The following is a 72,089-nucleotide window of genomic DNA, read 5'->3' on the forward strand; positions in this document are numbered from 1 at the left end:
CACTGGTGTTTGAGCATCTGAGGGGCCAGGAGCATCACTACCAACTACAGGAGTTGGCCTGTTGAGATAGTCAGACAAATCGACATAGTTTTCAGTATGCATCGAAGGTGTACCGCCATAGTTGAGTTCATGACCCATGCCAGAGTAGTTAGGTTGTGTTTGACTCATTGGTGGGCGATCGTGACGGTTGAAGGGAGACATGAGTGTGAATGATGCGTCGAGGAAAGGTTAGAAAGATTGTTGGGGTTTTTGGTAGAGATAGGGTTGTTGGAGGTTTTGGTTTTATGAGGTTTGGGCTTCTTGGCTATGGTAGGAGGAGAGACGGTTGGTGTTGAATGATCGTTGAGTGTTCTGGCTAAGGCGACTTTGGTAGGGTGATGTGTTGGGTGCAAAGCGATGTTGGGTCTCTGGTTGATGATCAATTTGTTGGTGGTGGTATGGGGTATGCTCTTGGTATTGGGGTTGTGTGTATGACATGTTTGGGTTGTATGTTTGTGTGTTTGTGGAACGAGAAGTTTGACGGATAGGGGGTTGTGTGTATCCGGTCTGACAATGTTGTTAGGGGTTAGATGTTGAGGTGTTTGGTGTATAAGTTTGTTGGCGTGGGTCTTACAGGTACATATCCTCGACGATGAACTGAAAGCCAATCGATATGTACCAAGCCATATAAGTACGACTTGGTTTTTCTTCATTTGGCATCACTGCGTCAGTTAAGACATGGTCATGGCGGTGCTTCCATTTGCGACACTCAGATCTTGCTAAGCTTTGCCATGGATTAAAGTTCCATTGGTCGTTAACTTTGCACAGATGCCATTCTCCTAGGCTTGCTGGGGGATCTGGGATATTTTGAAGCATACCAAACTGCAACTTCACACGATCACTGTTGTGCATCTCCACAGTTGAGAATCTTATTATCGGTGTGCATGCAGTCCATACGGCCGCGTCTTCAGCGTTGACTTCATGGTCATGATCCAAATTTAGGTATGGACACCAAATGAACTGAAATGTGAAAGTAAATTGAATTATAAACTTGGTATAAAAAGTTAAGAAATTATAACAAAATAATGAGGTTATTATCCTTGCGTCTATCGGTCGAAGGTGATCCAATAAATTGTGATACTGGGTAATACAGTGTCTAGGACATCTGTTATAACTCATACCACGTGCCCACCATCTGCACTAAAATGGTAAAATTATTAGTTAGAGATAATAATCATTAAAGAAGTAAGTAAATATATAGCAATTTAAACAACTTACTTTTATGCGTACGAGAATGTGAAAGGGTTGTTGTTGACGGGTGCTAGGGACGGTAGTCTTGACCAACCCCATGCTTGAAGCAAAACAACACATCCAGAAAAGGTAGATGTGTCTTTGTGTGAGTTTTTACACAAATAGCTATAAAGATAAGCCAGACAAGCGGATCCTCAACTGTAACTTCCTATTCTATCTACATGTCTTAGTAAAGGTAAATACATAATATGCATACTAGAACCACGACCTTCGGGAAATAAAAAAGAACCAATTAAAAGCATAATGTAAGACCTAGTTTTTATTATTCGACCATCTTCGATAGAATGCTCATCTAAGTGTAAACTGTTATAATATGACTTAAGGCGTGAAAGGAGTATACCTTGACCTCTTGAGTTATCATCTAACAAATCAGTCTCCAAGAGGTCCATGCAAATTGAATTCGCATATTTGGTTTTACCATTTACAGCCTTACCTTCAATGGGCAGTCCCAAAAGCATGTAGACATCTTCTAACGTCACAATACACTCACCAACTGGGAACCAGAATATGTGTGTCTCGGGACGCCATCTTTCACATAAAGCAAGAATGAATTTATTATCCACCGACCAAGACATAATTTTGCTTATATGTCCAAAACCGGCAAGTTCAACATAAGGTTGAATCATCGGGTCCATGTGGACATATTCGTGGACCCGAGTACGGAACCTTGAAACATCCTATAAAAGAAAGAACAAAAAACTTTACTAAGTTGATATGTTATTAAAAGGTACTCTATTAAAACAAATAACAAAATAATAAAATGCTTACATAAGTTGTTATGTTTGCAACTGTTCCTCTGTGTGATTTGCCCATTGTGAGGATAGACATCTTGTCGGAGATGAAAGCGGTTGGTGCAGATGAAAGAGGTTATTGAAGATGAAGGATTTGATGTTGTAGAAGAAATAGTGAATGATGGTGTGGAATAAGTGTTGATGGTGTGGATGAATTTATAAACAAAATTTTGGAGCATAGAAAAATGTGTTTGCATGTGGTAGCCAAATGAATTGGCGCCCATGTGCATTTTATACATGGTGTCGCCATTCAAATTGGTGCCTCCATAGGTACATGCATGACACACCTAGGTCTAAATGCTTGGTTACGAGGTCTGCATGCATGCATGCAAGACATGGTGTCGCCAAATGGATTGGCGCCCATGTGCAAGGATTGTAAAGAGGCACCAATTCATTTAGAGTGTGTGCTTGCATGTGTGACACGTGGATTTCCTCTCTCTTGCATGTTGGACATATCACTTCAGACTAGCTTGCATGTTTGACACATTATTTCGGACTAGCTTGCATGCATGACACATCACTTCGAACTAGCTTGCATGTGAGACAAATCACTTACCTATTTAAGTGTCTTACTATCAACATCCAACAGTCAACACACATTCATCTGCAACAAGAAAATAATTTTCATCTGCACCAGAAATATTACAATGTCATCTTCACCGAAATATAGTGTCAATGTTCACTACAATGGTGAAACGTACGAGTCTGAGTTATACGGATTTTGTTTTCGAAACACCGATACCATTAGACTTATGATCAAGAGAAATGCAACCTCCTTGCATTTGAAAAAAAAGAATACAATCATGTATAGGATCGAGTATTGTGTCAAAGATCACGTATCAAAATCCAATATTTTTTTAGAATAATCAATGTAAGTTTTTCCCACTTAAGGTACGGGATGATGAAGATGTTGAATACATGTTTATTAATCATGAACATTCAGGCTACAATTGTATTTAGTTGTATATTACTCTTCAACCATGTATACCATCTCAGCAGTCTCAAATAACCAGTCAGGATGAATCTGGTGAATTTGATCCACAATGCTCAGATGACGTCAACCCAGAAGCAGAAGCAGAAGTGAACATTGTTGATGAAGAAGAAGAGGAGACCGAGATACAGGTCGATCATATGTTGAACAACGACATTGAAGAGGATGATCAACCACCGCCAATACCTCATAGTCATGTCTACAATCCGACTCAACATATGACAAACATGCATCTGCATGATGATGAAACATCCAACAATGTTTTCTATAACCCATATCCATGATCAGAAGGCGAGTTAAAGGTGGGAGACATGTTCCGTACCAAAGAAGAATGTGTGCAAGCTATCAAAAAATTCCACATGAACAACTCTGCTGATTTTATAGTGAAACCACTAATTCGAGAAGGTGTGTCATTGAATGTCGTAACATCCTTTGTAAGTTTCGGTTGGTTGCGTCTTACAAAAAGAAAAACGACTTTTGGGAGATAGCTTCAATAGACCCACCTCATAGTTGCATTGCAACTAACATTGAACAAGATCACCGTAAATTTAGCGTTGTATTGATATGTCAAGACATTCTACCGTTGGTTAATAAAGACCCATCAGTGAAGGTGAGTATAATTATATCCCATATCAGAACAAGATATAATTATACTCCATCTTACAAGAAAGCCTGGATTGCGAGGATAAAGGCTGTTGAACAAGTATTCGGCAACTGGGAGGATTCATACAAAGAATTGTCACGGTTTTTATTGGCACTAAAAACATATGTCCCAGGAACTGTGGCAATTATAGAGACATTGCCAACAATGATGCCAGACGGAACATGTCTTACAGGTAATAGAATATTTTGCCGTCTCTTTTGGGCGTTTGACCCATGCATCAAAGGTTTCACATTCTGCAAACCTACTATTCAAATTGATGGCACTTGGTTATACGGAAAATACAAGGGTACTTTGCTTATGGCGGTTGCACAAGACGGCAACAACAATGTCTTTCTCGTTGCCTTTGCTCTGGTTGAAGGTGAAACAGCTGGTGGATGGGGTTTCTTTATTCGACATCTCAGAACGCATGTGGCTCCACAAGCCAATCTCTGTTTGATTTCTGAAAGACATGCTGCCATTGAGAGTGCCTATAACAACCATGACAACGGATGGCATGATCCTCCTTCCACCCATGTCTATTACATTAGACATATTGTATAAAACTTCATGTGTGCAATAAAAGATAAGAATCTTTGCAAGAAGGTGGTGAATGCTGGATGTGCTCTAACTCAATCGTCATTTCAATATTATCGTGATGAAGTTAGACTGTCTAATGAAGACGCAAGAAGATGGCTGAATAACATACCAGTAGAGCAATGGACAAGGGCATTTGACGGAGGTTGTCGATGGGGCCGCATGACAATAAACCTTGTGGAATGCATGAATGGGGTATTCAAAGGAATTACAACGAGGTTCACAACAAACATCAGTACAAAATAAGCTAACTAAAAACAAAAATATTTTGAACTGATTACAACAATCAAAGTGATGTCATCTCAACCGAACATCATTTCCCTATCATCCTTATAAGTTTTCATTCACACTCAACCAAAGATATTGTCGAGTCTCTCAATACTTCTATTTTTTTCCCCTTTTGGTATTTTCCCATCTAACCAACGAACCAGCTCCCTCTTCAGTTGATCGAACAAAGTGATGTTCCAAAAGAGCATCAACATCTGAGGTTTGTCTCTCGCATAAATCACCTTTCCATATCGGCGACAAACACCAAACATGATTGTGAAATGATGAAATGAGATGTGGAAAAATGATTCACACAACACCTCTATTTATAACAAAAAAAATTGCATTTTACACTGAGGTGCCAATCCAATTGGCGTCTCCTTTCAACTGATACACATGGGCGCCAATTGGATTGGCTGCACCATGTGCCTTAGCCAATCCAATTGGCGCCTCCACTCTATTTTTAAGAGGAGTCGCCAATTGGATTGGCGCCTCCTCCTAAAAGTGGGGTACTTTGGGATTTTTTTTGAAACTAGGGTTATTTTGGGATTTTTCTTGAAAAATTGGGTTATTTTGGTTAAAAGTTCAATTCCTTTGTGATAAAGTCTTTGAATCCTAATCAATCAACTCAATTATTGTTTACCTCGTCAGTCCTCTTGTGCTCTGGTAAACCCCTCAATCATTGTTCGTCTTATAAGACCTCTCGTGCTTAGACGTATCTCTTGCCTTATAAATCCTCTAGTGTATAGGTCAATCATTTCTCAATCATTGTTCGTCTTATAAGACCTCTCGTGCTTAGACATATCTCTTGCCTTATAAATCCTCTAATGTATAGGCCGATCATATTTCATATCTCACCCGTCCTTGTGGTGGATCACCATCTTTGGTTCATACCACATTCCCGCTTGTTAAGCAATCTACCTTGCCTCTGGGCAATCCAATCCATCTCGTTCTTTTGTTTTTAGCCGTAATAGGCTGAACTATGATTGCTCTAATTTTCTCATTGCACAATGAGAATACGCAGGCACGAAGGTTCGAATCCTTCGCGAGCATACTTGTTTATTACTCCTACCTTGGGGCATTCTTCCATTCATCTCCATGATGCACTCATATTCTACCTTTGTTTACTTCATGTAATATACCTTATTCTTTGAGCCAAATACATTATACCTCTGTGTTCCATCTTGCACCTCTTTGTGAATCAAGAGTTGTTTATGCTATGAAACCAAACACTTAATTCCTTCCTTTTCGGTTGTTCCAATATAGTGACACTGTGCTGTAGGCCCTCGCTTGTTGGTTCATACCAGTTTACTCTTGGGTTCCTATTTTCACCCCTTTTGGAGTTCAAATCATTATTCTTTGGTTTAGACCATACTTTGATCACAATTCTTTTCATCTCCCACCACTAGTTCTTTGAACTACGAAGCTATGAATTCCTCATTGCACTATAAGGATACGTAGGCATGAGGGCCCCAATCCTCACCGAGCACTTTATCTATTTCCTTTCCTTTGCGAGTAATCTTTATATATCACACCTATTCGAGCGAGAATAACCAAAACGGTTCCCATGGAGTATCATAGATGTTTGGGATGCTAATACCTTCCCCTTGCATAACCGACTTCCTTACCTAACATATCTCTTTCCTCAGGGTTTTATCGATGTTTTCCTTTCCTTTGGGAATAAATAAAGTTTGATGGTGACTCTGTTGTATGTTCGAGCGTGCAATATGTTCGGGTATATTTCTGCTAGCTTCAGTTGGACCATGAGATCAAATTGTCTCCTAGAAATTGACAACTTCTAGAAGTACTTTTCCTTTCTATTCTTTCTCCAGCATAGTCGACATCACAATTTTGAAATTTAGTGCTTTTTTAAAAATGTTTTCAACGGATGCGGAAGCGCCCTCGATTTTAATCGTCTAAACAATCTATTAATGGAAAGACCGGATATGCGAGAAACTGAATGAAATTACTAAGATAGAGATTATCAACCACTATCTAAACCAATCGATCAACCACTATAATCCTTAATATCGTTACCTCTAATAATGCTTAAACACAATAAGAGATCAAGTAAATTATTACTAAGTTTGTGTGAAATTAATTTTATCGAACACTTGGTGTGCACTCCACACCAAGTTTCAATTTCACTCAAATTGAATATGCAGAATTTTACTCAGTTGCAATCAAAGTGATATCAACAATTTATCGAACAGTTACTATGCACAACAATCAATCAATATTGATTTTACTATTAATTTCACATAAAACATAATTAATGTATAATTTAAAGAGTTAAGAGATAGAGAGAACAAAACCAGATTTGTTGAGGCAGTTCCCCTATCGTCCTCGCTTAGGGTACGTCTGTCCTCAATTCTAAATCTAGAATTGAGATGTTTTTATTAATACGTTGTAAAGTCAATACAGGAGAATAAATGATCACCACCAATCAACCCCTAGATTTGTTGCAGATCCTATTCTATTCTCTCCCCTTGATTCGAGTTGAACCCAGTCCTTTTAGGGATGCATTTCTCCCGAGGGAAATATCAACCCCAACCTCATATTGATCAAGAACTGTTAAACTTTCCTGATGAAAATCTGACAGTTAAGCAAATTCAGCAATTTCTGGGTATAATTAATTATATCAGAGATTTCCTGCCAAGATTGGCGAAATACACGAGCCCTCTATCACAAATGCTAAAGAAAACCCCCCACCATGGGGAACAATGCAAACTGAAGAAGTAAAAGCCTTGAAGAAGATTGCACAAACTCCACCTGCCCTAAAAATCCTTAGAAATGGGAAAAGAATTCTGCAGACCGATGCCAGTGATCACTATTGGGGAGCAGTTCTGATAGAAGAACTTGAGGGGAATATATACTATTGTGGCCATGCTAGCGGCCAATTTAAAGAAGATGAAAAACACCATCACATCACCTACAAGGAAGCTCTCGCTGTAAAAATGGGAATTCAAAAGTTTGACTTCCACATAAGAGACTACCAGTTTGAAGTCCAAATGGATAATTCATCTTTTCCCAAGATCCTTGAATTCAAAAATAAGATGCCACCCGATCCTCAAACCCTTTGCCTCAAAGATTGCTTTTCTAGATATGATTTCTCTGTAAAACATATCAAAGGAACCCAAAATGTGATTTCAGATATACTATCCTGACCTATGAAACATGTCTAAATCATCACTGCCAAGTACACTTTCCCTTTGGTTCTTATGGTCAAACCACTACCAGCTCATGCATCCACAACCATGAATCTTCCTTTAGGAATAACAGTCTCCTCTTCACCATCCCAGCTCAAACAGTATGCCAGTAACAATCTCTTTTATTACATGACAAAAATTATAAGGAATAAACTTCCGGATCATACTCCTTATTTCCTTGACACACATTTCCTCATACCAATCACTTATGTACTAGCGATTATTTTTAAAAATGTTGAAATTAATTATTTAGTAGTACGAATAAATTTTATAAAAATGATCTAAACTTATTTTATTATTTTTAAATTGTAAGTATTTTTAATTTTGAATTAAAATTAATTTAAAATTTTTTATTTAATCTTTTTGGAAAAATAATTTTATAATTTGAATGTACATTATATCACAAACAAAAGATGCAATTTTTAATATAACATAATATTTCATTAAACTACAAATATATTCTAAAATCATTTTAATGAAATAAAAGACTAAAACGACTAATGGTTAATTAAAATCGTTTTATACAATAATAAATGTATGTCGATTAAACTCATCTTTTATTCTCAACAACTTAAAAAAATTAAAAAGATGTCATATATGCATGTCGATTAAACTCATTTTATCCACAACAAGCTAGATATTTGTGTGTCCGCACCAATGTTTTAAAAACTGGACCGAATCGGTCGGTTTAACCGGTTGGATCAGAAACCGAAAATGAATCCGGTTGGGTCAATTTTTCAAAACCTCTAGTGGATCAAAACCGAAGTAAAATCGAAAAAACCGGATTGAACCGTCCAAAACTGTTCAAACCAAAGAACAAGAGTCGGTTTTGTAAAACCGTTCGGTTCAAAAAAATTCATCAAATTGACAATTTTTATTTATTTTTTTTATAAATTTTAATATGTCAATACAAAAACTTAACCTATATTCTCAATCACAAAAAAAAAATCTTATTTTTTTACAATCAAACAAACGTCTAAGTTTTGTCACCCCACTATAGTTTTTCTTTGAACCACACTCCATCATCATCACGCCGTCTCTTTCAAACATCGCCATGATATCTAACTAAATATTGATTGTCGTTCAAGTCAATATTGTTTGTTGTTGCCAATTAAGATTTATTTGTCGTAGTCAATTCAAATTCGTTTTTTTTTGTTTGATGAAGTATATTATATTATTTATTTTTGGTATTTTATCTTATTTAATTTATGTATTCTTAATTATTTGAGCTTTATTTTAGTTATTATATTCTATTATTTTAATTTTGGTTTGAATTAGTTTAACTTAATTTATTATAATTATTTAATTTGATCAAATTATTCTTAAATAAATGTTGAAATAAAGTGTAAAACTATGTTATGTTATTATATGTATTATTGATATCACAATATTAAATTTGTAATAAATTTTTGAAATATTTATTTTATTAAGTTGTGAGCATATGATTATGTGTGACATATTTATGAAGTTTAATTTATTTAATAAACAGTTCGACCGTAGTTTTAACCGGTTGAACCAATTGAACCTTAAACCGTAAGTTTTACCGGTTCGATTTTCGGTCCGGTTTTTAAAATATTGATCTGCACGAATAAATATATTTGACACGATATAAATGTATATAGATACACATGTTAATTTAAAATAAGTTACTTAATTGTAAAATGAAAAATGATCTTATAAATTTAATTAATGTTAATTAAAAATAAAATAAGTATTGTGCTGATAATGACTTGTGAGATGAAATTGTCTGCACGACTATGAAGTATTATCCAATTAGATACGATATAAAATGTATTTAGTTATACATGTAAATTTGAAATGAGTTACATAATTGTAAAATGAAAATGATCATATAAACTCAATTGTATTAAATATTTGTACAAAAATAAAAATAGAAACCTATGAGATGAAGAAAATAAAAGAAAAATTTGACTTTTGAAAATAAATATTTTATTTTCCAAAATAAAGGTAAGTGTTGATTAAAATAAAATAGATATTATTCTAATAATGATCCGTGAGATCAAAAATTAGTTGTTTATACCGCTATTAAGTATTATCCAATTTAATAATGTATAAAATATATTTAAATACACATTAAATTTGAAATGAGTTATTTAATTGTAAAATGAACAATTATTATATAAGCTCAATTTTATTAAATAACCATATAAAAAAAGAATCCATGAGATAGAGAAAAAAAAGAAAATTTTTACATTTCAAAATAAGAATTTCGTTTCTCAAATAAAACAATAACTAAAATACGTATTATATTGATAATGACTTGTTAGTAGTTTGAACAGTTATATAAAATAATTTATTAATTTTATAACTATGAATTATTTTTAATAATTATGAGTTATTAATTTTGATATTTCTTTTATTTTTCAATACCAGAAACTCAAAATATGAGTGCGTGTGATGTCTGAATGAACCCACGGTTACGGTAACTCATCAACAAAAATACTAAAGCGGACCCCATGCCACCACACTCATAAATCCGAAAAAATCAATGTCTTTTTTTATCCAACTGTAGAGAGAGAACAAGATGTGTTATTTGAATAACAAACACTTTGCTCAAATTGACTAAAACCACATATAATTTAAGAGGAAACAAAAGAGGAACTCAACGAGAAAAATGATAAAACATTGTCTTCTAATTTTATTTTTAAATAGTCATTTTTTTATTTTACTAGCTAATATAATTAATTAAATTGATTTTAAAAAATAAATAATTAATCAAATAACTCCATATATTTTAATAAGAGATTAATTAAATTTTTTTAATAATATAACATCAATAAAAAAAAAGTCACATCATAGATTCCAATGCCATCTATAAGACTATTTTGTTACCATAAAGAAATATGAAATCTAATACTAAAAGATCATAAAATTGATTTTTTTTAATAAAAATTAAAAATTATCAAAGGACTAAAACTGTACATTTAAGTAAAAATAAAATCATTTCGTCGTTGCCGTTGTTGCATATACAATATAATCCATTACATTACAAAACCATTCTGCAAGAGCACCACATAGAGGTTACTTCGTGCCTTTCCCCCCTTCCAGCTTGTTAGGGTTTTGCGGTGTTGCCGGTAATTTTCATTTCCTCTCGCTCACCACCACCGGCTACAACCACAACCAATGCCATATCGGAAAAACCTAACAATCTTGAAAAAACGTCCGAACTCTCATTTCATCGATTCTCAGTATCGAAACTTTCGCACCGTTTGAATTTCACTTTTCAAATATTTCGAAATCTTGATACATCGAAATATGGTGGAAGAGACAAAAGAGAAAGATCCTGAATTCAAATGGGGAAAAAAGAAAGGGTTTGGTGGTAAAAAGAGGGAAGTGATTTTTTACGAGTCGTTTATCTACGACGGTGTTGCTTACACTCTTTACGATTCTGTGTATCTTTACAAGGAGGATGAACCTGAACCTTTTATCGGTAAAATAATCAAAATATGGGAAAGTGGTGATAAGAAAAAGAGAGTTAAGGTTCTGTGGTTCTTTCGTCCCTGTGAGATTCTGAACTTCTTGGAAGGATATGAGGCACGAGAAAACGAGTTGTTTTTGGCAGCTGGTGAAGGATTAGGGCTTGCAAATGTCAATCCTCTGGTATGTGGCTTTTGAAAACCATGTTATTCTGATACTGGATGATTGAATAATTGTTCTGTGAATTACTGCAGTGAAAATTCACACTTCTTTAGAATCTTAACCACTATTTGTTTGATTGGTGTTTGGGGTGACGTGAAAATGAACAGTTGACACTGGTTTCTATTGTTTTTGCTTGAATCATGTTGTTCTTGTTTGCTGTTTTAAAGATGCTGTTGAGGTTTTAAATTGTGGACGCGATGATAATGAACAAAATCCATACTAGTTTCTACTGATTTGGCTTGAGTGATGCTGTTACCTTTCTTTGTTTTAAACACGCTGTGGAAGTTTTTAATTGTGATCGCGTTGATGACATTCGACACTAGTTTCTATTGTTTTGGCTTGAACGGTGTCATTCTTGTTTGTTGTTTTAAACACGCTCTCGAGATTTTTTAATTGTGGTCACATTGCGATCACTGACTCTGTAGAAGATTGGCTTCAATTGTCAGTTGCAGAAGCTGCATAAACCTTGACGCCAAAGCCTTGCGGCTGCAATTCTGGTATAGGACGTTTATTTGAAACCTTGCATGCTGTTAATTCTGTGGTTGTTTGTTTTTCTATGGTGCAGTTTGTGTGTTTTGGAACCTTCATTGTTATAATTTTAGGGGAGCTATTGTTAGATGAGTAGCTACACAAGACAAGGTAGAGTCAGCAATGATATCAGTAGAGAAAAAGTAGGTGTTTGGAGAATAGCTTGTGTTGTTGAAAAAGATAATAGAATTTCATCTAAGGTTGTTTGGGCAATATGTTGAGAAGATCAATGGAAATATTGTTGAAGAGGGTGGATATGATAGAAAATAGTAGTTCATTAGACAGGAAAATGTAACAAACTAGAAGTCAAACCATAAAGAAAGTTTTTGAGTTTAATTGATTATGGACTATTTGGTATTGCTAAATGGTTTTGTCCATGATGGCACCATTGTGAAATGCCGTGGCTGAACTTTGACAAACACCATACAAAGGCAATGCCGTTGACACTTCCTTATGGTGGGCCATGACGCTTGCTGCACCCATGTTGGAAAAAGCTGAAAAACATGAAAATGGGTCAGGTAGCATGATTCAACACAGAAAGTTCAGTCCTCATGGGTGAAAAACCTCAACAAAGTTTCAACCCCTTAATCCTGCCTTCACAGTTCTGTTTCAACCCCTTAATCCTTCTTTCACAGTTCTGTTCAACACACACTGCCCTCTCCATCTCTCTTTGATTATCAATTCTCCCCTGCAACCTTCCTCTAGCAAACTATCTACCTTTTCCTGTTTTTTTTATACCATCTTTTTTCTCCTTTTTTCCTTTCTCGTCCTTCATTTTTTTCTGTTCACTTTCCTTTTATGAGATGCTATTTTCTTTATCCTGCTTTTTTTAAATTTATTTTAAAGACTAACTCAAGTGTGACAAGGAGGATTGTTGAAAAGAAATAGATGAATGAACCACTTGTTCAAACCAAGTAATAACACAAATTATAAGACATGGAGATAATGACATAATGAAGAGCAAGCTTGAATTGGCGGAGAATTAGAGAGCGAGAGGGAGAGAGAGAGAGGGGGGGGGGTATGGAATGGGATAAGGAAAAAAATAGGGAGACTTACAGCAGTAGACAGAAAGCATAATGAAAGCAAAAGAGGAAACAAATAGAACTAATAAAACAGAATGAAAAAGAGATTCTGCTAGCCAAGCTTCTTTGTAGGATCACAATGTCATATGTCATATTTATATGGTGTATTTTTTGCCGGCATACTCCGCCAGTTGTCATTGATATTCTCCATGACCGTATCCATGTTTCAAATTCCACACAGTGGGAAAATACTTCAATTAGTGTTGTTATTTAGTGTTCCCCTTTAATGGTTAAAAGTATGACCGTTTGTCTATGTTTTTGTTCATATTGTATACCACATCAGGAAGCTATTGCTGGGAAATGCGATGTTGCTTGCATTTTAAAGGACGACAGGAATCCACATCCATTAGACGCAGGTCTTCAAAATGCCGACTTTGTATGCTATCGTTTCTTTGATGTTGGGAAGCATGCAATATTGGATAAGATTGAAGATAAGATTGCTGGAATTGAAGGTACGCCATCATATTTAGTTAAAAAATATCATTTGGAATTCATATGAACTTTAAAGACAGAAATACAATTACACATGTGTTGTTTATAGCTGTTTGTGGGCATCCATATGAAATTGTGACTTCAATCATATTTTTTAAAAAAGAAAACTGAAGAGCAAACTTGTTTCAAAGTCTTTTTTTTTCTCGCCTAATGGGATTATTTTGTTACACTTGCTTACTGTTTTATAAATGAATCTTCCAACTATCTTAATTTTATTGGCTGTTAAATATTAATGTTTAAACTTTATTGGAGATGGAATAAGTGTAATTCTACATGATTTTGAATGGTTGAATATCTTTTAAAGTTGTTTCTTCAATTGTTGCAGTTAAAAATATTTTTAACAATTTATATAGTCGAAAGCTCGGGGGTCTTTCAAAACTTGGTTTAGATGAGAAAGAAGTTAGTGTGAAAGTCACAACGAGTAATGAAGCGGCAACTCTTTCAAGTGACAAAAACAATCAGCTTTTGGTTGAAAAACTAGATGGCAAGTGTTTTGACAATGTTGATTCCCGCGACAAGACCTTGCCTCAAGCCAAAGAGAAAGAGAATGGAGTTTATATGACTTCTTTGGCTAAACAAAAATCACTTGCTAAACTATCACATTGCTCTAGAGATAGTTTGGAAATGAAAGAAATTTCTAAAATTGGAGGAAACGTCTCTATTGACAAGACCCTTTTGAAGTCTAAGAATAATTTAGAAATGGGTGGACATAATATTGTTGGTATACCCGATCGACAAATCAACAAGCGATTGGGGGAAGGTGAGGTTTATGAGAAGGAAAAATATGGCATTTCTAGTGCAAAGATAACAAGTAATGTTAAAAATCGAAGGAATTATGATGAGTATGATGATGTGAAAGAAGTCCCTTCGAAAAAACCAAAGATTGACACAATGTCAGTTAAACACTCTGAAAAAAAGTTGCCTGACAGACAAATCAACAAGCGATTGGGGGAGAACAAGGCTTTTGAAAAGGAAAAGTATGGTGCTTCGAGTGCAAGGAAAACAAATAATGTGCAAAATCGAAGGACCTATTACGACAATGATGATGATGATGATGATGATGAGAAGGAGGTCCCTTCGAAAAAGCCAAAGATTGACACGATGCATGCTAAGCTCGCTCGTGACAAGTTGCAGAAAGAATCGTCTACAACTTCTCTAAACGTGGAGCACAAGCTAGATTACCGTGTAATGGAAGTTACTCAAAGACCAGACGTTGTAAGTTGCAGAACAAGCACTCTTATTTTGTCATGCTAGTTTTTCATCTCTTCACACTTTACACTTTACTAGTTTACAATATCCCGAAGAACGAGGTTATAAAAACAGGGTTAACTTATAAAGTTTGCCTCTAGCCCTACTCTGTTGATAAAGCTTGGCTTCAAAATTCAGGCATGATCAAGGGATTGATAGTGTTGTCAAAAACGGCTATACTCTAACAAAATTTAAACAAATTGCTATTGTTCCACAATACATTATTGAGTAAATAGGGTTGTTTAATAGTAGCTTTAGCATCACTATAGTGTAACAATGTTTGGACAAACCACTATTTTAAGGGATCCGCAATTGCCAACACTTGACAACACTGGGATTAGGTCGTATGTTCCTTGAAATCTTAGGGTTTGTTTTGTTTGGTATTCATTATGTTTTTTATTTTTAATGCGAAATTGTCTCTTTTCACTATGTTTTTGTTTCCAAAGATTTGTATAGGCAATAATAAAATCAGCTCAATTCATAGAGCCTCCATCCTTTTATCCTTTTAGGTCTCCACAAAGGTTTCCTCGAAGAGGCCAATTACATATCCAAGAGAAGATTACATTTTTTTTAATGACATATATTAGTAATTAGTCTTTTGAAATGTTAGTAAGGGAATTGAACCCACAAACTCTTATCTCTCCAACCATAACGTTCCTCCCTCGAATCATCAAACCACCTATGATTAGAGTAGTCCTAGCTTAGCTTAACTCAACTGGATATCTGATGTCACTAGACTCTTGTAAAAGGGATACTGAGGTACTTAAAAGGTCTTTTCAACACGGTCCACTTCTTTAACCTACCTCTACTCAGTTTCCTATCTCCATCGAATGCTTTTCTGATGCATATTGGAGTGCAGACCCTAATGATAGGAAGTCCATATCAGGGTCTTGCATTTTTCTAGGCCCTAATCTCATCTCATGGTGGTCCAAGAAACAAATAAAATCTTGGTCTAGCACTGAAGTTGAGTATAAAAGCCTGACAAACTCATCATCAGAAGTCTTATGGATTTAGTCACTTTTGATAAAGCTTAGGGTGCCTTTCACCACACCGGTGTGTGCTCTTTTGTGATAATCTCAACATAATTGCTTTCTCTCATAATCTAGTTTTGCATGCCAAGTTCAAGCACATGAAGCTTATATCTTCTTCCTAAGAAAAAGTTCTCATCAAGAGTCTTATGTTCTGCATTTGATCAGTATCACCAAACCTCCCTCTGGCTCCTCTCAGATTTCTCCAGCTAAAGGACAAGTTACAAGTTCAAGATAAGTCATATCTTGCTCAAAGATGATCCTTGCTCAAAGATTTCTCCATGTAGTCAACCCCACTTAGTGAGATGAGACTTGGTTGTTGTTGTATTATATGACATGCGATAATGTACGAGATTAAGTGTCTGGAGATGAAAATGTTCCTTGGATGGATGGTTGTTATTCAAGTACGTTCGATGATACAAATGTACCACTAGAGCTCGAAGGAATATTTTACTAAAGTATTATATCACATGTGATAATGTATGTTGTTTGGAGAAGAGAATGTTCCTAGGATGAGTGGTTATTCAAGGGAAGACAAGATTAGGCATATCATATGTGAAAAAGACTCGTAGAAGTAGAAGTGTTGGCAAGTTTAGATTATATGGAAGATAGTTCAACAATTAGAGGTAGTGGGCATATGGAAGATAGTCCAACAATTAGAGGTAGTGGCGGACAAAGGAATGTTGTATGCCAATTCGTTAAAAGAATTTTGGATTTATATCTATTATTAGACACAATTCATAAGAGTCTGTTATGACATCATTTGACCTGTGTAGCTGATTGTTCCTAGGATGAGTGGCGATTCAAAGGAAGACAAGATTAAGCATACAATATGTGGAAAATACTCATAGAAGTGCCGGTAAGTTTAGACAATATTGAAGATAGTTCAACAAGTAAAAGTTGTGGCATATGGAAGATAGTCCATCGATTAGAGATAGTGGTATATGGAATTTTGGATTTATATAGTCTATTATTAGACACAAATCATACAAGGGTGTTATGACATCATTTGACTCATATGTAGTCGAATGTTGATGAGTGGTCATTCAAAGGAAGACAAGATTAGACATACCATTTGTGGGCAATACTCATAAAAGTGCCGGTAAGTTTAGACTATATTGAAGATAGTTCAACAAGTTAAAGTAGTGGCATATGGAAGATAGTCTATCAATTAGAGATAGTGGCATATGGAAGATAGTCCAACAATTAGAGGTAGATGGCATATGGAAGATACAAATCATAAGAGGGTGTTATGACATCATTTGACTTAGATGTAGCCGAATGTTCCTAGGATGAGTGGTAATTCAAGGGAAGACAAGATTAGGCATATCAGATGTGGAGAATACTCATAGAAGTGTCAGGGTAAGTTTAGGCAATATGGAAGATAGCTCAACAAGTAAAGGTAGTGGCATATGGATGATAGTCCAACAATTATAGGTAAATGGAAGATGGTCCAACAATTAGAGGTAAAATGATAAAGATAGTCTAACAATTAGAGGAAGGGGTAGAGATAGGAATGTTGTAGGCCAATTCCTTAAAAGAATTTTGGATTTATATTGTCTATTATTAGACACAATTCACGAGAAGGCCTTATGACATCATTTGACCTATGTTGCCAACTCTCCTTATTGAGTAGTAACTAGTTGTTTTCGCATGGCAAAGTTGGTTAAATTGTTAGTAACTAATACCTTTGTCCCTAAATATAGGACATCTAAACATGAAAAATTAGAGGTAGTGGACATATCATAAGTAGAAAATACTCATAGAAGTGGCAATACGTTTATAGACAATATGGAAGATAGTTCAACAAATAATGGTAGTGGGACATGGAAGATAGTTCACCAATTAGAGGTAGTGACATATGGAAGATAGTCCAACAATTAGAGGTAGTGGCATATGGAAGATAGTCCAACAATTAGAGGTAGTGGGCATATGGAAGATAATCCAACAATTAGAGGTAAAGTGGCAAATGGAAGATAGTCAACAATTAGAGGTAGTGGTAGACAAGAATGTTGTAGGCCAATTCATTAATTTTTTTTTGGACTTATATTGTCTATTATTAGACACAATTCACAAGAGGGCGTTATGGCATCATTTAGCCTATGTTGCCAACTCTCCTTATTGAGTAATGACACTAGTTGTTGTTGCATGGCAAAGTTGGTTAAAAAATTGTTAGTTACTAATACATATAGGACACCTAAACACGAAAGCTAAGAAAGTTGGTTGTAGTATTAAATTTGTTGATAATTGCTATTTTTTACAAGTTTCTCCTTCAGGAGAGAAACATTATTAATGTTTTTATTGAATATTTATTTTAGATTGCAGAAAAAGATGCAACATAATTAGGGGTATGTTGCTAAAAAAATAATTAATGTAGAAAATTTGAAAAAGGTGTTATAAAATGGGACAAAGTAATACAAGGGGGGTTTTATGTTTAGGGATGAGTGTAGTAGTATAACACAACACCCACATAACTTGATGGAAATGGGGAATGAACAAAAAAATGAGTGAAGGAGTTTGTTGACATCTTATTGTATAGGTTCAAAGAATCACAATCCGACAAGATATTTTTATATTTGTATTAGGAGGAGATAATGTGGTCTTGGGATTCAATTTACTTTGGAAAGGCTAGGGGGATTAAGATCAACTTTGAAAATTTGTTTTGATAATATTGGTAGCTCTATTGATTTGCGTAAGTTTAATCTATATGATTTTTAAGATATGCTGCGCTTCTAGGCTCTCCCGTTTCATTCAATACCACTTGAATCCAGGGGTTGCCATCTTCCTCTATTTCTCTGTTGTTTTGTACAATGGACCCAAATTATCTAGACTGTATGACTTGTGGTATGTTATTCTCTCCGTTGTGTTTTATTTTTACTCAAATGAAATCAATATGTAATGTTTCTAAAGCTTGTCTCCAAGTATCTTACCTCCCCCATTTATTTCTTCTCTCATCTCTCCAAGAAGTATTGAATCATCGGTAAGAAAGCATGCTTTGCGGTGTTGGCTCTTGAATGTGCTTATTAAATACATCTCACACTATGGTGAATAGATAGGACCTTGATGTTGACCATCAGTGGAATCTTATTGCTATGTTGTGGAATCCCGCCTATCTTGTGCCCTGTGCTATACAAAACCAGTCCCAAGCCCAGATAAAAGGAGAAGTTTTCTTAGGCCTCAACGGACAACCTAAAAATTTAGCGAATATTTGTGACATTGATAAACGATATTATTAAAATAATGTAAAATATTAATTTACACACATGCATATAGAGAGATGTTTTGTGTTTGCTGGGGAACAAATTTGAGTTTTTATCTTACCCCTTTTTTATTATGTCCTCTTAGAGTTGTGGTTGGGCTTAACTCAACCGTATAGAACCGACATGTAAGGTGAGGATTGCCTCTACTTATAAACATATGTTCATGTCATATATTGTCTGACGTGAGACTCACACGTTCCTTACTTTTTTGCCAATCAACGACTATGACATTACCTATCAGATTCATACCATGCTTTCACATCCGACGCCTCAAATTGAGTTGTGGATTTGTTTTACCCATTATTTTTTGGTCATCTTTTCGATGGCTACTGTTCTTTTGCTCTACATTATATATCTCCTCTTAATACTAGCTTTCATTATCTAGCTGTTGATACCAAGTCTATTAGGCTCTTATTTTTTTTCCCATTCAATTTCCATTTTCCTGTTTCTGTGTTTCTGGATATATACTAAGTAGTTTTATGCATAAATACCGAACATATTTTTGTGAGAACCATAAGTCTCATGCTCAGTCAACAAGTTTCTCTAAAAAAAATAAAATTTCAAAATACTAAGCATACTCTTAGAAATGAAGAAAATGAAAACAATAAAAGTAATATAATTCTCATTGTTATCTACTGTCTGAAACTGATCAGTGGCCACCACATAACACAAATAGCACAATAATAACTATCACATGGTCTACATCATTGCCAAGGAACCTCATTTTCCACCCAAATGAAACGGTTGTCAAGTTTATTTACAAAAATTACAGCTACAGTAAGAAACCTTGAGAATAAAGCATTGAATTTGAAACATTCAAAGTAAACCCTTGTCATTTAATTCATTCAGTGGATAATAGTTAGAATAAGAGAAAGTGGAAAGTTCTCAAAAGAGAATAAGAAGTTATTGGAGACTAGAGAGGATTGTATTGTGGCTGTGCTCTAATGATCCAATTGTACTGAGAGATTACTTTGACACTAGAAAACAATTGAGTGTTACATTAGGGGACAGTGAAGTCTTCAATGCCACTCACCACTCATTCTTGTGTATTATTGCTAATGTTCTCTAAAATTGAATGACAACTGTGAGACTGACTACCTCTTTTTATGCACTGGTCTTCTTCGACAAAACTTCTCTTATAACAGATCATGAAAGTAGGGTGAGTTAATCTCTATTGCTTTGTTACGAACCGGGAGAAGGCGCAGAAGGGGCATACAAACCAAAAATAGAGAATCTAAAAGAAAAAATGGTGACAGTTGGACTTCGTGGGTGTTGAGAAGAGAATCATATATGTAGTGGCATTGTTATAATAGAGGTTCTTACTTTAAGTATAATAACAATTGCACAATTTTGGTCCCTAATATATTCTCCGTTTTGCAATAAAATGGCCCGTCTAATTTCTCCTCACTTTTGACAACATTGGTTTAAGCCTCTTTTTTGTCTCGTTTTTCAACTTAGAAGCATTATTGATTCGTCTTGTGGGTACTATTTTGTGCTATTTTGTGCATGTGTTGTTTTGAGAATGTCTCCATATGAATATTTTTTTTCCATTTTGCTCCAATTGGTCCCACTTCTTTAGAGGATAGATTTCATGCATTGGTTTAGATTGAGAGTAATTGTATAATTTTACTGTTTCATATTGCTTCTAACTGTGACTTATATTAAATAGGGATTCTGGTAGGATCCCACAAATCCTAACCTTCAAAGATTAGGGAGTTGAGTTTACTTGCCCGTGAGTTTATTGATTTGAAAGAAATTTGGTACACAAAGAAGCTATTTCCCCATAGACTAACAGCAATACCAAACTTAACTAATAGACAGTCTACTGTCTACACTTGGACTATTCTAACTAACAAGAAGCATGACTAACAAACATTCTTATAAGTTTTGTAGAGAAACAAATGGATTCAATTGTTTAGTTGTTTTGATGCATAATGCTTTTAAACATCCATTTTTCGTTATCTTATGCATGCTTATTCACTTGGTGACAGGATAGAAGCAAATGGTTTAAGCCAATGGTTAGTTTTCTTTTTCATTCTATTCTCTTAAAATCTTTATTTAATTGGCTCTTGTAGGATGTAATGAACTACCTGTAGCCTTGAAGTTGCCTTTTTTTTTGTTTTTGTCAGAAGATGCAATTGATAAAATTAAGTGAAACACTGCTGACTTGCGCATGTTTTTTTCTTCATTTTCAGGCTTGGGAGGAAAAAATGAAAAATGCTTGTGAGCAAGGGAAACTTGTGCGGCTTGAAAATTTGGATCCTTCTTTAACTTCATCAGAAGTACAGGTAATAATCATTCAAAAATAAGCATTTTCAGATTCTTGTATATTATGGGGAATGTTATAATACAAATCCAATATTCTGTATTCCAATTGCATTACCAGAATGTTGAATCCTACTGTAGAGTGGTTAATTTGTGGGCTAAACAGCCTCGTTAATCGTTACTCCTTGTATATCTTTATGTAGGATGACCGGTCTATCACTTAATGTTTCATCTGGTTTGTTGTTATCTTAATATCCTGCCTAACTCTAATATATTTGACTTACTGTGTTGTTCTCAATCACAGAATATTATTTGGCATGGCTTTGAAGAAAGCTGTACTGCAAAGATGATCCAGAAAACCGCATATTCTAGTCCTCATTCTGGTTAGAAACTGCAGTCTATGTTCATCTTTTTCTACAAGCTAACTAAGTTTGCATGCACTTTCCTCTCTCAACTGGGATCATAATATTGGATATTTAATTTGTTTCCAAAGCGCCTAATACACAACTTGTTGTGTTTCAATATTTTATTTATTATGATATAGGTCAAGCTTTTGTTATATTTAAGAGAAAGGAAGCTGCAGAGTCTGTTGTTAGAAAATTAGAGGAGGGCTGTTTCTTGATGTCAAATGGGCGGTATGTACTCAGCTGTATATGCTTGATAACTGCACTGACAAATAACTTAAATTCCTCTATGATATTAATCATCCCTCTATTATATTAATCATGCACACACACACATTCACAAAGCATGATGTGCGCGCACTGAATACTTTTGTATTGATAATTTCTTATACCACATGATTGTATGATGATTTTCTTGCTTCCATCCTGGAGTTGGGATGTTGAATGCAAGATAGTCAAAACTGAGATTATTAAGGATCAGGGAGTCAATATCATAAATCATGGGAGAACATAGAAGAGAAGTAGAGGCGACTCCCAATTCAAAGCAGAAGAGAGAAACTTGCATAAGAGATGTGTGAAAATCAATACTTGATACAAAAGACTAAACACTAGTTTCTATTTATAAGAATAAATAAATAAATAAATGAAGAAAAAAACATGATAATAACTAAGTAATAAGGAAACTACTATTAGGAAACCATCCAAGATAAGAAACTAATTTTACGAGATAAACTGCGTTGCTCTAACATAGCATCAAAATATTTTAACATAATCTTATTTTGTAATTTGTAACACTCTCCTTCAAAACTGAAACTTACTAATTTTAAGCTTGTTACAAATTTTAAGATAATTTATTTTTATTGAGAAAATATAACACCTGGCACAATCATACATGTTTGTAAATTTGCTTGCTATTATTTGTTCTTATGTATTTCTTAGTTGGAATATTAATTTTATTGTTTGCTAGTCCACTTGTGGGAAGCTTTGAACTCCCCTGCTTGTCGGGAAAGAAGCCAATATTTTATGGTCATCATGCTATTGATCAACCTCGACAGCGTGAGACGGTATGGTCAGATTAATTTCTGTTTTAACGCATATGGCCAAGTATTTGTTGACAAGTTGGTTGATTTTCTTTTATTTGTTAATTAATTTTGTTTGAACAGAAAGACGCACTATCTACTTCACATTGTTCTCAGCCCAACAACATTGAATATGATATGGCCTTAGAGTGGTGTTTACTACAAGAAAGAGAAGACAAATCTTGGAGAAGATTGTATCAGGTATATAATTTTTGAATTGTTAGAATTCATTCTGTTCTGTTTTATTTTAAGCGACATTTGATATTTGGTTATAACATTTTTTAGCGACAAGGTGAGGAGTTGAGCAAACTCAAAGCTAAGTTGAAGTCTAAAATCTAAACAATCTCCACTGACTCTTCTATTTTTGTTGGTAAGTTATCCTTTCTATAAGACGCCGTTGTGAAGTATATAAATGGCTTCATTCTCCTATATAGCTTCTCTGTCTCTGTTCACACTACCTTGTTGCAAAGGGTGAAAGTAGATCAATTATTTTATTAATTTTTGGTTGCTTGTTAACAGTAGAAAGTATTCTATAGTTTCAGAGTATAATTATTTGAATGAAAATGCACTCCTTTTATAGGAGATAGTACATAAAGACACTCCGCAAATTAAGCAGTGATTTAAGGAATTAAATAGAATACAATAAATATATAAAATCAAATAGTACTGATTCTATTAGTGTAAGTATTTCAGCATCACCCGTCAAGTTGGTGCGTACATCAATTATGCCCAACTTTGTTCAATCATGTTAAACTAGATTACGGGCTGACAACGAAGGCAATATTAGGCTGCGTATGTGCACAGAGTAAATCAACTTCCCAACTAACTTCTGCTATCTTTCTGTGTACTGTAGACGTGTGTGTCCCATTTTTATCAGTTTTTCATCTGGTCCATGGGATATCGATATTCCGTTCTTTGATCTAGTTGCGTCTTTTTGCCAAGGAAGTAGTATTTCAAAGATCTAAAGTCTTTGATTTCAAACTTTGTTGGCAGATTTCTCTTTAGTTTCTCTATTTTTGTCACATCACCTTCTGTAAGTACTATATAATTGACATAAACAATTGGGATACAAATTATCCCACTAAGATTACATTTTATGAATGAAGTGTGATCTGAATGTCCTTGTATCCTTGTTTCTTTACTGATCTTTTGAAAAATTTCAAACCAAACTCTTGAAGACTGTTTTAGACCATGGAAGAGATTTTTTTTCAACTTGCATGCCTTTGACCCAATTTTTTTCCAACTTGCACACCTTTGACACAATTGAAATTAATAGCAAGAGATAGGAGAATCTCGATAGTGTTTATTGGAGTAAATAGAATAGGAGCTTAGGGAAGTTACACCAGGCTTGTAACCAACTCTATAATAGAATGTGCCCAGTCACACATTCTAAACTGAACTACATAAGTTCAATTCCATCTCAATTGACCAACTCTAATAGAATGTGCTCGGTCATCACATTCTAAACTGAACTACATAAGTTCAGTTCCATCTCAATTGTAATCAAATTTGCAATAACAAATTCAGCTAACATTGAGAAACATAAACCCGTAGTAACATCACCTAAGATTGAGCGCATGAAGCCTGAGTCTCTAACCTCCAATATAAAATATATTTTCAAAACATTCATTCATTCAACATGTACGTTGAAGCTTGATGAGAACAATTTCCTCTCCTAGATACAACAATTTGAAGGCATATTCACACTCACAAACTCCATAGCCTACCTGTGAATACTTCAGTTCCTCAAAGATTTCTCACTGAAGTTGATCGGACCAGCGATGCAAAATCCTACGTTTGTGACTCGGAAGCAACAAGATTCCTTGCTATTCATGTGGCTTATCACGACGTTCTCTGATGTTGTTCTTCCTCGCGTCGTCAGATGAGTTCACTCACACTAGGTATGAGATGAAGTTCACAAATATATTTTCGCCCATACAAATGCGAAATTGAGACAATTGCATTCATAATAGAAATCTAGCACCAAAGGTGACAAATCTGTTGCTGATTATCTCTTGCACGAGTTTAGAAAATAGTTTACATTTTTAAATCGATTGATGATCCGATTTAATCGATTGATGATCCGATTTTGCATCGTGTGATCAGTTGGAAGTAGGAGTGTTCGCATACAAGTTTGGTTTGGTTTTGAGAGAGTTCGATGTCCAAACTGATAAAAAATATATTGATTGGTTTGGATTAGATTTGCACATTTTTGAGATAAAGCTCAAGTTGAACCAAACCAAGAAATAATATGTTTGTTTGGATTGGATTGATCAGATACATTAGAAATAAATGTGTAAAAATATTTAAAAAATATATAATTTACAACGATTAATTTTCATAAAAATATATATATTTTTTTATGTTTTTATATATAGATTGTGAATGTCAAAGATAACATTTTCTTTTTTTCTTTTTGAAGTTAAATAATTTATACTAATTTTTATGATAATGATGATACAATTATATGAATTAATTATGGTTGGTTTGGGTAGACGGACTTGTAGATAGAATTTGGAAAGAAAATTTTTTAATGCACTCTATGTGTTACTTACACCATGCCAAAATACTAGAATGCTCACAGATTCTGGAGATGCATCTCCAGATCGTTAAAATATTTCGGAGATGCATCTCCGTTTATTTTACGGAGTTATCTCTCTAACGTTTCAAATTAGAATGTTTTATGTTATATTTTGATTACGTGTATTCAGTTGAAGATTTATAAGTGTTATGTACCATGTTATGTGACGAGATTTAAATCATACAATCGATATACAAATAATGACGTAGATAAATTTCGATAGTCCAAAAATGTCATATATTAAAGACCAATAAATGACAAAAAAGTTGAAAACAACAGTAAAATAACATGATGCCAAAATAAAATATAATCTATAGTATTACTATTATATACTAATGCACTATTGTGTATGTCGGGCTACATCGCCTATGCCTTCTCTGACTTCTTTGCCTCCTCGGGTTCCTTGACCATCAACCCCTCTCGTCCTCCAACGATGTCTTCGTTACATCAATGTCCTTCGTGCCTCCTTCATGATGGCATCTAGGACCTGACTCACATCAGATCCACCAGGAAAGATACCTCTATCAATGCATGCTTGCGTAATCTCCACAATGCAATTACATCTAAGCAAGACATTCTCAACATGCTCTAATTATGTTTGCTCCTCTAGTATCTCCTGATGAATTGACTTAGGTCGGTCTCCTGGAGCAACCTGCACCATATACAGATGTGACACCCTAAAGAATCATTTGATGTACTAGTCCACGTAGCTCTAGTCGCTCGAGGCTATGGTACTTTGTGCCTCCTTTGATATCAAATGACTCATAATCATCAAATATGTCATCCAGTTGTTTACATGTCAAAGTAGGAGCATATATAATAGGGTGTTTGAGAATGATCTGAGTGTAGCTGAACTGTCGCATGACACTCTCTGCCAGATGAGGAGTATTATAGTATAATAGTATAATGTAAGGGTATATGTAAATCCAACTGTGCTAACTCAACACAATTGAGTCTCAATTATATAAGCTGTGCCTTAATTGTTTGTATGTAACTTTCACTTTCTGTTATGAAATGAGATAAGTTAGTAATAACTCAATCTTCTCTCTCTCACTCTCTTCTTCTATCTTTAATCTATGTTCAGTTTCTAACATGATAAAACAACAAGAGTATCAATAATGAGTGTACCGTTCAACTCGAAAAATGCGTTCAAAACATTTGCGCAACAAGTAACATTGAAACTTGACGAAAACAATTTTCATTCTTGGAAGTAACAAATCGAAGGCATCATCAGAACGCACAAGTTAGCATCGTCTCCTGGCGAATCCGGTAATTCCTCAACACTATCCCATTGAAGCAGATCACATAAATGATGTGGAGAATCCTGCGTATATGGAGTGGGACCAACAAGATTAGTTGCTCTTCATGTGGCTTTTCATAACGTTATCTGAATCAGTTCTTCCCTAAGTCGTTTGATGCGTGCACTCACATTAGATTTGGGATGAAATTCACAAGTATGTGTTCACACACAAACGCAAAATCGCGACAACTGAAATCTAAGCTAAAGTCGATTACGAAGGGTGAGAAGACAATTACATAGTATCTCGCACGGATTCAACGAATTGTGGATGTTCTTGAGTCAATTGATGATTCGATTTCGCATTGTGATCAAATTGAAGATGTTCTTGATGGATTACCAGAGGAATACAATGCCATAGCCTCCATTATTCAGTATCGTCCTAATTTGTGTCCAGTCATTGAAGCTGAATCCATGCTTCTATCTTATGAAGCTAAATTGGAAAAAGCGAAGAAAAATGTTCTTGCTGAACCTATCTCAATTAATGTTGCTCAAGCTGCTTCCACAACGCCTTCTTCCTCAACTCAAGTAAGTCAGGATCCTTCCACCTTGGCTCAATTTCGTGTTGTTCCTAATTTTGGAGAGTCACGTGGAGGTTTTCGTGGTAGTCGTGGCTTTCAAAGAGGCAGAGGTGATATGTTTGGAGGCAAATTCAAAATTCAGTGTCAAATATGCATAAAAAATGGTCATGATGCTAGTGTGTGCTACCATAGACACACCTCAATGATGCCTACTATGTGGCAATCTACTCCACCTAATCAGTGGCCAGCTCCATTATTAAGAGGACCACCACCAGGTTTTTCTCAGAAGCCTACTCAACAACCACAAGCTTACCTTACTGGTGCTGCTACAAAGGTCCTTAGTGCTGACATACACCTCTCTTAGGCCTGGTTCCCAGATTCAGGAGCTACACATCATGTTACCAATAATGCTAATTTTCTTTTAGAAAGTATGACTCTCCCTGACACTGATCAAGTGTTACTAGGCAATGGCCAAGGTGTACCAATCACTTCAGTTGGCTCAACATATTTTTCTTCACCATATCTCACATACACCACACTTACATTTCACAATCTCTTATAAATGTCTGCAATTACTAAAAACCTTATGTCTGTGAGCAAGTTTGCTAGAGACAACAAGGTGTATTTTGGGTTTCATGCTGACAAGTGCTTTGTCAAAACGCAGGATAATTCTGAGGTGGTGCTTAAGGTAGTGCTGAATAAAGATGACCTATATTCCTTGCACTCTCTCTTGCCTAGTGTGCCTATTGCATCAATAAACAACATCATTAGGGAGCTTCCTGCTCAGTGTAGCCAAGATCCAGTGTAAGATCTTACGATCTTATGTGCTGAAGTTAACCTTCAGTGCTCCAATTTAAGAAAAAACTTGTTTCGGGCACTTTGTAGTCAAGATCGAGTGCTGAAGTTGTCTTTTATAGGACTATTATGATATGAGAATACACAATATCTTAGATGATTAAACTTGTTTGTTGGATTTATGTTTTTTGAACTACTTATTTTGAACAAAGTCTTCTGAACATGTTAAATGATGGTTATGAGTTATTAACTAAATTGGTTGAGTTTTGTAATTTATATGTTGTTCATGTATTATAATTTTTATGTTTTATTGTGTGTATATTTATGTTAAATTACCATTTTGTCATTTGGTAAGATCTTAAGTGTCGTGCTATGATCCTAGTTTTACAATCTTTCACATGCTGTCAGATCCTATTTAAGATCCCGTGCTTGACTACCTTGCTACTACTGTTGTTAACACTATAAGTGTCTCTCCCTATAGCTTGTGGCATAATAGGTTAGGGCACCCTCACCATGAGGCCCTTGGGACTATGTTGCACTCATGCAACATTCCTATGCCACACAAGTCTCCTTTAGATTTTTATACCTCATGTTGTCTTGGTAAAATTCATAGGTTATGTAGTACACTTTCACACACCACATGCCAAACCATTTGATACCATACTTGGATGTATGGGCCCCATCTCCTATGAATTCAACTTGTGGTTATAAATACTTGTTGACATGTGTTGAAGTCTACTCAAAATATTCATGGGTTTTTGCTCTGATATTATGCTCACTTTCACACGCTTTGTCACTAAAATTAAATAAGTTCAAACTGATGGTGGAGGTGAGTTCAAGCCTCTGAACTCATTGTTTCTTACAAAAGGCATTGCTCACAGGTTGGCATGTCCTCACACACATCACCAGAATGGTTATGTAGAAAGGCAGCATAAGCATGTGGTTGAAACATGTCTTACCTTGCTGGCACGAGCAAACCTTCCTTTGAAATTTTGGGACCATGTCTGCCTCACTATCACCTACTTAATCAACAGAATGCCAACCCCCATACTAGACATGAAGTCTCCATACTTTATGCTCTATGGTATTGTCCCCGACTACAAGCATCTCAAGACCTTTGGTTGTGCCTGTTATCCTTACCTAAGGCCTTACTCATCAAACAAGTTCAATCTTCATTCTCAAGAATGCATATTCCTAAGTTATTCATCAAGTGACGAAGGATTTAAATGTCTTGATCCTAGTGGAAGAATTTACATCTCCAAAGATGTTGTGTTCAATGAAATCAAATTTCCTTATCCTACTCAAAATCAGTGGAGTTTCTCAAATCTCAATGATCTAATCCTAATCCAAACCAATGGCAAAGACCTTTATCTGATAATTGGAGTTAGTGGACAAATGCACCAGCTCATCAATTTACTTATCCCAACCGATGGCTCTGACCCACCGCACGTGAACTTCCATCCGACTTCACCCCTAGGCCACCTGCTTAACCCCAAGCTTATTTTATAGGTACACGCAGTGAGGCATGCAATATCTTCACTAGCACAAGCTCAATTTGGTATCCTGACTCGAGTGCTACTCATTATTGACAAATAATAGTGATCACCTATCAGAAAGTCTATCTCTACTTGGCACATATCATGTTAAGAGTCTTATATCGGACAATATGTAGTATAAAAACATGTTTAAAATTGAGGGAAATCTACATTTTACAAGTTGATTTTGTAGGAACGAGTTAGACCAAACTCAAATATTAGTGATGTTTTGCAAGTTCTCAAGTTTCACATTGGACTAGAGAAAAATCATAATCAACAAAAAATATTAGGAATAAGTTTTAAATCCCACAACATAAAATCACCCTTAATACTTTGAAATAGAAATATTTAGAGAAGAAACTTGTTTGTTTGGGTTGGTGTTTGTTTTCAGGTTCATATTTAAGGTAGTAGAGCATTCTATTTTGCTTAGCTCAAATTCTGAAACAAACATTGAGTATCAAAAGAGCTTGTCACATTTTATCTCGAGTTAGTTTAAATATCGACAAAATGTTACATAACAAATTAGGAACATTTAAAACATCTTAAAAGGGGTTAATAATGGAGAAAAATAATGTTACTTTTTTCAGCCATGATTCAAAAAAGCTATGGATAACCTTGATTTTTAAATTACTTGCACAAGACTCTATGAAGATAGAACGCCAGATTCTTCTGTCATTTGTTCGGTAGCATTGGAATTGCCAATTTAATTATGATTTGAGTTGACTAAAAAAATATATTTATGGGCTCTGGAGCAAGAAGAGGTTTGAGACTTAAGAAGCTTGTATCATTGCTCTATCTTTTCTTGAGTGAGCGAACGCGAGTTTAAGGGAGATTCTTGCCTCTAATTAGAAGTAATAGTTTGAAGTGCACACGACCTTCACTTCTCTTCTTCACATCACAGGGTTTCCCATGGAATTTCCAACATGTCTAAAGAGTGTGTCATTAGTGTTTACCAGACTAGACTTTTGAGACTTCTTACTATCTTTTTGGCCTTCTTAATCGTAATTACTTGTGACAAGTTTAGAATCATAATTGCGGGCAATCTTTCTTTATTTTCATCTACCTTCTCCCAAATTATTCATTTTATTACTCTAGCTGATGGTTCTAGAGTTGCAACAAAGGGTATAATCAATCATCGGCCACCCTACCCACAACTTCTCTATTCTTAAACCCTATCTTGTTTATACCTAATTGGTCTTTGAATTTGATTTCTCTTAGTCAGCTTACTCGTTCTCATAATTGTTCAACAACCTTTAATGTTAATTCATTTGTTATACAGGAATGTGGTTGGGTCAGACGATTATGCATTATATGAATCTCATGGTCTTTACCATCTCAAGTTTGATTCTTCATGGATTTGCACTGTCACTCTATCACCAAAATTCATTCATGAACGACTGAGACATCCTCACATGTCCAAATTGAAAACAATGGTTTCAAATCTTGAAATTGAAAACCTAATGATTTTCTCATGTGAGTCATGTCAATTAGGGAAAACATGTTTGATCATCTATTGTTAGAAAAGTTGAAAGTCTTGTTGATTCACTGTTTTCAGATATTCATTTATATGTATGAGGCCCTTGTGATGTGTCTTTTATGACTTGGAGATATTTTGTCATCTTATTGATAAATTTTCTTGATGTACTTGGATCTTAATGACAGATGAATATCAGATACTATCTATTTTCTCTTCTTTAGTTCATTCAATTAAGACCTAATTTGGTAAAGACAATTCTTATTCTTAGAAGTGATATTGCAATAGAATATTTCTCTTTTAGTATTACTTCCTTTTTTGACATCACATGGCATTCTCCATTAATCGTCATGTCAACAAAATGACATAACTGAAAGGAAAATAGACATCTCGTTGAGATAGACTGTTTTTTTCATTCAAACGTCAAGAAAAATAACATCAGATGACATTCTCCATTAATCTTCCTGTCTATCACTGAGCGAGACAATTTTAACTACCTGGTTTTTGATGAATCAAATGCATTTTCCTCTCTTAAAAACAAAATTCCTTACTCCATGTTGTTTATTAGAGAACCTTTGACTTATATCGTTCCACATGTTTTTGGAAGTAGTTGATTTATTCACGATCTTTCTCCAAGTTTAGATATACGATCTCTTTTGAGCCATTTATTGTGTTTTTCACTTAGTTCCTACCTCCATCTATCTTGTCTCACTTCAAGCCTATTGTGGTACGCCACCATTTCCTTAGCCACCATTTAATGTTGTTTTGCCATTATTGATAAGGCTTGTTATTGAAGAAGCTAGCGAGGGCACGAGCCAAAGTTGCTACCTTTTGAGATACGATGTTGAGTAGATAAATAGGGTTGCAAAATAGGTCTTCCTAAACCCCAATATTTGTGGAATGCTTTAAGGTAACACCTTAACCTTAATCTAGGACTCGTGATACTATGTAGAGAAGATTCTATATATTCACATTATGTTTATTCCGATGAAAATAAACTCCTTTTATAAAATATACATAAAATACACTACAAGCTAAAGAGTGATTTAAAGAGTTAAAATGAAATATAATAAATATAAAATCAAGTAGTATCGAGGTTAATAATGATTAAATAATTCAACATCAATGAAATTGAAAGTTTTTCTTTTTGCCTAGGGTGATACTATGTAGGAAGGATTGTATAATTTCACATTATATTTATTCCATTGAAAACGAGCTCTTTTTATATGATATACATAAAAATACATTACAAGACATAAATGAAATTATGAGCATTCTAATTAGAGCTCGTGATACCATGTAAAAAAGATTGTGTAATTTCATATTATGTGTACTCAAATGAAAATAAGCTCCTTTTATAGGATATACATAAAAAAAAAATACATAAAAAAAACATTACAAATTGAAATGTGATTTAAAGAGTTAAAATTAATAATAATTTAATAATGATTAAAAATTTCAACATAAATGAAATTATGAGCATTTGAAATTATGTTTATTCCTTTTGTAGGATTTACATGAAAACACACTATAAATCAAATAGTGATTTAAAAAGTTAAAATAAAATATAATGCATAAAACTAAATAACATTGAAGTTAATAATGATTAAATATTTTGACATGAATGAAGTTTTCTACCTAGGGCTCACAATACTAGAAAATAGAAAGGATTGTATAATTTCATATAACCCTTCTTTTATAGGATATACAAAAAAACACACTATAAATTGAAGAGTGATTTAAAGAGGTAAAATAAAATATACTCCGTCCCATAGTGCATAATTTAGTTGATCATTTTATGTAGATTAAAAAAATAAAAAAATAAAAGAGAAAATAATATTTTTTCTAAAATATCGTTTATCAAATATTGGAAATGATAAAAATAATATTAATTAAAATGTAGAATTAGAAAAGATGTATTAAAAATTGAAAAGATTCATTTATTTTATGATATTTTTTTATTTTAAATGAATTATTCATTGTGAGATAGATGAAGTAATAATATCAAGATTAATCGAGATTAATGATGATTAAATATTTTAACATCAATAAAATTGCGAGTTTTCTACCTAGAGCCCGGGATACTAGGTAGGAAGGATGGTATAATTTTACATTATATTTATTCCATTGAATATGAGTTCCTTTTATAGGATATACATAAAAATACATTACAAATTAAAAAAGTGATTTAAAGAGTTAAAATAAAATATAATAAACATAAAATTAAATAGTATTGAAGTTTAAATATTTCTGACATCAATGAAATTCTGAGTTTTCCACCTAAGGCTCGGGCTACGAAATTCTGAGTTTTCCCCCTAAGGCTCGGGCTACGGTAAAAGATTGTATAATTTCATATGTAAGTACTCAAATGAAATCAAGCTCCTTTTATAGAAGGATATTACATAAAAACAAGTTACAAATTGGATAGTAATTTTAAGAGTTAAAATAAAATATAATAATTATAAAACCAAATAATATCGAGATTAATAATGATTAAATATTTCTAACATCAATGAAATTGAAAGTGTTTTTTTGCCTAGGGCTTGTAATACTATGTAAAAAAGATTGTATGATTTCATATTACATGTACTCAAATGAAAACATTCTCCTTTTATAGGATATACATAAACACACACTATAAATTAAACAGTGATTTAGAAAGGTAAAATAAAATATAAAAATATCTGACATTAATAATTAAATATTTCAACATGAGATTTAAAGAGGTAAAATAAAATATAAAAATATCTCACATTAATAATGATTAAATATGAAATTGAAAATTTTCTTCTTAGGGCCGTGATACTACGTAGAAAGGATTATATAATTTCACATTATGTGTACTCCAATCGGAGTTCCTTTTATAGGATATACATAAAATACACTATAAATTAAAGAGTGATTTAAAGAGTTAATTCTTGACATAATTCAATGGTTCATTATGTGTACTCCAATGGTTCATTATTGAACATAATTCTTGATATGATGTTATGATAAGCATATATGATAAATTACAATTAAAAAATTCTTGCTCTAACTTTGTTTCCATTCCTTGATTTATGTATGCGATTTTAGTCATTTTTAAAATTTGTCCTTTTTTTTTACGTCTTCATTGTTGCTGCGGTAGAGATTTTTGCTGTATTGCTTGGCTTTTATAGATAGCAGGTAGGTTGAGATTATGACAAAACAATGTTTTTTTCTTCCTCTGCAGAATATGACTGACTTTGTTCACTGAAGTTGTGGCATAGGTGTCAAATTTTTTGGTTCAGCAGTTGTAGATATGACACTCTTGGGGGTTCTTAGTATACAGCAAAACTCCCTAGAAAGCTGTTGAACGTTTGTTGCCCAGTCCAATTTCACTGTTGTTGTACTGCATATAGTTTCTTGTTCCTTGATGTAAACTCCATTTTTTGTTATGTAATTCTGTTCTTAAGTGTACATGTGTTTTCAATTTTCTTCCTGCCATCTTGCCATACATAATGTGAAAATTAGCATGAAGCTATTCAGAAAGTACATATTTCAATTTCTAGAGCAAGAATGCGTGCGTTTGGAGTTAAGATGTCTGAATAATATTTTGTGAATTGGCCACTACACTCAATATACCATTTACAAAACCTGAAAATATCCTTTTGCAGTTTTCCAGAGATTGGAATTTTGATGCACAAAAATACTACAACCCCAATTTTAAAATCACACTAAATATAAGTACAAAATATGTCCAGGTTACAAATTTTGATTTTTTTTATAAATAATCACTTTTTTCAATTTAAATACTCAAATAACTTATTTTTCAAATTAATTATCGAAATAATCATCTTTTATTATTTATGCGTTAGTTAAACTGACGCATTTAATTGGCATTCAAAGGAGACATCTAACTCATTGGCGTATGCATGCAGTCATACATGTGAAGGCGTCATATGCAACGATGCATGTATGTGCAGCGGCCGTATAAAAAAATTTGGGATGACTGCTAACGTAAAATAAAGATTATAAATAAAATGTAAATAGTATTTTAAATAAAACATTATCTATCTTATTTCTCAACTTAGTTTTAATAATTTTCATTGTTGAAAAAGACCTCTCAGTTGTGGTCGTAGAAACGGGAAGAGTCATGATAAGACGAAGTAGTCTATCAATCAAGAAGTAAGTTTCAGCCTATCCAGATGCAACCAAACATGAACATAGTTCCTGAATAGTTGATAAATTATTCAAGTTTGATGTTTGACGAGCAACAAATAGAAAATGTTGGAGTTGAAATTGCAAATTATTCTTCTCTTGATCACTAAAATCCATAGGATAATATTTTTCAACTAAAGAACAAATAGTATCAATGCTAAAAGCTTTATATCCATCCTTAGGAGATAAAGAACAAGAAATAGTTAACAAATCCATTGTCTGCTAACTGAATCTGCTATTAAACTCTTGTAACTGTTTGTCAATGGTAGTGAAAAAGATTTTAACTTTAAAGTAATGTTGAATTGTGACTTGATTCTCTTCAAGACGGGAGCGTCTAAATCTTGTTGTTGAATGAACATCATTAAGATCAGGAATCTCAATATCATACTTTTCACAAAAAGATACCAATTCAGTAAATAATATATCCCAACCATTTTCTCTCAAACCTTGAATAAGATGTTTTGTTGAACGAACCAAGTTCATAGCATTAACTACATCTTGATTTTTTTTTGTAAGGATTGACAAAGCATATCTGTTATTCCCATGATTTCTTTCATCAAGTGCAAAATAAATATAAAATCAAATGCCTTCAAGTAATTGTAACAACTATCTGCATCCCCACGTGTAGCATAACTCCCTCTATCTTTTGCAATTTTTTTTAAAATTAAAGAAGTTGCTTCATACATGTTTATCAAGCTAGAAATTGAATCGTAATGTGATCCCCAACGAGTATCTCCAGCTCGTTTCAATGTACCAACTTGATTTGCATCTTTACCAGTTACAATCTCATCAATCTCTAACAAATAAGCAATTTCTTCTAATTGGGCAGCTTGTAACTCATCATGACGCTTTGTAGAAGAACAAACAACATTCACAACAAAGATCAGCTTCTCAAACAATTTATGAACAGGTTTGACTTCTCTTGATGATGTCACTAATGCAAGTTGCAATCGATGAGCAAAATAATGAACATAGTATGCATAAGGACAATCCTTCATAAAGAGGGCTTGTAAACCATTCCATTCTCCTCTCATATTGCTAGCACCATCATACCCTTGGCCACGAATGTTAGAAACATCAAGGTTATGTCGAGAAAGTATATCACATATTGCTTCCTTAAGAGTTAAAGATGTGGTGTCTTTAACATGTGCCACATCAAAAAATCTCTCTTGTATTAAACCAACTTTATCAATAAATCTTAATACAAGAGCCATTTGTTCCTTTTTTGACTCATCACGAGCTTCATCAACAATGATACAAAATTTGGAATCACCAATTTCCTCACGAATACTCTTTTTCACCATACTAGAAAGAATTTGCAAGAGCTCTTTTTGAATTTGATGTGAAGTATACTTGCAATTTTGTGGAGCATTTTCCAACACAACTTTTGCAACTTCATCATTGTAGGATGCTAAGAATTTCAATAACTCAAGAAAGTTACCTTGATTTCTTGATTTGCTACTTTCGTCGTGACCCCTAAAAGCACAAGCTTGTAGTGTTAACCAACGAACAATGTCAATTGAAGTCTTGAGTCGTAACCGATTATTCATTCTTTGACTTGAACTTTGCACTTGAATAACACTTCTAATATGACCATCTTGATTCAACAAGTCTTGACAAGCTTTCATTGCATTGTTGTGTGGTGAGCAAGGATCCTTCCCTATGTGTTTAAGAAAGGAACAATATTTTCCATTCCTAACTTTCTTTCAATTTCTAAAACCCATAGAAATAAAGACAAGTGATCCGGGACGTCCACTTAGTTTTTTGCTAAAAAGGTAACATGGTAAGCAATATGCGGCATCTTTAGATGGTGAATATTCTAACCATGATGGAAATATGCTAAACCAAGTATGTTGAAACCTTCTCGGATGATCCTCATTACCAGACAAAGGATAGTTTTCTAAATGAATTTGATATGGACCCCATTTTAGATAAGCTCTTCGTATTGCATCCACTTGATTTGGTGGATATTGCCAAATCGGAGGACGCTTTCCAGGATCGCGTTCCAAAGAATTTTCAAAACCATGATGCTCTTCAATTGTTGGATTCTCAAGAACTGTTTCAGATTCAGATGTCGGGATTATAATTTCTTCATCTCTCTCTTCTCTTTCAATTTCACATGCTTTCCTTTTGAAAAAAGAATCAATTTTCCTATTATTCATCTTTACTCTTCCTATAATATCATATCAGATCCAAAAATCAATTTAGAGAACCTAAAAATTAAAAGAGAAAAAAATTAATAAACTTAATTAATCAACTTTAATCCGTTTTCAAATACCGGTAACTTCACTATTAGAAATTAGCAGCAACAATGATTAAATAAACCTTATTACAATGTATAACTATATTTGTAAATTACAGTGTTATGAATTGGCTTAATAAACCTCATATAGATTATTTTAACACATCAAGAAAGAAGAACCCTAAAAATGTCAAAAACACAAATCAAGCAATCATTTTAATTTGTTACTTTTTATAAAAGAAGAATGAATAAAGTTTTTTACCTGTTAGATTCCGATCACTTTAATTTGTTCCGATTCCGGTGTCGGTAGCAAACCCATATGAGAAAGAAAGGAAAAGTAGGAGCTTTTTACCTTATCTGTATTTTAACCTAACTTTGAATGAAAACAGAAAAAATAAAAATTAATTTTAATTTAAAATAAGGATCTTTTAGTAATTTAATATATATGAATTAAAAAAAATAAAAAGTTGAGGGGTGGCCGTGGCCTTCCCACGTCCCCCCTCAGTTCCGCCACTGTGTATGTGAATGCGCAACATGCATTGGCGCATGCATGTAGGTATGTGAGTGTGCATCACATGCATTGACGTTATGTACGTGTGATCTGAAAATCGAATCGTGCCACAATAATATGAGAGCAAATTAGTACCATTTGGAAAACACACAAAAATAGGTTTAATTTTAAAAAGAGTTTCGAAGGAATGCAAGTGAGGGAAAACATGATCACTGACCCTTGAATCTAAAATCCAAACAGAAGGTAAAGTTATGTTATTACTTGATTTGTGGATGCTTAAAACAATGTGATTGTTGAGGTCTACATTAGGCTACTTGTTATTGTGGGATGATTCTAATCTTGATAAATTTAGAAGATTCATTAGGTATTGCTAGTCTTCTCTGGAGAGAGAAAGGTTTGTGTCACTGGATGAAGGGGTTTTAGTGTTGTTGTTGATGGCCGTGTTGGAAATTGTTAAGTTGGAGAAGTTTTTTTGTTTGTGTTTGTCTTAGGGCAATAACCGGGGGGGGGGGGGGGGGGGGGGGGCATGTTTAAAATAACAATGGTCGACATTGTGATTTATTTTATTGTAGTTGGTGCTTAACATAGGGGGTGTGATTACCTATGCCTCTACCCTTGGATGGATACTTTAGAGGGTTTGTGCTGATAGAGAACAATGTGGAATCCAAAGGTTTCTCGAAAGGATTATAATCTTGTTGAGATACAAGAGAGTAAACATTAGATATGAAGAGGAGAGGATCCATCAAAAGGATATGGGTTTTAGACATTTGCATAATTTCCATTGAGACTATTGGTGAAGCAAATGATGTACTTCGTGTTCTTGAATTCTTTGACCGAAGTTGAGAGTGAGCATTTGCGTTGAACCAAACATGAACAAATCAAAGTAGGTTGAAGATCCTCCAATTCATCCCGTATGATTTTCATATCAATTAAGTATACAGAAAGATTACATTCAACTTGTTAAATTGAATGAAGACCACAAAGAAGATTCGAAACCCTAAAAAATTACCTTTTGTGAATCGATCTTCAAGATCTTTCAAGAGTTCAAAGGTGAATTCGATGCAGTTCGTGCTCTGAAATATTAGAGGAAAGAGTGTGCGAGTGATCCAAGATATGACCATATTGTTGCATCTCTACCAAAGATCGAAATTAGAATCCAACGACGAAGGTTTTAGAAGTTTTCCATTGATGAACACGATCTTTCTTGGAAGAAAGAGCGCGTTCCATCGATCTTCTCCAATTGTGGTAGTTTTGATCAGTAAGGGGGTTTACAATAAGAACATCACCAAAGTTTTCACCCGGGTGAAGGAAATAGGGGCTTTGTGGATATTGAGAAGGGACTTTAACGATTTTGGTGGTGGTGTCACCATTCTATGTGGTGGTTGGCATCGTTGTTTTCAGAGAAAGATGACATTTTCGCACGAATCAGAACACGTAGAAGGAGGTGATGAGAAGAGTTGCAACATAATAGTGAAATAGAAACCCTAGAATTTCTATTTCTGATACCATATTACAAAGTTTGAGCTTATCCCAAATTGATCCATAGAACCCAAAGAAAAAAAAGAAAGAAATATTATGTTTCTCATTAATAAAAAAATATCCTAGGTCCATCTTATATAGGATCAGAATTACATATATGAGAAATGAGCTTACATCATATAAGACCCAATAGAAAAAAAGGAATGTAAACAAAATAGCCTAATAATACATTACTATAATACACTAATAACAGATGCAACTTTTATAAAATCATTTAGTTTTATTATATATTAGTTGAACATATAACAGCATAGAGATTTTGGGGTAGAATTTTGTCTAATGGTGAAGAGATACATACACCAACAATTAGTTGAACATGACTTAAGAGACAAGCAATAAGTCAAATATGATAATTTGAACATTAAATTGCTTTGATATAATATAGTAAATATATATCAATATACTTTTTTTTTAAGATTATAGAAGGCCGAAGTTCATAAACAGAGATTACATGAAAATTATTTTTGAAGAGGATTTGCCAAATATATCCGTTAACGAAGTTTTTTTTTTAAAACACAGAAACTTCTTAATTTTATTCTTTTATAACATAATCTACTTTTATTTTAGTCACGGATAATCCTTTAAACACAAAATTATAAAAAATATATACAACTTTTTATAATAATACAAATATATTTAATATTTTTATGTTATCATTTTTTTTAATTTTTTAAAAATATAAATAAGTTTAGTAGCCATGTATTCTAACCAATGGCCTGTGAATCCGATCAATGATTCAATACTCTGTCCGAGTTAATCAACGATTTAAATTTTTTAATCAATAAACTAAATTGCTATTTTACATATTTGAATATTAGGTTACAATTTAAATTTTCTATTTTTATTATACAAAAGCCTCTATTTACTCTCCATAAAACTCAACGGTAACTACATTGAAGTTAATTTTTGTAATATAAAAAAGTAATATAAAACCTTCTCAATTTATTAACAGGCAATTACCATTATCATCAATTGGAAAACCTATTCAAACAAGGATATTTTCTATCACCTTTTTTTATTTCTCTTGGTAGTTGAGGGACTGAACTTTATGATGTCTAAAGCAATTGAGATAAATCTCTGGTGATGAGGATGTTATGATGATTGTAGAGAAGAAAAGCTGGAAAAATATCTAGCCATGATGGCTAAATTGAAGTTATTTGAATAGTGTTATCATTCTTCAAAGTTGGTAGGAGAAGGCGACATTTGTCTTACATTATAGAGTCTATCCTTCAAAAAAAAAAAATTGGTGAATGTTAACACCATTTAAGAAATTATTTTAAATGATATTAACATTTAAATCAAAATTGGTTGGAGGGCTAATATCTGTTTGTAAAATCGATTCACTATTATTAATTCGAAAGCTCTATTCTAATTTTAAAAATAGTTTAAATATTAAAAAAAAAATATAATAATTAAATAATAATTTAAAAAATTAATTATAATTATATTGACTTTTAGTTGTTACTATTTTATTCATTAGATTTTTTCATAGTATTTTTTAATTTATTAAATTTTTATTATAACATTTTATTATGACTATTAATATAGTTTGAGTAAATTGTGAAGGTTCGAAAAATGATAGTTTGAGTTGACTATCCATTGAACCGAATCGAGGTTTTATATGGGATGATCACGAATTGATCTGAGATTTTTATCGGATTGATATCAAAACCACTGAGCTTTTATACAAGCTGGACTTAGAAATCGAGTGAGATTTTATATCAAACTAGTTTTGAATCGCTAGAGCTTTTAACCGGACTTATATCAAGAACCTTTGTGAAGATTTTCTCTGATTATTCTTCACAGACCTAAAAGGAGAATTTTTATTCAATGGCAGAGCTCACAAACAAAATGAAGACTTGTATTAATCCACCAAAGAGCTTTTATACATGTTTAGATCCAAACCAAAATAAAAATTTCCTAAGGAAGATTAATTTACTCAAAAAGAAAAGTAAATCTCGGTAAACTTACAATAAGATCCCCACCTAGAACAATTTCATCACTAAACTAAAAAACACTCTCAAAGCACAATGCCTAAAAATGTGAGAAAAAAAAGAAAATGACTAAGAGAGATTGAGAGAAAGAGGAAAAGGGAGATACTCACGTTTTTCAGGATGAAATAAAATAAAGGGGAAACCCTATATTTATAGGCCAAAAGATAGTTAATTTAGGAAATAATTCATGGGTAAAATAAATGACCTAACTGATTAACTAATCGATTGGGTACTTGTAATAATTGATTATTGCTATCCAAATTGAAAGATTTTCATAGAGAGTTGTTATCATTCACTAAGACAATGTAATATCAATTATGGACATGATTCATCCTCATCTAATTGATCATGTATTTTTCCTACTCGATTAGATAGTCCAAAAACTTGTCTTAATCAATTTGATAGTTTTTAAAACAACTGACTAGACTCCAAATTTTTTTTGGTGATTTTATTTGAAAAAGAGAGACTTCAAAAACACTTTTAACTGTGTTTGTGTGTATTTTATCCCTACAACTTAAAAAAATACTCATATGTTTGTACAAAACACTGATCACTAAACCGGACACGATTATGCGAGCTTTCACACTTATTCTCTTTCACACTCTAAAGCTTCAAGTCTTTTTGTAGGATATGCAAATCAAATAAGCTCTTCACTTGAATCTTCTTGATTCTTGATATATATTCAACTTAGTCACCATCAATAGAGGGTAGAGACATGAGAGGTGATTGATGATAATTTAGCAAGTGTACTAAACGTATCGAAGTAATAAAATTTATAAGTTCGTCTCCACAAGGATTATGCTATTTTAACAAATCGATTAACATGCTATTGAAATTAAAATTGGAGGTTTTCAGATTTAATTGAGTAAAATAAAAGCGCAAATAAAATTGGTTGAAAACTTGATCAGATTAACGACGATTAGACCTTGTTTCGAGTCTCCTATATGTCATTGTTGATGTTAGAGTCTATTTGCTCCTAAAACGATTTATCAATGGTCACAACGACTTAACTTAGCGTTTTACTCAATTCCTTAGTGTATAATTCACTATTTTACACGACACTCCCTAATCCTTTAAGTCAGTTGGCTAGTTAAAATATGTAATGTTTATGTGCATTAAACCCTAAGTTACACCTTATAATTTCTCATCCATAATCAATTACTAAGTTGGACAAATTAATTTAATTCTGATTCGTAGAGTTAATGTCAGTAATCACTATGAGTATAGATCAATATACGTATTCGCAAACACATCTAAAACAATGAATACAAAATTAAATTGAATAATGATACTGAATAAGTCAAAGAAGCAAATAGTATGAATACCCAAACATATGTCTCATCAAGTTCATCTTACAATCCCTAATCAATACAACTTAGCTATTCATTTTCATATGAATCATAACTAAAATAATAAAGAAACAATACATAAATTTACAATTTGAATTTGATTTCTGATGATGAAAATCTTTGCTCCAAAACTTTAAAATTGCTTCGCCGTCAAATTTGAGTCACAAGAATGTCCACCCTATAAAATTTCCTTTATTTTCCTTTTAACAAGTCAAAAACGTGTCAGCAAAGTAGTCCATCGCAATCACAATAGGTCTCATCGTGACCATGATAATTCCAGGGTCTAGATCTCTTTTTTAGCTTTCTTTTGCAAAAAGTCTCATCTCAATCCGAATTTCAAAACTCCAGATATGATCAAATTACTAGACAAACATCGTGATGTAAATTATTAAAAAAAATGCTTGTTTCATCACAATTTCTTGGTTTTTATTTGTTTCTTCAACTTCTTAACTTTATTCCTATTTCTTCATAAACCTTAAGCACAATTAGCCAAAAATCATCATAATATATGCAAATGCTTATAAAAATCACAAGATGACAAAGTGTCATCAATGATCACAAATCATAATTCTTTATACTAAATTCAGAGGAATAGCTTGATCATCCACTTTGTTCATCTTTGACGAGTTGACTAGCTTTAATACTTGTTTGTTGTTGTCACCGAAATCAATTCAAGAGTTGTTACACCTTCAGGTGTTGCCATCATTAAAACCATGACATTATCAGGGCTAAACATATTTGACTTATCTATGAGCTTTGATCACTTCTTGATTATACCTACAAACACATAGTTCCATATTCTTCATTTTTTTATGACGACAAGACAGCTCGCAGGGAGATGGTAAAAAAAAAGCAGGTAGATAAAATTTTGAAGTGGTTAAACTCCTCATCACATGAGTAGAGAGTATAATATACTCCCCCATTTGTCGTAATGAAAAAGGAAGATAAGGATAAAGACATAATTTTAAGTATGCAAACATATTATTCACTTAGTCAAACATATTACTAGGAAGAAAAATCATTACTTTATTAAATTTAAAATACTGGAATTCAACATACAGAAGGAAGGAAATTGCAGGAATTAAAACATTCCATGAAGGCAGGAATTTAAACACACTTAAAGACTAAAAAGTATATGTGCAATATCATTCATTGAGGTATTCCTCCTGATGATTGCAACATCCTTTTCTAGGTTATGTATGGCTAGAACATTTTGTTGGCACATCTCCAGAAGATTGTTTACAATTGTGTCTTCTATTGATGGTTGTGAAATGAGTTCGTCTTCATCCATCGATTTATTTCTTAACTCTCCGTGATAGATACAAATCATCATTCTTCTGAGTAAGGAGTGATCGATATTATTGTGAGTTGAGTCTATTGTTTCTAACATGGTGTCTACTTTGAAGGTAGCTAGAATTTTAGTGATTAGAGCCCATATGGAAGTCCTGTTGTTCGAGCTTATTTGCAGTGGTTCATGTGAAGAAGCATGCCTTCAACCCAATTTGTTTAAATTTTTTGGGCCAACAACCACAATGGAACTACATTTTCCTTAATAACAACATAAAGGTAGGTTTTCCTTGGGAGGAGTATCCTTGTAATTAGATAGTTCTCAACACAAATCTTTGCTTCAGATAGCTCACCGTGATAGGAAGTTGTGGAATACTTTACGATAACACCTTAACACTAACATTGGGCTCGTGATACTATGTAGAAAAGATTTTATATTTTCACATTATGTTTATTCCAATGAAAATTAACTCCTTTTTTATAGGATATACATAAAAAAAACACTACAAGCTAAAGAGTGATTTAAAGAGTTAAAATAAAATATAATAAACATAAAATCAAGTAGTATCGAGCAATTTTATTTCTCTTAGTCAGCTTACTCGTTCTCATTATTGTTCAACAAACTTTAATGTTAATTCATTTGTTATACAGGAACATGGTTAGTTCAGATGATTGTGCGATATATGAATCTCATTGTATTTACCATCTCAAGTTTGATTCTTCATGGATTTGCACTGTCATTGCATCACCAAAATTTATCCATGAATGACTGGGACATCCTCACTTGTCCAAATTGAAAACAATGGTTTCAAATCTTGAAATTGGAAACATAATGACTTTCTCATGTGAGTAATGTCAATTAGGGAAAACATGTTTGATCATATTTTGTTAGACAAGTTGTAAGTCTTGTTGATTCACTGTTTTCAAATATTCATTTATATGTATATGACCATTGTGATGTGTCTTTTATGGCTTGGAGATATTTTATCATCTTATTGATAAATTTTCTCGATGTACTAGGATCTTCTTAATGACATATGGATATCAAATTTTGTCTATTTTCACTTCTTTAGTTCATATAATTAAGACCCACTTTCGTAAGACAATTATTATTCTTAGATGTGATAATGCAATAAAATATTTCTCTTTTAGTATTGCTTCTTTTTCTAACATCACATGGCATTCTCCATTAATCTTCCTGTCAACTAAATGAATGACATAAAGGAAAAATAGACATCTCATTGAGACGACTTAAACACTATTATTTTTTATTCAAACGTCAGGAAAAATAACATCACATGTAATTCTCCATTAATCTTCTTGTCTATCATCAGGCGAGACAATTTTAACTGCATGGTTTTTGATGAATCAAATGCCTTCTTCCTCTCTTAAAAACATAATTCCTTACTCCATCTTGTTTACTGGAGAACCTTTGATTTATATCGCTCCACATGTTTTTGGAAGTATTTGATTTGTTCAAGATCTTTCTCCTAGTTTAGATAAACAATATCTTTTGAGTCATTTAATGTGTATTTTAAGGATACTTTAGATTGTAGAAAGGTTATTGTGGTTACTTTCTAATTAACTATAATTATCACGTTTCCTAATATGTGACATTTTTCAAAAAATCATATTTCCTATTCTTGTGGCTTACACTTAGTTCCCGCCTCCATCTATCTTGTCTCACCTCAAGCCTATTATGGTACGCCGCCATCCCTTTGGCCGCCATTTAATGTTGTTTTTCCATTATCGATAGGGCTTATTATTGAAGAAGTTGGTGAGGGCACGAGCCAAAGTTGCTACATTTTGAGATATGACATTGAGTAGATAGATAGGGTTGCAAAATGAGTCATCCTAAACCCCAATGTTTGTGGAATACTGTATGGTAACACCTTAACCCTAATCTAGGGCTTGTGATACTATGTCGAAAAGATTCTATATATTCACATTATGTTTATTCAAATGAAAATGAACTCCTTTTATATGATATACATAAAAACACACTACAAGATAAAGAGTGATTTAAAGAGTTAAGATAAAATATAATAAATATAAAATCAAGTAGTATCAAGGTTAATAATGATTAAATATTTAAATATTAATGAAATTGAATGTTTTTTTTCACCCAGGGCTCGTGATACTATGTAGGAGGGATTGTATAATTTCACATTATGTTTATTCTATTGAAAACGAGCTCATTTTATAGAATATACATAAAAACACACTACAAATTAAAGAGTTATTAAAAGAGTTAAAATAAAATATAACAAACATAAAATCAAATAGTATTGAAGTTAATAATGATTAAATACTCCTACATCAATGAAATTGTGATTTTTCTACCTAGGATTCGTGATACTTTGTAAAACAGATTGTATAATTTCATATTGTGTGTACTCAAATGAAAGCAAGCTCTTTTTATAGAATATACATAAAAGCACACTACAAATTGAAGAGTGACTTAAAGAGTTGAAATAAAATATAATAATTATAAAACCAAATAATATCGAGATAAATAATGATTAAATATTTCAATATCTATAAAATTGAAAGTTTTCTGTCTAGGGCCCGCGATACCATGTAGAAAGGATTGTATAGTTTTCTATTATGTTTACTCCAATGAAAACGAGTTCCTTTTATAGGGTATACATAAAAACTATTATAAATTGAATAATGATTTAAAAAGTTAAAATAAAATTAACAAAACAAAAAATCAAATAGTATTGAAGTTAATAATGACTTGAGTTTAAATGGTTCAATATTGAAACATAATTCTTGACATGATATGTAAACATATAGGATAAATTACAAATTAAAAAATTCTTGCTATAACTTTGTTTCCTTTCATTGATTTATGAATGTGATTTTAATCATTTAAAAAAAAAAATAACGTCTTCATTGTTGTGTTAGAGAGATTTGATGCCTTGCTTATCTTTTATACATAGCAGATAAGTTAAGATTATGCCATATAACCTTTTTTTAAAATTTCTCTGCAGAACACAAGACTAACTTTGTTTACTGAAGTTGTGGCATAACTGACAACTATTTTGATTCAGCAGTTGTAGATGTAACATTCTTGGGGGTTCGTGATATACAACAAAACTCCCTGGAATGTTTTGAATGTTGAGTTTCCCAACCTAATTTCAATGTTGTTGTAATACATATAGTTTCTTGTTCTTGATGTAAACTCATTTTTGCTTTTGATAATAACTCCATTTTTGTTATATAATTATGTTCTTATGTGTATAGTTTGTTTTCAAATTTTTATTGACATCTTACCATACATAATATGAAAAATAGCATGAAGCTATTCAATAAGTACATGATTGAATTGTCAATAACAAGAAAATGTTAATACTATCATCTCAAAAGGCAGCAAAAATAAAGAAGAAAACTAGCATGTCCCTTCAAATGATGGTTATACACTACATGAAAACAACCTAAATTAGTTAACCCCGCAGAAGACAAGTAAATGGAGAATACAAAATTAGGCTTTCTATGTTCTGTATAATTGTAAATGATTTGACATGAAACCACTAGAAATTTGCAGGTTTACTGTCCTGGTATCTCTTTCTTCTTTCAAGGTTTACACCAAGGATGAGTAATTGTGCCTTGAATATTTATAAGTCAGATCTCTTCCACTATGACAACTTCTTCCTTTTTAGTTCGAGTTTCTAAAAAAGATCAGCATACATGATGACACATGAGTTTATCTCATCGATGAGGATTCTCAGTACATCGAAACTAGCCATAGTTGTCGTTATCACCAAAGGGAATCCTTTTTTGGGATATTATCCATCTTTTCACTATCTCAGAACTCGAGGATTGACCTTTTAGGTTTTTCATCAGAGGTCGTTCCTTCTCCTTTACTAACTGCCACTAGCTCGACGATTCTTCTCTTAATTTTTCCTTTAGATGAGTTTTTTTTCATCTGGAAAAACTTATTATGGTCAATGTAATTTATTTTAACTTTCCCATTCGATCTTCCTCCCCTTAGCCACTTCTTTCTTTCTTCCCTTTACTTTCGGTTACAATCTCAATGATCTCCTTGGGGGATCTATTTGTATTCTTCCTTACTTCTGTTGTCATCTTTACACCCTTCCTCCAGTTTGTATCTAGTAATCCTCCATTTCTTGATCAATTTTTTGATTTTATCATTAAAGTGTACGCATTCGTCAGTGTTGTGGCCATGACTCTTATGGGAACAAAAGAACTTTGTTTTTTCGGTCCCAACTTATTCCTTCATTAGGTAGTTGTTTCTAATCTCGCCATTCTTGAATTGGTATCTGCATATTCTTCTCTCTCTCTCTCTCTCTCAACTTATTCCTTCATTAGGTAGCTGTTTCTAATCTCGTCATCCTGGAATTGGTATCTACATATTCTTCTCTCTCTCTCTCTCTCTCTCTCTCTCTCTCTCTCTCTCTCTCCTCTCTCTCTCTCTCTCTCTCTCTCTCTATATATATATATATATATATATATATATATATATATATATATTGATATTTTTACGAATTGTAGGACGAAAATCCTGCCTAGGGTCCTCGATATACATTGTCCTGGAGCCGGTAGTTGTCTCTTTTGTCCATCTGACTATTGTGTATGTTTCCCGACCCTCAAGCTCTCTCCACCTCTTCATCTAGGAGTTCCTCTTCATATTTTATATAGAGATGAACCCCAGTCAAGAGATCATCCAGGATTCCAACTCCTTCCAATCCCAGCTTCTCGTAGAACATGCAATTCTCCCTCACCCTCTTCTTGAATATCCAACATTTCAACATGTCATTTGTTCCTCCAACTTCTACTGGCACCTTGGTGAAACTGTATATGTTTTATCCTAAATTTCATTTCTTTTTCAGTTGTATCCCACTAAGAACGATTATTGTAGTGGGTTGTCGCCTTTAGGTAGTGAATTGGGGAGTGAATGAGTCACCGAGTTCTTTTGAAAAATGTATACAACAGTCAGGCAGGGCCTTAAATCACGTCGTTATAACTCTTTTAAAAGTCAAAACAAAAAATTAGAATTTACGGCCTTACAAATGGTAATAGTCAAGCATGGTGCATATTTGCTCAACATGCTCGTCTAGATCTCCTGCGCTTATAACTATCCAACTTCAAAGGTTTCTCGAGAGACTTTGGAATATTACTATTAAGGATGCGCCTTGTGAGTGGGCCCTTCGTATGGTCTGAAACATAAACTTTAGCGTTGTGCTAGTCTTTCTTCGGGAGTTATGTGATGGCGAATGGTGAGGATGATGACTCCCTAGTGGGGTGTGACTTCCACTTTTCCCTCCATAATCATGTGGAAGAGTATAATGTTCTCGATGCCTAATACAATCAGGTGATCTAGGGGCCTCTCTACGTGGAAAGATAACATTAACAATGAGCGGCTCTGAAATAACTCTCTAGTTGTTACATGGAGTTTATTTGCATACTGAGTGGTCCTTAGAAGAAGTGTATTGTAGATTGTATTTGACTTAGAGTAATATTTTAATCAAGAAGTGTTAGTTCTATTGTTGGACCAAGTTCTAAACATTTGAGACTGTGACATTCACCTCTTGCATACCTAACGTAGCTTGCAATTGTTGGAGGTTCTGAATCACATATTATTTGGGGATCTGAGGTTGCGTTGGAGGCTGCTTTGAGGTTTGGCCATGAAGAATTTACTGAAAAATACTAGAAATTTTGGAGAACATGGAACATGCTCTGGACGATCGTCAAAGGAACTGGACTCAAAGGAGTAGGAATAGAAGGAAAAGTAACCAGTACCAGATCCTTCTCGATTATTGGAGGAAGTGGCGACTACAGTTAGGGGTGTACGCGAGTTGGGTTGGATCGGGTTTGACCTAACCCGTCACCCAACCCGTTCAAAACTTAATAGGTTGGATTTGTCTTCCAACCCGCAATTTCATTGTCAAAACCGACCCGATCCGACCCGTTCATTAATGAGTTGGGTTGGGTTGGGGTGAGTCCGCAGGTTGTGTTTCAAATAAATAATATATTTTTTATGATTCCTTTTGTCGGTTTAAAAAAAATGTAACATAACTCAACACAGTCATACTCACTTATAACACTCAAATTCAATAAAACACATCATATAATATCTAATAAAATTTATCAACTCGACATAACACTTTATAATAGTATAAAATTTAATAAGACACGTTATTTTCATAAAATATATAAGTTGGAAATGATACAAAAGAAAATCAGAAAGAATATTTAATCTTAGAATTACATAAACTCATTTATCTAATAGTATTATTGATGGAGAATAATTTTTTTATAGAAAAATTATGGTTATTAGTGAGATATTAATTTTATATTTTTTATTTAAAATAATAATAAAAATAATAAGAAATTACTAAAGTCACATCAATGGGTTGGGTCAACGGGTCCGCGGGTTGTAAAACTCAAATCCGATACCCGAACCAAAACTATATAGGTTGTTATGGATTGGGTTGAGTATATACGTAAATGAACGAGTTTGGGTAATTTATGGATTGGTTTGGCTTGGGTCAGCGGGTTCGTGGGTCGACCCGCACCCATGAACACCTTTATACTATAGTAGTGACGTTACGTTGGACGACTAATTAAGTAGACTTCGGTGCTACCATGGTTTTCACGTAATCAATTATCCCTTTGAACATGAAAAGATCAGTTATTACCAAATTGCATGAAAGTGAGAGTGGTGTCGTGGTGATTCTAGAGAATTGTTGAAAATGTGATTCCATACGTAAGAGGGGGAGGAGGGTGAATTGTGGAGGTTGGAAAATTTTTGGTTTAAAATACAATCATTTTGCAAAACAATTAAATAAATAGTATAGGAAAACCAAAGGAAAGAAAATTACTATAAAATAAAAGAGATAAGGGAGAAGAAAGAACACAAGAAAGTTATATTGGTTCGGCCTTAAGATGACCTACTTCTGCCCCCAAGAATTATTCTTAAGAGTATCTACTAAATTTGGGAACTTTTAGAAGGATGCTCCCATGAACCTCCTTATACAATGATATGAAGTTTTCAGTCTAACCTCTAACCAAACTGAAAACAAGACTTAAAGCGGTTAATTTCCAAATCAAACAAAGATTTTCCATGGGTTGATCTAAAACCAAGACTGAGTTTTGAGTTGGCTATCCTCCGAAACATGTCGGAGTTTTACACATGCTTACCACGAATTAAAATGAAATTTTTACTGGGATAATATCGAACCTACTGAGCTTTTACACTAGGATGAACTCAGAAACTAAGAGACATTTTTATAGGGTTCATCTCAAATTGATAGAGCTTTTAGCTACGTTGAGATCAAGAACCATTGGCAGATATTCACGAACTAAAAAAAAGCTTTTTCTTCAAGGCAAAACTCACGAATCAAACATAACCTTCTTAAAATAATCCCCACACCAACACATAAGCTTTTAAGTGGTTTATATCGCAACCAAAACAACAACTTCTTATGGAATAAATATTTACTCAAGAGATATTACACTCTTGGTAAATTTATAATTTTTACCTCATCTAGAACAATTATCCTCGACTCAAGAACACTCTAAGAGCATAATGGCTAAAATATGCAAGAAAAATGAGAGATTTAGAGAAATTATGGGACAAGTTAAAAGTGAGGTTTAAGCTCATTTTCTGGATGTGAAAAAAAGATGGATAAACTCTATATTTATATGCCAAGGCATGGTATAAGTTTGGAAATTATCCATGGGCTAATTCAATGTCATAATCGATTAAGATAATCGATTAGACAACCTAAATAATCAATTGTTAAGACCACAAATGGAGGATTTCACGTTACCAATCATTAAAAGAACGTCCCAATCGATTTTCGATTTAACCAAACATGATCTTAATGACTAAATGAATGGTCTAATCGATTATTCAATAAGAAAATGCCTTTTAATCAATCAGATACTCTCCAAATAAACTGGCTAGGCCTCAAAAACATTTTTTTGGTAGTTTAAATAAAATATGAGAAGCTACACAAATTGTGTGTGTGTGTGTGTGTGTGTGTGTGTGTGTGTATGATTTATCCATAGTATTTCCATAAGTGCGCTTGTGTCTTTACAAGACGTTGGTCACTTAAACATACACGACCAAACAAGCTTCCACACTTCCTCTCTTTCACAACTTTGAAGCTTCAACTCTTGAAAACTTTATCTTTGAATTTAGCATCATATACGAAATTTTAATCTTATTAATGAGATTTGAAATATCTTCTTATTGAATACAATCATCTAACAGTTGAGAAGTCAAACCACCAGTGATTCTTGAGACCAAAGTCTTCACTTGATAATCGCATGACCATAATGTTGACTTTAAATAAATGATTTGATCTTTATGAGAATAACTTGATTCAGAAGGTTAGATTAGTCAACCATTTTATGCATCTTTGACTGCTTGAGCTACCATTAACGTCTTGACTTCATTGGATATCATTTGATGTTACATGTCGTCATCATCAGGACTAAATTTCTATTCAATTGACTTACAACTTCACCATAAGTTTCACCCCCTTAGATTACTGTGACTATACATGAAAACATATAGATCCACATTTTCCTCATTTTTAATGATGACAACTCATCTCTCAGGGAGGTGTAAAAGATAAAATTGATACATAAAATTTGGAATGGTTAAACTGCCCCTCACATGAGTAGAGAGTATACTATGCTCCCTCTTTGAGAGTATACTTCTTCCACTTTGGAATAATAAAAAAGGCGGGAAAATATGATAGAAAGTGATTGTAAATATGCAAGCACATAAATCATATAGATCAAACATGTTTTACTAAAAAAGGGAAAACATTAGTTCTAATACTAGAATTCAAATTACATAAGTAAAAAAAATTCAAACACACTCAAATACTATAACTAAACCACATAAGTGAGATTACTTGTTACCATTAATATCATTATCTCTTGAAATTTTTCTCTTGATGATAGCTATGTCCTTTACCAAGTTCTGAATGGCCAAATCATTTTGTTGAAAGATTTCCATAAGGGTATTGATGACTCTATCATTTGTTGTGGTTGGAGGAGTCGTATCTTCATTTTCATCCATCGATTCATTCTTCAGTTTTCGTAGAAAGATACAAACCCTTATGCTACTGAGAAAGGAGTAGTTGATCTTAGAGTAGATTGGATCCAATAATTCCCCAAAGTCTCGACTCCAACAACAACTAAAATCTTGGTGATCAAAGCTCTATATGGTAATCATGTTGACAAATTTTGCTTGCACTAGATCATACAGAGAAGCATCCCATCAACCTAATTCTTTTGAAATTGTTTGGTTAGTAACCATAACGAGAAAAAATCCTCTCTAATGATGACTCTAAGATTGTCTTATCTCATTAGAAATATCCATGGGATCAAATACTGTGTCCGGTGAATCTTGGCCTTCAAGTAGCTTGCTTTGATAGGAAGCATCATAGGTAGGCCCATCATTGGTAGAACCATCATAGGTATAGGATACACTATAAAAGGGTAGTTCAAACATTTTTCCAAAGTGATCTCTATGAATATAAATCTCCATTCCTTTAACAATTGTCTTCAGGGATAAATCTTCAAACTTCAGGTTTGAGTAAAACTCTCTTACAAGATATGGGGAACACTTGGTCTGATATTTTTAGTGAAGAATTCCCTTAGCAAACGAACCCTGACAGATGTTCACATATGGTTTAAAGTTATTGAGAAAATTTTATCCTATAATAAAGGGTCGTAAGACCTTATGGTTTGACATTCCATTCATTTCTTGACTTCTCAAGGATGATCATTCCAAGAAAAATCTTCTTGATAAATAACTTCTTTTGGGGAGAGTTCTTGTTGGAGCCATAAATGATTATAGTAGTGGCACAGAGTAAGACCCACACAAGAATGTAGATAAGGAACAAGAAGAAGAGAGAAAAAGATGATACAAAAGAAGGAAATATGAGTACCTATATATAACAATTTTTTGAGCTTTTGCGTTTATAAAAACTCCACAAAATCCTTAAAGATTTTTCCCATAAATAACCAGAACCAAAACTTTCCAAAACATATCTCCTAATTGGTTGTTTGATGATGATTTTTTAGATTTCACGTGTTCTCCATTAATGCTCGGATTTGATTTGCTTTGAGGCGGAGATACAATATAATTTCATATGAAATTTGAAATGCATAGAGAATCTAATCGATTAGGATAATCTATTATTTTCCTTGGTTTCAACCTCCTTGATCCTTTAAGCCTTGGGTTGAAATTTAACTTTGGTGGATTGCGTTTGACACCTCCTTTTCATCCAGATTGCACCACTTTCTCCAAAAAGGCTAAAAACTTAAGTATTTTACCAGTAATAATAATTTTAATTGATTAGAAAATGATAAACCACTTATTTAGAGGGTTAATCAACATTTTCCAATTTTTTAAACTCTAAAATTGCACCACCTTAAATCTCAATATACTTGATTAAAATCTCCCCGTTTTAAGGGAACGAGAAAAACAATATCGTAAATTCTTCTATGTGAATCATTTGTTACAAGAGTTGGTTTAAATAACAAGACAGATAAGTCCATTACTTACTCATCTTTCAACCTACTAATAGGTTTTAAATAATCATCATAGATCATCATAATGTTGAGAACCATCGCCAAAGAAAATTGCTTTAATCACGCCCACTAAAATTCACCATCAACGAACATACTTGGATCACAAGCATCAAAATCATAAAGTTCCAAAAGGCGAGATTTTGTACTTGTATAATCAAGGTATACACCTTTATGTGTACAACTTCATTTAATATTCACTAAGGCTTCATTAAAGCTAGAAATCATCCCTACACAACAAATCAGGTCTTCACCTTTGGTATCCAAATCTTTTTAGGTCCTGGCGCGTTAGTAGTTCTAAGAAGTCTAGGTTTACCATCCTTAGGAATTATTAGTTTATCATAACAAAAATGTTCTAGGTGGCCAAATTTCATTTCAAAATTAGCATTTATAAATAGGGTGATTCAATTTCTTCATATTTTATCTTTTACTATGTGATTTACTTGGTTTAAAACCGAGTCTAGTTTGTTTAAGGAAGGCCTTGGATTTGATAAAATCAAATCTAGGTTTTCTTCCCCTTTAGTAAATTTACCAGTTTGGTTTATAAGATTATCCATTTCACATCTTAGCGTTTCATTGCTATTTTTTAGAAACTCAATGTAGTCTAAGGTCTAAGTTACGCTTTTCAATCTTATCAATGTAATCTTAGCATTCAATTTAAACAGTTGCTTGTATGATAAAGTTGTTACCTTACGATCATCTTCTTCATGATAAGCTTTCAAGGAAACTTCTTCATTTTCTTCATTGGATGAAGATTCTTCAAATATTTTTCCAGAGGTCTATTTTCCAATGATATTGTTTGTTGAGACTTATTTCTCCTTTATTATTTCAAAGATTCCACTGGATGAAACTTCTTCATCTCCTTCATATTTTCTCCTCGATGAAGTTTCTCCATTGGATGTTGAATCTCCCAATGATTATTCATCTATCGAGATTGCCCTCCAAAAGAGTTCTTTGATGAAGTTGCTAGAGATTCTTCTAGGTTTGAGCTCATCCTTTCATCTTTTAACAGTTGAATCAACTCATTATGTTTCTCCATGATTGCTTCCTTCTTAGAATTTTCCTGAAAAATTATAAACATTCCCATCTTTTAATTTATGGATTAGATTAGGTTTCTGATTCCAATTCTTAACTCTTAGATATTTATTAGTGATGAAAGTTCTAACATGGCTTCCAAGATTTCTAAAGGTTGAACACCATACATAAAAGTAACATTCACATTCATCTAGTGTTTCAACTCCTTCACTTCATGTGTTCATTTTCTTTGTTCAATACTTGGACATACTCCATTGATCATTTCAAGAGTGCCCTACATTTCCTTGGCGAAGTTGCAATTAAAGCATAAAGAAATTGATTTTCACTTACAAACATGAATAAAATGTTTGTTTTGCTTTAAAAGAAATTTCAAAATTTCTTTTATTTTCTATAGTCCAAAGGAAATTAGGTTTATCTACAACTTCACTATTAATATAGTCAGTATGGGTAAATGGACCATTGACTATTATTTCCCACAATTCAAGATCAAAACTCTGAATGGATATTTTATTTCTAGATTTCCACTATTCAAACCTATCACGATTAAATATTGGATTTGTATTTAGGAAAGTCCTCTTGTTAAAAGAAGTGTTAGAAGTCATCTTTCTCCTAAGACGATTAGTCTTTAAATATGAGTTAGGTTCTGATGCGACTTGTTAGGCGAGGGGTGAGTTGTGGAGGTTTAAAAAACTTTGGTTTAAAACAAAATCATTTTTAAAATCATAGTTTGAAAACATTTTGTAAAACAAATGAATAAATAGGCAGCGGAAAACAAAAGGAAAGAAAATTACTAGAAAGTAAAAGAGATAATGGAGAAGAAATAATACCAGAAAGTTATACAAGTTCAGCCTTAAGAAGACCTACTTCAGTCCCCAAGAATAATTCTTGAAAGTATTCAATGAACATGAGATTTTAGAAGGATGTGCCAACGAACCTGCTTATACAAGAATATGAAGTTTTCACACTAACTTTTAACCAAACAACAAATAAGGCTTAGAGCAATTAATCTCCAAACCAAAGAAAGAGTTTCCACCGGATGATCTCAAATCAAGATGGAGTTTTGAGTTAGATATCCTCCTAACTAAACCTGGGTTTTTGACAGGTTGACCACGAACCAAAATGAGATTTTTATTGGACTGATCTCGAACCTATTAAGCTTTCACACCCGGATAAACTCAGAAAGCTAAATACATTTTTAACTGCACTGATAGAGCTTTTAACCGGGCTTATTTCTAGAACTGTTGTGTACATTTTCACTGGATGATCTTCACGAACTAAAAACAAACTTTTTTTCAAGGAGAAACTCACAAACCAAACATAGACTTCATAATATGTTCCTCGCACAAACACGACCATTGAACCGGTTTAACTCACAATCAAAATAACAACCTCATATATTAGAATTCTTTACTCAAGAGATAATATACTCTCGGTAAATTTACAACTTTTCCCTCACCCAAATCAATTATCCTCACTTAGACTCAAGAACACTCTCGAAGCATTGGCTAAAATACGTGAGAAAAATGACAGATTTATTGAAATGATGAGAGATATGAAAAATTAGGTTAAAACTATTTTTGTGGATGGTTAAAACTATTTTTATGGATGGTTAAAACTATTTTTAATCGATTAGACACCCTAAATAATCAATTATTAAAGCCACAAATGGAAGCTTTTGATAGATAGTATTTATCATTTATTAAAAGGTCACACCAATCAATTTTAGACTCACCAAACATGATATTATCGATTAGGTGAATGGTCAAATCGACTATTAAATTAGAAAATTTCTTTCAATCAATCAGACATTTTCCTAATCATTTGGGTGTGCCTAATTTTTTTTGTGATTTAAATAAAAAATGAGAGGCTTCTCAAAAGTTTTTTTGTATGTGTGTGTGCGTGCGCATACATATGTAATTTATCCATGGTATTTTAAGAAGTACCATTGTTTCTTTACAAGACGTTGGTCACTCAGACAAACACAACCAGATGAACTTTCACACTTCCTCTCTTTCACAACAATGAATCTTCAAGTCTTGACAACTTTATATTTGAATTTAACATAATACAATGACTTTGAATTTTCGTAATGAGGCTTGAAATATCTTGTTAATATAATCATCTAAAAGTTTAGAAGTCAAACTACTAGTGATTATTGAAACCGAAGTATTCGCTTGATAGTCATTTAACCAAAATGTTGACTTTAAATATCCTGTGCATCTTTTATTAGGGATGATAACGTCAAACATATTGTGCATCTTTGACAACTTGACTTATCTTTAACAAATATTTGACTTCATTTGATATCATGTGTTATCATTATCAAAATTAAACAACTACTCAACTGACTTGCAACTTCACAACCTTGGATCACTTTGACTATACGTGCAAACACATATATCCATAGGATTAATTGGTGATTCCCACATACGAAATTAATATTTTGTTATAGAATAAAGAATATGGAATGAGATCGTAATTGGATATTTTAGTGCAGTCGTGAATACCTCTGGTGCGGCGAAGCAAAGGGAACCTACAAGTTTAATACTACAACGATCAAGTAAGTGAATTTTACAAGTGATCTTGAGTGAAATTCGAAATGATATATGGAATAAAACGTGTGGAGCTTCAATAGGGTGAGCGGTTAAAATAATTTCGTTTCATTCGTACACGTTGTGAGGATTTGGGTTTTTAAAACCTTAAAACATGCATTTATCCACAATGAAACAAAAAAAAGATATTCAATTTTTTTTAATGGTTGTTAAAACAATTGATTAAAAGTTCATACAAAAAAGTTGATGGATATTGTATTTTAGACCAATCACACATTTATTAGGTGCAACGCCACTTCCTCAAATATGTCACCCATTTTGGGATAACTCGCCCAAAGTGGGAAGACATGGGGAGTGACATGTCCATATTCCACAACAATGTGGAAGAAGTCAGGGAAAAATTAGCCATGCTCTCCTGATTTAAAGGGAATTAACTGTCCGCTCCCATGTACTATGAGAAGTGGTTGCCACTCCATAAACATCTGGGATCCAAACCTAAAAGCTCATATAAATACCTCAATCCATAGGTTGAGAGGGACAATCTCATATTCACACAAATACTAGATACATAGAGATTCTCATTTCAATTAGTGATTTATCTCTACGAAAAACCTTAAAGCCTCTAACAACCCTTAATCACTAGAGGTTGTCACATATTTTACTTTTAACAAGTACAATTAGCGCCCACCGTGTGGCCTCGATAAAACTGACCTGTTCTACCATAATTGAAATTCTGGTATCAGATATTAGATGTCGAAGGTAATGTCACGACACTAATATCTGAACAATACAAACAGGATAAAGAAAAAGAATAGTAATGCAAGAGACACAAGCAATTGTTAACCCAGTTCGGTGCAACTCACCTACGTCTGGGGGCTACCAAGCCAGGAAGGAAATCCACTAAATAGAATCAGTTCAAAGACTCCCAGTAAACTACACAAGTTACAGTCTTTTTTACCTAATCTCTACCCGTATGACTTCTACCTAAGAAGTCTTAGATATGAGATCCTATCTCACTCCCCCTCAATCACACCAGTGATATTAACCAAGAATTACTTATGAAAAGAAGACACTCTTCAAAGACACACACTTGATCTTACTTAGCAGCTTCAATCAAGTAGACACACACTCATGCTTAAAAGCTTAGAGTGACAAATTACAACTCAAAAATCAGACCAATTCAATCATCTATGGATGAATTGAATGGCTTACAAGTCACACGACCACACAAGACTTAAACCCTTATTCTCTCTCAATATTTTGCTCTGTATTTCTTGTGTATCAAATCAGGTTTTCCATGTCCTTTTTATAGAAGCATTTGGCTGGGCTTGGACATCATAAAACTCTAAAACTATTTTCCATTCAAATCTTCTTATGACAGTTGGTTAGATCTCTTTGGAAAATAAGTTAATCACGTTGTAATCATTGATTGATAGCGTTTACAATTAACTCATCAATCAAACATAGATTTCCATTAAAAGCGCAATCACATAACACATAACATTCAGACTGAATGTTCTGTGTACAGATGTCATGACATCGAGTCTGACATCCTGGAACAATCCTGCATAATTCCATTTTAAATATCCAGCAGGTACATTATATCATATGTCATGACATCGGGTATGACATCCTAAAACAATCCTGCATAATTATATCTTAAACCTCCAGCAGGTACAAGACATCTTATGTTAAGACATTATATGTAACATCTTGTGAACACTCTTTGTTTTATCAAAATTGCTGCCAACACTTAGAACCAACAATAATAACAGCCATCAGGATTATTATCCGCATGTTCAACCTCTCTGTCCATCATGATGAACAAAAAGACAATAATTGCGACCAACAAAAAATCTGAAGGCGAGGAAAGTGCCATGGTAGATATGTGTGATGCCGTAGACAATTTATGTCTCAAAAACCAAATTTTAGAGGACAATCTCCTTCATATCAAGTAGTTCTAGCAAGAGGTTGACCCTACAAATAAGGTGGAGTTGCTAGACCCTTAACCTCTCTCAGATGAGATATTGGAAAACGTCAGTTTTGGAGAATTTTAAGTCACCTTCCTTGACTAAGTTCGATAGGTACGATAACCCATATGATCATGTCACCTACTAATGATAATCATTGGAGCTCATAACTTCTTAAAATGTAAGCTTCTATTTGGCACCTTCATAGGCGCATCCCTGAGGTGGTATATGGGCATGCCTTAACTATCCATCACAAGTTATCAAGACTTAGTGAAGAAACTAAGAAGACACAGAAAGGTGGTCACCCCAACCTCTTCAACGTTCTTCAAGGCCCGTATAAATCTCTATACAATGCCAATTTCTCAAATACGTCACCCATTTTTGGGATGACTCTCCCAAAGTGGAAATATGTGGGGAGTGTCATGTCTCCAGTCCAAAACAATGTGGAATAAATCAAGGGAAATTGAATCACACTCTCTTGATTTATAGGGAATTAACTGTTCGCTCCCACATACTCTAAAAAGTGGTTACCACTCCATAAGCGTCAGGGATCCAAACTCAAAAGCTCCTATAAATACCTAAATTCAGAGGTTGAATGGGACAATCTCATATTCACACAAGTATTAGATATACACAAATTCTCACCTCCTTATATGAGTTAGCTCTAAACTCTACGACAAACCCTAAAACTTATGACATTCCTTAATCATTAGAGATTTTCACATATTGTAGTTTTAGCAAGTAAAAATATGATAGCAACTTTTGTTTGGATGCTATAAAAAATTAATTATTTTCAAATGGAAGAAGAAGAGGAAAAAAACGCGGGAGGAAGATTTTAATACATTTTATGATTTAGTAAATTGGCAAAGTTTGAATGATTAATAAAAAAAATTCTTCTATTTGTTACTTAACTAAAACTGACTCGTAGAAGTAAAAATGACTATATACCATATAAAAGTATTCTCATTTTCCATGTTAAACACCACTAATTTAAGTGTGTGAATATCAATGTTCGTAAAGAAAACTTTTGTTCCAAAATAGAGAAAGTGTACTTTATACCAACAAAATTTAATTTTATTATTCTAGAATTTTTTGGTCCCAAGTAGACACATGTTGGATGGAGTCTTAGTTGTTAATGACGTGTTAAGGATCATTACTAGAACTAAGAAGAGTATTTTGATGTTTAAGATTGACTTTGAGAAGGCATACGACAAAGTCAATTGTGATTATTTAAGATTCATCATGAGGAAAATGGGATTCAGGAGTCTATGGATGTAATGGATGGAAGCAAGTGTTTTCACCAGTCACATGTCCATCTTAATGAACGGTAATCCTACATTGGATTTTGAGGTTGAAAAAGAGTTACGACAGGGGGATCCCCTGTCTCTTTTTTTGTTTGTTTTGGTTACTGAAGGGCTCACATGTCTGATTAGGAAGGCAATGAAGATTGGTGAATTTTATGGATTTCAGGTCCTTAACAGGTCTTCAATAGAAGTTTTACAATTCGCAGACGACAATCTCCTAATTGGTGAAGGTGATTGGAAGAATGTATGGAGTATGAATCTATTTTAAGGGTTTTCGAAATAGTTTCTGGATTGGGGATTAACTATCACAAGAGCAAAATACATGGGTTGAACTTAAGCCCTCATTTTATATTGGCGACTTCAAATTTCCTCTCGTGCAAGATTGAAGGGAGTTGTTTTAACTTCTTAGGTATCCCAATCAGTTCTAACCCTAGAAGAATTGGAACGTGGAAGCCTCTTTTGGAGAAAATCAAGACAAGACTCTCTAGTTGGAAGGCCAAATTATTAACTCAAGGAGGGAAACTCACTCTCATCAACTCTATCTTAAGTAATTTGCCAATCTTTATTTATTTATTTCTTTAAAGCACCCGTGAAGGTGTGGAAATATATTGGAAGGATTCAAAAGGACTTTATTTGGGGTAGTTCAATAGACAAAAGGAAAACTCATTGGGTGAGTTGGAATCAAATATGTCAGGATAAGAGTAATGGGGGGTTTAGGCGTGAGAGGTATCGAAGACTTCAACTTGGCCCTTTTGAGAAAATAGAAGTGGGGAATCTTAACTGATAAGAAAGCTATCTGGGTAGACGTTTGAGAGCAAGATATGGCAACTTCAAACACTTAATCTTGTATGAAGATCTTAGTGGTTTTAAGGGTCTTGTCCCCACTTGGTGGAGGGACCTTACTTCCTTCAAAAGAAGTGTTGGCAAACTTCCTTTCAAATTTGCAGATGACATCAAGTTTTGCATTGGGGAAGGGACCATAACTCTTTTTTGGTTAGCAACCTGGTGTGGGTCTCAACCTCTGAACTCTCTTTTTCCCGATCTCTTTAGAGGAAGTAGGCTTAAAAAAGTTTTTGTTTGTAACATGGGTTCCTGGGTGGAAGATACACGGTGATGGGGAGATTTAGGCATTTCAATTGAGGACTAGGGAAACTGCCTCGATAGCTTTTTAGAGGCTATGGCTTTGTTGGAGAAACATAAGTTAACTAAGGGTAAAGAGGATGAAGTGGTGTGGCTAAAAGAGGATACAAAAGTTTTCACTGTGAGGTCATGTTACACAATTATTGTTGAGGAGATGAGATCTTTGTCCATGAGTTAGAAAAGGCTTGTAGTTTCATGTGTTCATCTTAGGTTCCAATGAAGATCAAGCTTATATCAACTCAAAATAAGAGGAATTCTAAGATCTACCCATGATCTCCCTTGCGTTTTCTGTTTTCTCAATGAGGAAAACTTGTAACATTTATTCTTTGATTGCAGAGTAACAGTCAAAGTTTGGTCTTCTATCAACTGGTGGGTCGGCTTCAAAGTATCAGAAGAGGAAGACTTAGTTGCATGTTTTTTGTTTAGCTGCAACAATTTTGATAAGAAGGCATAGAAGAACATATAAAGTATCATATGATGGGAAATTTTATGGGGTCTTTGGAAGCATAGAAACAAAATTCTCTTCAATGGCCAGTTGTGTAACATTAGTAATGTTGTTTGGTCTATTGAGTTTTATAGATGGAGATGGTCTTTAATAGGAGATATGTTAAATTTCAACTTGAATTTCTATGAACTTTGTTCCGCTTCTTTAATCTGTATGTCATAATTTAGTTGGCTTGACATCTCTTCTTGTATTTCTGAGTTTAAGTACCCCCTATGCTCATTTATTAGAATCACTTGCTTATTAAAAAAAATTGACCAAAGAAAATATTTCAAGGAAAGCAAATATAATTTTTTTTTTATAGTAAATCATTTATGACATATAGTATTTTAGTTATTAAGGATGATGAGTTTGATCTTCATAAATAAATCTCGAATAAAAATAAATTCTCGTTCGATACCAAACTTAATATATTAAAAACAACATAAAATTAATTTAGAGCCAATCATTCCCCATTATATTTTGTTATTTAATCACATCTCTCCCCAAATTTAATATTCCTAAAAAACTTTAAAAATCATATTTCAAATACTTTTTCAACTGTGGGATAAATATTTATGTTTATCAAGTTTGTCATCAATTATAAATTGTCATAAGTTATAACTGAACTGACTTTAAAAATATTTGAATTTAAAATATAAATTAAATCATTATTTTTAAAATAAAACTCAAATATACTTTGATTTCTTCAAAAGGATATTAAAACTTAATTCAAATAATTATTCTTCAAATTATATTTTAAATACAAGTATAAGTTAGTGACGACAATCCAAAAAAACATTCATATTTATTGAATTTGTCCAATTTTTAGTTCATATAATTTTTCTTTATTTGTAGTTATCTTTTGAAATATTTTTCAAATGATTAATGTTTTATTTTCTCTTACTTTAACATTTGTTTATTGAATATTGTAAAATAATCTTATTGAATGATTAATTCTAATTTTAATTTAATTGTGCCAATAGAGTACAAAATGCTAAATTTTTAAATAAATGATTTGATCATACAAAATTATAACGCCAGAATAAAATATTATATAAAAAAAGCTAAAAATATTTATTTTGCATACTAATCTTAATGAAAATTTAGCTTTTTAGAGAGAGTTTGTTTTTATCTTTATTTCCTTAACTCACTTTGGTTTAAGCAAATAAAATATGAAATGATTTGTGTCATCTAAAAAGCACATCTAAAGTCTTGGAATGTTATATTTTTAATTTTTTTTGGAGCATACTCATTTTTTATTAAAAAATACTCTGTGGAAATTAGTGTGACCCAACAGGTTTACCGTTCAAATCGGTGAATCAGTGAGTTTACTTATTTCTAACACATTTTTGGGGGAATGAATTTTATTTGAAATTGAAATAATATCCCTTCTTTCTTGTCTCAAATGGAAATGTATTATTTTCAGAATATTAAGATTGCCTCTCACACCTCTCAATCTACCTTAAACCCTAAACTCTTAAAATCAACCTTTCTCCTTAACGTATGGCTAGTTCTTGTTGTTATTTAATTTTTGCATTGTTGAAATTACTTCTTTCATCTTCATTATGATTATTGTATATTCAATTTTGATGTTACATTTTTGCTTTGTATTCATCATTTATCATTTAGTTTGAATAATTTTGTTTAAGGTTAAGGACTCTAGTGTTATATTTGTGAGTGTTCTAAAAGGACGCTCTTGCCTAAGAATAGTATCACCTAGGTGATGACCTAAGGACTCAACCTCAACAACCACGACATGTAAAGATGTTAGGAAAGAAAGGGGACATCCACCACTACTCTCTAAAGGTTAGATGGTCAATACCTCCTCCTGATCGAGAGGGAGCGGTTGTTGCCACTTAGGATTACCCAAACCTAGATCTAAAGGTCTTTATAGATACACCTCTTTCGTATGAGAAAGAGACAATTCATTACACCCTAAAGCAAAGCTCTTAGCAAGATCATTACTCATATGATCACACTCCTCAAAAGCTTATACATAAGCACACCGTCTATCAGCAGGGTGTCTCACCTCGTGTGAGCAGTGTGGATCTATGTGCTTGCAGGTAGTAAAGATCAACATCCATAGTTTTGATGACCACAACGCATGATAATATTTGAATAATAACCAAAGCATCTTATAAGAGAACTCAAGATTAAGTGCTTATACATTCAAACACTATCTAGCAAAGTCTTGAAGCTACTTTTGTTAAAGATGTGAAAGTTCGTCAGGTCATGTCTATCAGTCTGTTTGAGTGAAGCGGGTATTGTAAAAGTAAGATAGTAGCTTAAGAGTACTAAGGAACTCACACGCACACCTTAAAATATTTTTCTACCTTGAAAATCATTTTCTAAATCGAGACCAAGTGATTAAAAATATATCCAAACATTTTCTTAACCATATAATCGATTAGAAAGATATGGCAATCGATTGGAAAAACTTTTTTTTATCTATTCCATCGATTAGAACACTTGTACAATAAATTAGAAAGATGATAATCGATTGTATAAATAGCAAGGATAACACATTAATGACTTGCAACAACTCTATATCCAAACTTTCCTAATTGGGTTTTATAATATATTATATTTGAGTTGTCTAATTGATTAGAGCATTTTGCTAATCGAATAGATAATCAATTCAGCTCATGGATCATTTCCTTTTTTGGCGTTTACAACTACTATACAAAGGCGGGTTTTCATCACTTCATATCACACCACTTTCCAAGGTTTTCATATTTCTTTGGAACTTGTCTTTTTCTCTCCTTATGGAAAATATTTTCTATTCACTTCAAATTGACTTAGTGCTACTAAGTGAAGTTTTACTTGTGAGAAAGATCCTTTTGTAAGTGATCGTGCTGGTTGTTTATATTCTTAAGGTTGTGATACCTTTAAGAGATATATTTTGGTTCTTAAGATGAAAATTTATAAAATATTTGTTATTGGTTTATTAAGTTTCACCGAAAAAAATATTTGTTTTGGTTATTAGGATCGACCATAAATCTCTAAATGGTTTAATAGCGTAGCTTGGGTAAAAACTGTCATTTGACTAGGGATAAGTCTATATTAAAGGTTCATGGGCATAAGCTTAAAAATCTCAAAGTTTATAATGAAAATATCAAGAAGACCTCTTGGGGACAAGACTAAGCCAATGTTCGATGAAACCTCTATAAATCTATGGTGTAATCTTTCTAACCCTATACTTTTACTTTTCTGCAATTTACTTTCATTATTTAAATTTCCGCTACCATTACTCACAAAAAAATACTAATATGATCTTAAACAAGAAAAAAGTTAAAATTAATCACGAATTTTGAACAATTCACCCCCCTCTTGTTCTTGAAGTCACTTATCTAATAAGTGACATCAGAGCCTAACTCCTATTAAGGACTAATCGTCTTAGGAGGAAAAATATTTTCAAGCTATACACTAAACAAACCCCCATCCTGTTATCATATAATTTTTGACTTGCTGATTCTGACAAAGAGAATATGATGTTGAGACAATACTTAGTTAAATATGAGAACATGTGGTTATATGTGCGATAATAGTAGGTTTTCGACCTTGGTGTCGAGTTTGACACACTGACCTTAGTTAAATATGAGAACATATGGTTATATGATCTAAAAAAGTAATGCAATTTTATGTACCAAACAAACTATATAATATTCAAAATTAAATCCATTTGAACTTTTATGCTTAATGCTTTATAAGTACATGGAACCTGTTTTAGAAAGTGCTCATTTATAATGTGTGAGGTATGACATGGTGAATGTAGAAATAGACATGATGAATACAATGGGAGATGACAAGGATAATCTATGAAATGAACAATGCAAATGCAATAAGGCCTGTGATCATAACATTGGGAAGGAAACATCTAACTAATTATACTTCAAATTTCATGTGAACACATAAAATGGAGATTGAAACAAGTAATGAAGAGACTAATACGACCTTTAAAATGCAAGATGTACTGAATGATTCAGTATGCAGATGAATTATATTTTTTAACTAATGAAAAGACATGACCAAATGCAACGGTCATGTTGATGCGGCTGGAAAGGAACTAGAAAATATGCAATGCAATTGAAAGGTGGAACTATTTTGGGGTATGGAAACGGTGAACTAGGATAAAAATACCTTGTCATTTTTATCATTTTTGCTATTGTTTTCGGGATAACGAAAATTTCTCATATTTGAAACCCGATTCAATTCCCCTTTTCTTGTGTTTCATGAACCTTCAACTTTATATGGGGGGATATGACAGATAAAAGAAGAATATGTACAATAGGATGGGATACGACAACCATATCAAAGAATCATGGTGGTTTACGTTTGAAGAGGCTTGAAGTTATGAATAGTGCTTGTATCATGAAGCTAAGATGAAAGATTATCAATAACATGGAAGATTTGTGGTGCAAAGTTATGCAAAGTCAATATAACTGTGGAGAAACGTATAATATCATCAATTATAAAGGTGCAGACTCAGGTTGTGAAAGTTGTGCCTTATGTTATGGATGCGGGAGTGTGGATTATTGGAAATGGTAGATGCATTAAGGCGTGGAGTTATAATTGGTTGGGGCCAGAGAAAAGTATAATGGAATACCAAGTGCAGATACTTGAAGAGTTGTTAGAAGCTAGACTCAGTGATCTGATAGATGATAATGGCGAGTGGAACTGGAGCCTGCTACAAGATTGGATGCCGAGTGATATTTTTTTGCAGAATGTAGTCCATTATTCCTCCAAGAGTGGGAATATATGAATTCACAGTAGCAACAAAAAGTGATGGCTCTCTGCCGGTTAAATAATGTATACTCACCTTACCAATGATAAAGAGTCTACTGACGATGAAGAGTGGATGATGGTGTTGAGGCTTAACATGTCAGAAAGAGTGAAGAGCTTCATGTGGTTAGTTAAGCATGGAAGGTTATTAACCAACTTTAGCAAAAACATGAAAGGTATGGGTTATGCAACTTATAGTATATGTGGAAGTTCTTGTGAGTCTATATTACATGCTCTGTGCGATTGCCCTAGCGTTAGGAAGTTGTGGAAAAACACAGTGCCTGCAGGCTTTTTTCATGAATGACTTACGACAATGGTTCACAACCAACATTAAAAACTGTAAATGAAGTAGTCCGTGGGTGATGGGTTGTCATGCGATTTGGACCTGGAGAAATACGGAAGAACATGAAGGGGGTTTCTTGAAACTATACGATCCAGGGACATGGATCTTGCAGAGGATCAAGGAGTATGAAGATGCTACGGGGTTGGACAAGGAAGTAAAGAATCAAGGTAGATCAGTTAAAATGATAGGTTGGACTCCGTCGGATAGTAATATGGTTAAGTTAAATACCAATGGTGCGTGTAAGGATGGAATCACTACTGGTTATATTGAACCGATACGACAAAGTAATGGTAATTGGACCAACGGGTTTGCTAAGTCATTGGGGTATTGTAGTGTTGTTATGGCGAAACTTTAGGGAGTTTTTGAAGGTTTGAAACTAACTGAAGAGATAGGACTACGAAGGATAGTGATTAATGTGGACTCGATAGAAATGGTAGTTGTTATTGAAAAGGGAAACATGAGAAATGGGGAAGATGTGGGCATCATTAAAAGGATTCGTAATTTGATAGATATGCATGATGTGGTGAAAGTGAAACATGCGTATCGTGAATCAAATAAGTGTGCATATGCATTTGCATGATGGATAAGGGAATGATTGTTTTCGACTCAATGGAGAGCGCTATAATTACTATTATATATGATGACATTAGAAGTGTAATCACTTCTAAATGGTATTTTCGTAGTTTTTATTTCTTCTATTAGACTTCAGCCCTCTTTTGTAAAAAATAATCGACTAACAAGTATTTGACAAAAATAAGAAAAAGAAAGCAACATGTTTATGTGCATATAAGGAAGTGGCACTAGCAATGATATATTTTATTTTATTTACTAGCAATGACTATTTAAATCAACAATTCTTCTTAAGAAAATAATCAATATAAATCAAAACGGTTTTCATTTTCAAAATTCGAAAAGAATTTAGTTTAGAGGCAATAAATTATAGATTAAACTTACAATCAGTTCAAGAGGAAAAATGAATTCTAATTAAAATCATATAATTACTTCAGAATTTATTACTCAATTTAAGAGTCAATTTCAACACTTTAAAAGATGAAATCTAACCTAAATTTATTAATTTTATTAAAAGAATTTAAAAATGGAATACTTATGCTATATTAAATTTATAAATTTTATTATAAAAAATTAAAATCGGCTATAAAATATATTCTATTTTCTAATTAAATTTATGAAATTAAACCTATTATAATAATGATTATAATATTTAATTAAAATCGGCTATAAAATATAATCTATTTTCTAATTAAATTTATGAAATTAAACGTATTATAATAATGATTATAATATTTAATTATATAATTTAATTATAAATAATTTATCTAATAATAATATGGTTAATTTTTCGTGAACGATCTAGTTGAATTCATGAGCTCACTCTCTATTTTATATATATATATATATATATATATATATATATATATATATATATATATATATATATAATTTTAATATAATATTTAATTACTTTATTGATAAAAAAAATAATTGTTCGAACATATGACTATAAAATTTATTTATGTTTAAAAATAAAAAATGGTATACAAAAATATTAAATATACCAATTTTATTAAAATAAATTATATATTATTTAGTTAGAGATTAATTACTCTGCACTGTCGACACCCATTTGTATTATTTTATAGGTTTAAAATAAAAGTCAAATTTATTTCAATATCCAATATTTATGATTAATTTACGGTGTAAAATCCTTTTATAATGTGAATCTATTTCAATTAAATTCTTTTTTTTATATAAATATATTTTTATTAATATTTTTTTTGGTTTCATTTTTATTTATTTTTAATTTTGATTTAAAATTTAAAACACTGAATTAGATTACTATTTTAAATATTTGAATGTATTATTCAATATCTTTTTTATTTCATTATAAAAGCGTGGGTTTCAATTTACTTAATTCAAAATAAATTTTTGACTCCTTTATTTAGGAAATAAAAGAAAAACCGAAATATCTCAGCTTAAAAAATATGACCGTTATTTAAAAATAGGTTTAAATTAAATTCCTTACTGTGATCAAATATATAAACTAAACAAAAACAAATAATCATCTCTGTTGTATGCCACTACCTCACTCTGCTCTCTCTTTTCTGTACTATCTTGTCATCATTCTCCTTTCCAAACTCACTCATTCTAAAACCCTTTCTTTTCAATCCGATGTCGTTTTGCTTCCAAACTCAAATCTAACTCTTCAACACACACATTCTATTTTCATCTTCAACTAACTTCAATAGCCTTCCATTTATCTCTCTCCAAAATCAAATTTTCATTTTCTTTCTTTAAAATGGGTTGTGCACAATCCAGAATAGACAATGAAGAATCAGTGGCTAGATGCAAAGAGCGCAAAAACTTAATGAGAGAAGCCGTTGTTGCTCGTAATGCCTTTGCTGCCGGTCACTCCGGTTATGCTATGGCTCTCAAAAACACCGGCGCGGCCCTTTCCGACTACTCTCACGGCGAAACTCATCTGGATGATATTGAACTTCACCCACCGCCTATGCATACTTCCTCTAACACTCCACCGCCACCACCACCGCCGCCACCTCCACCGCATATGGAAGATAACCTCCCTCCACCACCGCCTCTTCCGCCTAATTTCTCTCCTGCATCCCTCAAACGCTCTGTCACATTGCCTCCTGTAGCTTTGCAGCACCGTAAACCTAGCAGCGGAGTCTCCATCGTTGAAGAGATGAAGGAAAACGCAAAAATCGAGGTAGAGGGAGAAAGAGAGAAAGACGGCGACAGATTGGTTCACGCGCCGCCTTCTCCACCAGGAGGTAAAGCGATGCCGCCGCCGCCTCTGCCGGAATCGAAAAACATGGCTTGGGATTATTTCTTCATGGATATGAACATGGCAAGAGCTTCTTTAAATGAGGAAGATGAGATTGAGAATGAGGAAGGTGAAATTGAAGATGAAAATGTTGTTGATAATGGAGTACATGTGGTGGATGAGATTGAACCGAAGACGCCGGAGAAAGTGGAGGTTGATGTGTATAATAAGGAACATGAGCATGTTCATGATCATGAGGATGATGTGATAAGAGAGGCTAAACACATTGAACATTCTAAAACTGCTCCGGCTGAATTTAGAAGAGCAATTAAGTTGGTTCCCACCGTTACTCTCATGCAGATTCTTAGTTCCCTTGATGATCATTTTCTTAAAGCTTCTGAGACTGCTCAAGAAGTTTCCAAGATGCTTGAAGCTACTAGGTTGCATTATCATTCTAATTTTGCCGATAATCGGGGTAATCTATTTTGCACTAGATCTGTTTTTTCCTTTGTTAATTTTATTCAATTTGAATTTATGTTTGGAAATTTGGTATAGGATTAAAATACCGTTGCTCGAGTCCTGAGAGGAAGTCTAAATTTGTGGACCTAAATCTTTGTTCAAGAGTTTTAGTTAGTTGTTGTTAGTTGGACTTTGTTCAAGAGTTTTAGTTAGTTGTTGTTAGTTGGACTTTGTTCAAGAGTTTTAGTTAGTTGTTGTTAGTTGAACTAATTTGCAATGACATGAGCAGGTCACATTGATCATTCTGCTAGAGTCATGAAAGTGATAACATGGAATAGGTCCTTTAAGGGTGCGTCAAACGGGGAGGGTGCTAAAGATGATTTTGATTCGGAAGAGTATGAAACACATGCCACTGTTTTGGACAAGTTGTTAGCTTGGGAAAAGAAACTCTATGAAGAGGTCAAGGTGGTTGTCACCTTCCAATTTTTTCGTTTATAATTT

General features: G+C 33.3%; 3 protein-coding genes across 6 annotated transcripts in view; all 3 read left to right on the plus strand.

Annotated features, from left to right (window-relative positions):
* Positions 1–10,755: 10,755 nt before the first annotated feature.
* On the plus strand, positions 10,756–34,472 carry LOC127085088 (protein ANTI-SILENCING 1). Of its 4 annotated transcripts, XR_007788924.1 has the most exons (12): positions 10,756–11,406; positions 13,339–13,507; positions 13,873–14,762; positions 21,075–21,101; positions 21,279–21,371; positions 21,653–21,731; positions 21,893–21,983; positions 22,720–22,816; positions 22,916–23,032; positions 23,117–23,201; positions 30,840–31,944; positions 34,246–34,472. XR_007788924.1 is itself a non-coding variant. In XM_051025665.1 (11 exons), exons 1-10 carry the CDS (start codon positions 11,062–11,064, stop codon positions 23,168–23,170), a joined length of 1,962 nt encoding a protein of 653 aa, XP_050881622.1. In that variant the 5' UTR covers positions 10,756–11,061; the 3' UTR covers positions 23,171–23,201; positions 34,246–34,472. The 4 variants fall into 4 exon arrangements, 3 of the variants coding, with proteins under 3 accessions (XP_050881622.1, XP_050881623.1, XP_050881624.1); XM_051025665.1 differs by lacking the exon at positions 30,840–31,944; XM_051025666.1 differs by lacking the exons at positions 30,840–31,944; positions 34,246–34,472 and adding an exon at positions 27,895–28,278.
* Positions 34,473–68,345: 33,873 nt separating this feature from the next.
* LOC127078747 (uncharacterized) lies at positions 68,346–68,681 on the plus strand. Its single transcript, XM_051019180.1, has one exon. It carries the CDS (start codon positions 68,346–68,348, stop codon positions 68,679–68,681), a length of 336 nt encoding a protein of 111 aa, XP_050875137.1.
* Positions 68,682–70,400: 1,719 nt separating this feature from the next.
* Positions 70,401–72,089, plus strand: part of LOC127085089 (protein ALTERED PHOSPHATE STARVATION RESPONSE 1) — a 3,136-nt gene continuing 1,447 nt past the window's right edge. Inside the window, exons 1-2 of the mRNA XM_051025669.1 lie at positions 70,401–71,604; positions 71,878–72,053. Coding sequence (XP_050881626.1) covers positions 70,644–71,604; positions 71,878–72,053 — 1,137 coding nt within the window. The 5' untranslated portion in view covers positions 70,401–70,643. The remainder of the gene's footprint in view (positions 71,605–71,877; positions 72,054–72,089) is intronic.

The sequence above is a fragment of the Lathyrus oleraceus genome, chromosome 5, assembly GCF_024323335.1.
Source record: "Lathyrus oleraceus cultivar Zhongwan6 chromosome 5, CAAS_Psat_ZW6_1.0, whole genome shotgun sequence".
In the NCBI taxonomy this organism is placed as follows: domain Eukaryota; kingdom Viridiplantae; phylum Streptophyta; class Magnoliopsida; order Fabales; family Fabaceae; genus Lathyrus; species Lathyrus oleraceus.

Excerpts from the sequence above, each read along its gene's own strand:
- LOC127078747 (XM_051019180.1), top strand. The coding sequence starts at position 68,346 with ATGGGTTGTCATGCGATTTGGACCTGGAGAAATACGGAAGAACATGAA.
- LOC127085088 (XM_051025665.1), top strand. The coding sequence starts at position 11,062 with ATGGTGGAAGAGACAAAAGAGAAAGATCCTGAATTCAAATGGGGAAAA. Across the intron at positions 21,102-21,278 it reads GCAAATGGTTTAAGCCAATG|GCTTGGGAGGAAAAAATGAA; the intron begins GTTAGTTTTCTT and ends CTTCATTTTCAG. Across the intron at positions 23,033-23,116 it reads CTTGGAGAAGATTGTATCAG|CGACAAGGTGAGGAGTTGAG; the intron begins GTATATAATTTT and ends AACATTTTTTAG.